At 49.6% G+C, this 71408-nt stretch overlaps 1 protein-coding gene and 1 long non-coding RNA gene across 2 annotated transcripts; one reads left to right on the top strand and one right to left on the bottom strand.

Annotated features, from left to right (window-relative positions):
• Positions 1 to 44335: 44335 nt before the first annotated feature.
• LOC306663791 lies at positions 44336 to 47400 on the top strand. Its single transcript, XR_013764535.1, has 2 exons — positions 44336 to 46084; positions 46125 to 47400. It is a non-coding gene; the product is annotated as an uncharacterized lncRNA (long non-coding RNA).
• Positions 47336 to 53430, bottom strand: MED10 (mediator complex subunit 10). The gene is made up of 4 exons (XM_079144354.1): positions 53219 to 53430; positions 52566 to 52649; positions 49905 to 50007; positions 47336 to 47739 (listed from the first exon to the last, which is right to left on the bottom strand). The coding sequence occupies exons 1-4, from the start codon at positions 53338 to 53340 to the stop codon at positions 47641 to 47643; spliced, it is 408 nt and encodes a 135-aa protein (XP_079000480.1). The 5' UTR covers positions 53341 to 53430; the 3' UTR covers positions 47336 to 47640.
• Between the last annotated feature and the right edge of the window lie 17978 nt (positions 53431 to 71408).

Here is a 71408-nt window from a genome sequence, read left to right as displayed (position 1 = left end):
CCGCCTCGCAGCTGAGTCCCCACGACTAAGACAAGCGTGAATGAGTGACAAAAACCTGGTGCTGAGCTCCAGGAGGGACAGGGTGAGAGGGAGTGTCCCGAGGTGGTGATCCTGCGCTGTGCATTGGAAGCAGGCCCCACCTCGCAGGAGGACCTGAGTCCCTGTCCTCCAGGGCACCTGGGCAAAGGGCCCTGTGCTGCAGCCTGGGACCCCTGAGGAGAAGCCTCGCTCTTCCTTCCATTCAAGGGGGCTTTAGACGTCCCCGGGAGACCTTCCTGTCCCTGTTGCACTAACTCTGACAGGAGCCCCAGGACCAGCTACTCCTCCCTCCCGAGTCCAGGGGCCCCTCTACGGCCTTGCGTGCTGCACCCGGCCTACGGGGCCCTCCCTAGGTGAAAGGGCCATGCCCATTTAGGTCACGGCACAGCAAGCAGCTCGCTTGCCGACCCTGGAGTGAGGCGGGCCCCTGCCCCCAGGACACCTGCCTTCCCGCCTCCTGGGAAGTGCACTTTGGATTTGGAGCTCTGCCTGGAGCTCTGTCTGTGGCTACTGTGAGCGGCAACACTAGGCCGCAGGCCAGGCGAAACACTCCTCCCGGGGCTCTGGGTGGCCAGGGCAGGTCCTTCTCTCAGGAAGTCCGGCGCCCACAGCAGCCCGCACCCTGACCAAGGCGGATGCTGAGCGCCCCTTGGCCTGGCTTCCCTCTCGTGGTTCTGGAAGGATCTGCCACCAGCACTGGAGCAAGGAGACGCTGAGCCACGTTCTCAGAGTCAGGTCGCACACTGGATTCCAGCCAGCTGCTTCTCCGATGGACAGGTCATTGCCTTCCTCTCCCTCCTACTGCCCAGTCCCTCCACATGCTGTGTTTTTAATTGACCAGAAGAGAAGGAAGAGGAGGAGGAAGTAGGGAGGTGTGTGGATAGTTCATTGTAAGATATTGACTGGTTATCGTAAAAATTTGGCTGGTCAGAACTAAAACTATCTCACTGTCCATTCAGGGATTATGATGATAAATGGCATGAAAATGGCTGAGCACCATCCTTGTGATGGGGCCTTCGGTGGTCATCACACATTCACCAGGTCTCTATCAAACTGGGCTGCCTCTTTCTTTCTTTTTTCTTTTCTTTTTTTTTTTTTTTTTTGTATTGGGGATTGAACCCAGGGTGCTTAACCACTGAGTCACATCCCCAGCCCTTTTTGTATTTTATTTAGAGACAGGGTGTCACTGAGTTGCTTAGTGCCTCACTGAGTTGCTGAGGTTGGCTTTGAACTCACGATGCTCCTGCCTCAGCCTCCCAAGCCAGTGGGATTACAGGCATGCACCACCACACAAGGCTGCCTCTTTCTTAAATGGACAGCTACTGGACTCAGGTCCAACCCTCTGGAATTCTCTGAACTTCTCTCCCTGCTGGTTGTGACCCATGTGCAGGAGCCCGTGGGGCACTTGGAGGAAGGGCAAGGTAGGCACTTGTGCATTTGTAGATGGGTGCTTAGTGGGGAGGGTGGAGGCTCCACCCTGTGCCGAGCCAGGAGCTGCACTCCTGGGAAAGACCGTCAAGCGCTGCTCTCCCCGAGCCTCCCTCAGGGTCGTCAGCTACACCACCTCTCCCTCGGCATCTGCAGCCGTGGCGGCATCACTGTACTATTACTATTCTAAATTTACAGCCTTGCTTTATCCCTCCCGTATTCATAGAAAGAATAAAGCCATTTCAATATTGCTATAAATTCTCCTCTCTCATGGAAGGGTTTAATCAAGCCACTTCCATCTGTTCTTTCTCCCAAGATGGTTACAAAATCATTTTCTTCCTACAAGAAATAATTTTGGAGGAAAGGAAAGTCCTACATAAATTCAAAACCCATTTTGGTTACTCTGTATTTGCCAGAAAGTTCACAGGGCTGTATACAGTTGGTCTCAGGATTAAAAGCAGTTCTGAATTCCATGGTCCTGAAGGAGGGGGCAGATGTTCCCAAAGACCCGAGGCCTCGCGATCGTCTGGCAAGCTCCTGAGTGCAGACTGTGCCAGAGTTCTTGACCCTTCTGATGGGAGCCAAAGGGCCAGAAGGAGTCGCCATGTCCTGTGTACCGTGGGGGCCTGGAGGAAAGCTGGCTTGCAAGAGAACAAGGCATGGAGCAGCATGGACGTGCAGGAAAGCACGTCCCTCCAAGAGCTCTTCCCCCCAGGTGAAGCAGCGTTCAGCCCTGGAGCACCCCCTCACCCGAACACCCCACACACAGAACAGCAGCATGCGCTCCGACCCAAGGGAGGGAGTCAGACTTTGGACCCCAAACCTCAGGAAGGATTGCTCCTCTGCCCTGGACTCCAGGGAGGTGATGTGTGTGTCTGTTAAAGCAGGTCCTATTGCCTATTGTCCTCCAAGACTCCTGTATTTCCTTTTATCAAATGGGCAACTCTCATGCTTTTTTGTCTAAGGATATTTTAGCTCCATTTACCCCTTTCTGTGATATTGATCTGAATGTGTGTGTCCCCTGAGACTCACAAACTAGAATCACCCTAATTCCCCAGGTAATGATATTGGAAGGCAGGGCCAGGAGGATGGAACCTTCATCAGTAGCATTAACGCCCTTATAAATGGGTTCCGAGGGAGACCCCTCACCCCTTCTGCTACATGAAGTTAGAGTGGGAAGATGACCATCCACCAGGAAGTGGGCCCTCACCAGACACTAAACCTTCTGGAGCCCTGATCTTGGATTTCCAGCCTCAAGAATTGTGAAAAATACATTTCTGCTACTTATAAACCACCCACAGGTATTTCACTGTAGTCACCCAAATGGACCAATATACCCCTAGTGTTGTCATCTAGGCAATGATATTTTTTCTGACTACTTGATGCCAAACATGAGCTGGAACCTGAGCGACTGTCCATGCGGAAATCCGTGGCTGTAGCCTGAACGCTCGGAGCGTGCACTAGCGAATTGCAAGACGCTGAGAGGCCCAGAGCAAACATCTCAGGGTCAAGAGCAAGGTTCCAGAAGCAAGCCAAGTCTCCTGATGCTATTCAAGAGCTACTTGTACCTCCACAATGGAAGGGGTCTTCTCTTTCTTGATTTAGAAGATGCTTTTTTGAGCCAGAGATGACAATTTTTCTAGCTCCTATGAAGTCCCAATAGGCAAAAATAAAATATTCTAAAACGGGTCTATCTTCTTTCAGTTACCCAGCGCCCACAGGGCACCTGTGACAGATGGTGGCAGTGATCAAGGCTGACGAGAACAGTAGAGAGGTTGGGAGAATTGATGGGAAGGAGTTTGGAACAGACAGGCATCAGCCCCAGGAGGAGCACAGTGCATGTCTGCCGTCACCCCTGCGGCTGGATGCCTGCTGGTGGAGACCCCACAGGTGGTGCCCCTGGCTGATCACAGTCGCTCCATGGCCCAGAGGATGTTGCATACCCCTTACTCAGTCACACAGAAAGATGACGTAAGCACCGGTTCCAGCTCATCAATGGGGAGTGGGGCTCACATCCCAGGACAGGGAATTTTCAGAGAATGGCACATCCCCATTATGAATCTCCAGCAATTTCCAAGCTTCCTGCCTTCGGATGGGTTGATTCCAGGGCTCGTGTGTGCATGACTTTGTTGATGGTACTTTTTGAAAAATTGACACATCCTGAGAAAAGGTCTCAAGTGGAACGAAGAGAGTCACACTATCATGCACCTTATTAAAATAAACCCTCTGCAGAAGTGAATTTCACATTGATGACCATGTCTCTTCACTCTCCGCAGCTCCCCCTGTACCTCTCTCTCTCTGCCTCCCGCCTCTCTCTGTATCACAACAAAGTGTTTTGCAGGTCCTTTTGCTTAGGGGAAAACATGGCCCATTTAACAAGATGATTTCTTCCATGGCTGTGCAATTTCTTTGTAGTTTATGAACAATTTTTGTCCACAGGGATTGCAGCAAATATTAGTTACAATGTAATCAGATGAATAGAGCCAAGGTTAGAAAAACAAATCCTTTGAATTATTTTCACAGTTTCATCATGGACCTTGTGATTTTGAGCAGTCCGTGAGCCTGCTCTGTCTAAAGGTCAAACTCATTTGTAGCAAAGAAGAACAGAGAATTCAGAAACTGTATTTCCACATTATTGTTGCTTCTCAAATCTAATTATGGGAATAAATGACTTCTCCCCGAGTGCATACAGTCCTTCCTATTGAATGAAGGATTCATGATTTTAATTTGAATGGTGGATTAGTCACTCTGGCCTCCGTAACAGACACCATAGTTGTGTGGCTTGAACTAGAGATTTCTTTCCTCCCAAGCCTGGGGGCTAGAACTCCAAGACCAGGGTGCAGCAGACTTGGGAGCTGCTGAAGGTCTCTTCTGGGTTTCTAGGCAGCTTTTCTTTGGTATGTGCATGGAGAGAGAGAGAGAGCTTTCTCTGTTCCTCTTCTTATAAGGCCACCAGTCCCAGAAGATCAGGACCCCACCTCCATGACCTCATCTAACCTTGATTACCTTCAAAGCTCTGTCTTTGAATATACTTACACTGGGGGTTAGGCCTTCAAAACATGGATTTGGGGGAACCCCATTCAGTCCACAGCTCGTGGCCTCTGTGCAAAGGTCTAAGGTGAATGACTTCAGGCACCCGCTATTACCCTCACACATAGGCATGGGGAAGGGGAGAAAGCAGCCATTTGTTGGGGACTCCCTGGAGAATGAGTTAGGATTCAGAAGTGTGCAGAAGGCCTCGGAGGGGACCCTTGTGGGAGTGGGGCAGCCCTCGGGCGGGTAAATGCAGCCCGGGAGCCCGGGTGAGGCCGGGGCCTGGAAAGGGACACTGTGAGTCGACAGCTGTGGCAGCCCTGGGGCAGCCCCCATCAGAGCAGCGCTTCAAGACCGCAGGTTTGAGCGGGGCCCCAGAACTGCTGCAGCAGCCCAGTTAGAGAGAGAGGCAGGGAGCAGGCAGGTGGCACAGGGGAGCTTCCTGTTTAAATTTGAAACTTTTACATTTCATTCCAGGGTGTCTGATTCAGGGGAAGAAAGCATGTGCTTTTCATCATTAAGACTGCTGACAACACCCAAATCTTTCTGGAACCATCAGTGTGAGGATACAACGGCAAACAGAACCCTAACCGAGGCACCCGAAGGCTTCCCTTGCAGGAAGCGTCGGAGGTGATTAAATATTTAGGTACCACTGAGCCACAGTGTGGATTCTTGGGCCGAATAAGTTAATCACTACACAAACTAAATATCATTTGCTGTACTAATGGAAATAGCTGGATGCACAGGAAGCTTTGAAAACTAAGGGTAGTTACAGGGTCTACTGTGTTTACAGCAGAAGTACAAGAGTAAAAAAGAGTTTCATTCCTATGATTGCCATGTTCAAATAAGTCATCTTATAGATCTTAAATATTTCATGAATCACACTATAGAAATGAAAATCAAAACTAAATATTTTTTTCTCTTAACTTTAGGTGTATGACAAAAGTTATCATTATTAAGATACAGTTCTTATCTGTAAGACTGCAGAAGCAAAAAGGCTGGCTAAGAATGTGAGCCCCCAACCCAGATGCTCCCCCACCCCTTCTCCCCTGCCATGTGCAGAGTCAGGGCGGCACCGTGACAGGGCTTCCTCTCACAGGGGTAGGAGGGGATGGGTAAAAGGGAAATGGATTTTTGCTAAGTTGAACAAAAACATGATTTTACAAGAAAAGCTTATTAAAGTGTTTACAGGGCTGCTGCAATTTATTCAGAAAGAAACAGTAAAATCCAAAGCATACCAAACGCACTACTGTGCCTGGCCTTGTTAACACGCTCCTGGGAAAGGGAAGTGCCTTTCCGCCTCTCTTATGGATGGCAAGCACAACGAGTCTGAAATCGCTCACAACACCTGTCAGTCAACACGAGGAATGATGATGTCACTGGGGCCACACCCTGGACACAGCCCAGATGACACTGAACACACACTCTTCTGCATGGTGAGTGAGATGGCTTTGCAAGGTAGATACTTTGAAAGAAGAAGTATGTGTGAACCACTTCCTGTTTTAATTGAAAATGAGAATAGCTTGGTGGAGGTGTGGCTGAGGGTAGAAATGTACCCCGTGAAGATCAGGCCCCCTGATCTACTGAGTGGCAGGATACCACAGGAAAGTCAAAATGGCTTTTAACCTGGGGCAGAAGTGGCTGAGCTTCTCTGAGAAGCCTCAGCACGCAGGCAGCTCTCTCCAGGTGGATCCTGACCACGACTCTGGGACCTTCCCTGAAGCCTCGCCTGCCTCTCATGGCAGGACCAGCAAGAAACACCTGAGCTGACCCACCAGGCCCAGGCCTGCCTTGATGCTGAACCACTGAGCTCTTCAGCTGCAGGCCCCAGCTCACCAGCTCCTTGGCACCTGCAGGGAGTCCATGGATGTGCCCTCCACACTCTCAATAATGTTCAAACAGCAGTACGAGGGAGGACCGGCGAGGTCATCACAGGAAAGGAAATCCGTCATCGTGCTCACAGCAGAGACGCCCTAGCTTCCAGGACACATGGCTTGGTGAGGACACCAAGGCCCCACTCTGACCCCCAGGGTGGTGCACACTGGCTGCAGACCACTTCATCTCAAAAACTCTCCAAGAAATGTAGGAATAGAGGCCCCTTAAAGGTGACACAGGAGACGTGTGACATCGGAATAGAACAGAAAGGTTGGAATCACCTTGAAGAACAGAAGGACTCAGGAAGGAGCAGCTGGAGCCTGACTTGGCAGATGCTGAAATATCTGAAGAAGGAGCCCAGCCAGAGGGCCAGTCAGAGGGAGGTAGGAAGAGGCAGAGGGAGGAGCAGGCTGGGGAGGAGCTGCCACACCCACAGGTGGAAAGGTCTTCATGGGATGCTGGGCCTCCCCAACCCTGGTCCAGGGGATCTTCCTTGTAAAACAGATGCCAAACATGGCGTCATTAACCATCCTCCTCAACCACCTTCAGGTTCCAGGCTAAAGGAAGTGCAAATATGCAGCCTCCCACCAAGGACGACCAAGGGCATGCAGGAGCTGAGGACACCAACCTCAGATCTCCCAGGCTGAGTGCCAGCTGTACCAGAGTTTTCGCTGAAAATTAAACACATCTGCCTTCTGGTTTCATACATCAGCACTGCCAACTTGACTAATGTGAGTCTGCCTCTGCTCTGAGAGGCCACTCAGAGAGCTAACAACAAGTCCTCTCTCTCATCCTCAGAGCCTCTTGGCAGACTCAATAGCTGGCCAAGAGGAAGGCTGGGCCGAGCAGCCATGCCTCTGTCTGGCTACCAGGTAAAAACAGTGCAATTCCTCCTTGAGAAGCCTCCCACTGCTCTACTCTTGGGCTTCAGAAAAGAAGAGAACACATAATGGAAGGTGCTATACACTCACTTCACTCCTTCCCCCGCAGAGAAGCATGCACCAGCCACAGCTGCCCCAGAAGGCCCAAGACTCTTGAGATTGTGGATAAAGTGTTCAAAGAAACAGGAGGCTTCTAAAAGGTGGAACAAAGCCCCAGTTTATCTTCGTGGAATCGGGTTCATCAAATGGCCAAATCCACATTATACAATAAGAGACAGATTGAAACAATCATACATGTGGATTCTTGAATTCTTCAGAAGTTACAGGACAAGACTTGGCTGCATCTGGCTGACTCAGACATCCTCATATATGATCTTGGCATAGAAACCAATGAGGAAGACAGCTATGCTGTCATATTTCATAGAACACATCCATGTCAATCAGTTTGGGGAAGTGGGCAAACAGAAGTGTAAACTTGCATGACACCGGGGGGAGGACTTAGCAAGACCTTCAAATATTAGAAATGCACTTTTGACCTAAGTATTCTACCTGTAGGAATTTTTGGAGACCTTTTTTGACATTTTTGAGGTTCAGAAAAGAATAGATGATTTTACCATTAATTATTGTTACGAAAAACACATACCAGAAACAATCAAATACATAGAAATTAAATGAGTTTCGGTACATCATTACAATGGAATATTATGTAGCTTTCTAAAAGGATGGGAAAATGTTCTGTGTGCTGTCTTGGAAAGCTCTTCAGGCTGTTGCTAAGGGAATAAATGCAAGCTGCACACACTGGTAGTTCACCTATGCCAAGCAAGCGTGAAATGCGGAGGGCTTCCCTGTTCAGGGTCTGGGCAGTGGTGGAGGCCGTCCTTCCCTGGAGGCAGTGTGCACGGAGCTCAGGAGAACAGACACCACCCTCCTGGCTGCAACAACTCCTCCTTCCCCCTTGCTCCTATCCATCTCCTTCCTCCTTGCCACAATCTAATTAATTCCCCTTGTCCCAGGTGGCTCCTGGCTTGAGGAGGAGCAGCAGTGGGCTCAGCACCCTCTGTCCATTCCTCTTAGCCACCACCAGAGGCCCCAAGGAGGATTTTACAATCATAATCACCTTGGTGTTTTTAATGCACATTTAGAAATAAAACTCTAGTTACTAATAGAATTGTTTGAATTACCAAAATAACAGTTTAAGGTTGTTTGAATTGAATCCCAAAATTCAACTGTGTTGAAGACAAGAGAGGATTTCAGGACTCTAAAAGGAAGTGTCCATTTACCTGACAGTGGTGACCATCAGCTAGTCCCTGAGCCAGGTATATAATCTAAGAACTCCTAGCCCAGAAGAATGAAGGTTTGCAGAGAGAAAGGAAGGCTTAGGGTAAGACTCTTGATATGGTCGCAATAAGCCAAAATAAAAATAAAGTCTTTCTGGTTTTTACCTAAATCATGCCACAGAGCTGAACGGACCATTTTTCTGCTCAGGGAACTAGAGATATGATTGCCGTCTGTATACTACTTTCCACAGGCCCACAGAGGCTTGGAGAGCTCCAAACCCAACTCAGCCACAGGAAGTATGTGGGCCATGACAGCTGGTAGGTCTTTATTTTCGTTTCACCAGTGTTGGCCAACAGGGTCTGATTCACGTTTTTCTGTGGCTATTGTGTATCTTTGGTTCTATTTTACATTTTAATTGCCCACTCCTTCCACAAACTGCTCCAAGTCTTTGCCCTGCACTTCCTGCTGAGTCCCTAGAGACTGTGCTTCCTAAGTCTTCATGGATCAGTCCTTCCTTTCCAGTCTGCACAGGAGCCTGGGGCACTGCCCTCCTGTGCAGGCCACCCTGTCAACCCTGGGCTTCTGACCTCACTGCTGCAGAGTTCAGGGTGTGCCACTCCCACAGCTCCTCCAGGAGGATGGAGAGTGTGGCATCAGGAAGCAGTGTACACAGAGGAGCACCCACTACTCATGGGACGGGGGAGAGCACGCGTGAAGGGCACAGAATGAGTGCAGACTCCCACAGGCTTCACCTCCCACTACAGGGATGCTGCAGTGACCAGGATCTCTTGTTCCTGTGGATAAGACCCCATGTCTGGAGTCCCTAGACTGCACCCGGGACCCACTACCTGTACATCCATAAGGGAATCTTCCCTAAAGAGCGTTTCCCTTGTCTCTGCCTGGCGAGCAGAAGGCTGCATGAAGACCTTTGTGCAAGCTGACACTCCAGAGCAACAGTGGCAGTGACCCTAGTAGCAATAGGGATGGAAAAATGATGATATCTAACTTTGAGTCGCTTCCAAATGCATTTGCTGCTTCCTTCCCTGCCGTCAGTAACCCTGAACAGTCATAGATGATCAACACAGTGGCTGCATGTTCAGATTCCCATGTTTTTAAACCAAAATTCACAGTTTCAGAGGGAAAAAAAGAACACAAGGTATTTACATGATTCATTTGATGAACCATTCCAGGCAGGGGCACCTGCCGTCACAGTGAGGGCCCCTAAGTGCTGGGATGGGGATACGGCCACCTGCTCCTTCTTGTCTACATCTGCAGAGTTTTCTCAGTATAAATAGCTTGGTAACAGTCCACATTACATCCTGCAGGCTCAGGACAGTCAGCAAGCAAGAGACCTTCCCCTTGCACATCACACCCTCATTTCTTCTCCTCCTCACTGGAATTTTAATCTGAGCATCAGTTAATGATTCTTTCTTATCCATTTGATTAAAACACAGAGTCACTGAGGCAGTAGCAAATTTGATTTTTTTTCCCCTGGCCCTTAATGCACTGCAGTAATGAAATCCATGACTCCCAACCTCTGCTAGTTAGGAGCCAGCATGGGCAGCCTGAAAACCAGGGAAACTCATTTGTCTCACGGCTGAGTCCCCTTCTTAAGGGAAGCCCTCCAAGAGTCGTGCATCTTGGAACAGAACACCTGTGCTGGCAGAATGGAGATTGAACCTCTGCCTGACATTATTCTCACAGATGACAGAGAAATCGTTTACGATACAACTTCATTTCTTTAAAAGCAGCTGCAGCTTTTATTGCTTGGATGAAATCACATCCCACATACTAATTTAATAAACTGCTTTAAGCTTACACAGAGTCTTTGCTTGGAGAAGGATGTGTTTCTATGCCATTGGCCAGAGCAGTGAGTAATTTCCATCTACAACCCCAGGGACAAAAAGCAGTGAAGATTAAAAACAAGGCAAAGCCACTCCGGTTCATATTCTGATTAAACTTTACAGATGCAGTTTATCACAAAATCATGTTGTAAAAATTAAATGGCAAGATGAGCATCCAAGCCCTGCCATTAAAATACATGAGGGCAGTGACTTTCCTTTGCCTTTGTTACGCCTTTCTGGCGAAACCCTTGTCTTGCATCTCACTGCCCTAGGTCCCAAGATTGCCAACCATGGGCAAAGATTGCCCTTGCAGGACCTGGCACTGGTCCTGCTAGTGGGATGGCTTAGAGCAACTGCTCTCAGGTGGGCAGAATAACCTCTGGCCCCCTGTTCCCACCCAGTCTCCTTTCCTGGAGAAAGGAAGCCAGGTAACAAAGACTTGGAGGAGACTATTGAAGTAGACTTCTTGTTGAAAAGCTATTTAAATCCTTATTTACTTTGTAAGAAAATGAGTGCATACACCTGGTTTTACATTAGTCACTTAAGAAATTCTGTTGTCTTCTACTAAGCATCAGAAACTAGAGATAAGCCGTGAACAGAAGAGACAGAAGCCTATGTCCTCACAGGAGTTTCACTGCATTCGCGTAGCAGAGCCTTAAGCTAGATAACCCACCAGGTCCTGGAAGCCCGTGCAACTTCAGCACTGCGGTGTGGACAGCTCCACACTGTAAGTGCCCCTATCAATGGCTGCTTGTCTTTCCAAGTTGCAGAAGCTGCTGAGCTACCTGCAGACGCAACCTGAAAAGAGGATATCAGTGCTCCCAGGACAACCCGTGGGAGGTGGTGGTCCGTGTGTGAACACCCCAGCATCCTTGTCCTCCTAGAGACCGTTCTGAATCACGGCTCCTTGTGTTTCCAGCAGGCTGACGCCGCCTTTCTCAACGGCAAACTCACTCTTAGTGATGTTTCCCCGCTCCCTGAACCTCATCCCAGTCACTCACTGTTTGCCTGGGAGCTCCTTCCACATACACCACTTAACCCTTGCTCCAAGGTCTGCTTTGGGGAGATCAGAACCAAACTTTTAAGTTCACAATAAGCATGACACAAATGAGTTGTCACTGTAAGAACAAATTTGAGGAGATGGACGTTTACGCAAATGAACACAGAAGGTGCAGTTTATGTTTTATGGGTGTGGGTTAGTTAAGCCATAGTGTACATATGCTAATTTTAGGTATTAGACTTTAAAAGATTATTTATTCAAAGAGCAACAATACATGCTAAAGGGTTAATAAGAATAATCATAAAAATTTACAATAATAAGGATGAAGCTGAATTACTCATGGGAGTCAGGAAGAGTCACTGAACTCAGCAAACAGGCAAGGATGCAGCATTTGCCCTGATGTCTCATCTGCAGGGGGAGCTGGACAATGACACCCAGCTTTGTAGAGAGGACACTTCCCAGGAGAACCTGAATTAGCCCTCAGTAAAGCAAGAAGCCACAGCATTTGGCCAAAATCTAAAAGACATTTAGCCAAACACCTTCCTCGGCGTCATTCTGGACCCTTGGTATGTGAAGGTTTGACAGTCATGTGATGCCTGGGTGCCATTTCACCCAACCAGCATAAAATGCCAGGAATGTGGACAAAGCATGTCACTCAGATTTACCGTTACTATCTGACACAGACTATCAAAATCACCTATTACAGACATGGCTTGGAGTCAAAACCTCCTCATCTTTTTATGTTAAAATTCTTTCAATCGGTCAAAGTGGAAATTCACATTTATTATCACAACATACTGACATCATGATCTGTAGTGTTAGGGCCACCAAACTACCTTCATACCTACAGCTCACACTGGCCATGCGTGTGCCCCATTATTCACAGCAAAAGGCAAGCGAGTGCTTTGCATTACTGGAATACACAGGAGTGTGATCCCAGAAGCAGTCAATCAAACTTCAAACCTATCACTGAAACCTACAATAATAATCACATTTTAAACAGAGTTCAGATTTATTCTTCTATCCTAGAAACATCCTGAGGTGGCAATGTGGAGGTGCTGCAGAGTCTCAACGTTCGGCACGCCATCACTGAGAGCATCTCTGTTAGATGCAAGCTTTATTGACCGCTAATAGCTTAGTAGGGAACTAGTGAGAGGCGTTGATCACATGGAAAACTAAAAGTTTTCTGAACCACTTTCTTTTTATCTGTAATAGCAAAGAAAAGCCTTCTGTTTGGGGATTGGTGTCTAACCAGATGCTAAGCATCTCTATGTCTAGTTCCATTCATAAGCCATGAAACTCATCTTCCCTTTGTTCCAAGAATGCCTTTCTTCCTGAGAATATTTAGGTCATGAATACGTGTTTGTACATGCCAGTAGATTGGAAGTTCATATTTGGGTGAAAGAGCATCTAGGGGTAGAGGTGAGGGATGCTGTCAAACGTTCTTCCAAGCACAGGAAAGGCCCCTACACCAGAATTATCTGACCCAAAAAGTCCATGGTGCCTAAGAAGCCATCAAACAGGTGTCTCCCTGCAGAGCTAAGAGCAGGTGTGCTCACACCCATTATAAATGATCATGTCCCCTAAGTACAAGTTCCCTCAGCTGTAACATGTCCCCAAGGCTTCTCTGCTTATGCTCACTGGACTGAGGGACAAGGAGAGTGGATGTGTGGTGTTTAATAAATGCCTTTGTCTCTGAGCCATGAGTGCTGTGTCTTCTACCAGATCCATGGAAGTGTGACTGAATAACTTGTGGGCTTGTAAGTGGGCTGAAAACGCAGACCTCTACAGTCCTGGACACCACTCTGGAGACCACTGTCCTGGGGTTTGATCTGTTGGTGTCCACAGCTTGGGAGGCATAGACATGCTACGAGAACAAGTGCAGAGTCACAAGGCAATCTGCAGGATCAGCAGGAGAGGACAAGCCAGAGCTCTGTGCCCTTGCGGTGCTGCCCACCCCACGTGTAACATTTGCTGGCCACCTGGATGGTGACAGGGATCACGGGACTAGGACCATTCCCCAGTGTGGGAAGGAATTCTGCAACAACTCAGTCCAAGTCAATAAACAGTCAGACAAAATGGAAACTTTATCCACTGTGTGTGACTATATTAGGCTCTGCAACCCATCAAAACATTTAATAGCTCAGTGTCATATTCCCAGCTTCAGGGCAAGTTCCCAACTGGCATCTGCTCCTGCTTGAACTGTGCAGAGGAAATTGGATAAGGCAGGCCAGTACTGGGCACCAGCAGCCGCAGCCTGGAGAACCGCGCAGTTAGGAAGGAAGGAGACCGACCAGGCCCTGAGTCTGCATCAGAAGGAACTTAGAAGTCAGACCCTAGAACTTCCTTCAGAGCCCACCAAATCCCATCTGTAAACCCCAGAATAAAGTAACTTGAAGCCATTGTTAGGTGCCCCCATGTCAGGGCACTCACCCCTCACACACTGGCTTGTCACTGACGGACAACTGTAAATGTCAGAGTAACTGCCCCAGGACCCACAGCCGCCCATGTTCACTCACTGGTCTTGCCTGGCCAGTCAGGAGCCAAAGCCCATTGCCCTGGGGTTCAGGTCCATGGGCAGGTTCCACTTTTTGGGTGAAATGATGTATAATCCAAATTCTGTAGGTAGAACTGACTGGAAGACAATAATTTGGTAAATGTTCAAGTGGCTAGAAGGAACCCAGGATGCATGCTAAATCAGGGTTTGGCCAACTCTAGACCAGTGGCCAAATCTGGCCACCCCCACCCACTTGCCAGTTGCCTGTGTCTGCTTTAGGCTGCAAGAGCAGAGCTGAGCAGTTGCAGGAGAGGCCACGAGCCTGGCAAACCCCAAAATGTTTGCTCCATTGCCCCTTCCAGGAAATATACACAAGCATTTGTTCTAAAGATCAGACTTATAAGTTCCTGAAGCCTCAGACTCACAAATGAGAGAAGTCTGCACCCAGGGGCTGCAGGTATTCAGCAGGTACATGTGGGTGGACTAGGAAAGGGTAGGGATCAACACCAAATCCAAAGGCACAGCTGGACAATGGCCATCGCCACTGGCTACATGGCTATGTGGCCTGAGAGAGTGATCGTTGGTGGCACCAGACCCCAAGGCAGCAAGACACAGGAAGGAGTGGCCGAGGGAAGGGCAGTTTAATTGGGTTGGGGTCTCAATGGATGAAAAGCCCTGATTAGGGGGAAGTAGCACCTGCGCCTGGATGAGAAGAGAGGGAGCAGGAAGCCCCTGAGAGCAACCGGGGGAGCCACACAGAAGTCAGAAAAGCTGAGAATAAACTTGACCTTGTCTTAAATTTCCATAGCATCTTCTGTCCCAGAGAACAGAGCACTCCAACTGTTACCGTCGAGGCTCCAACCTTCCCAGTTACTCCCAGAAACGTGTCATGGAAGTTTAGGACCATGTGAACGTGTCATGCCTTCTGGAGACTCACGCTGAATTGTAAAGGCTCTGAGAAGTCCTGCAGCAAGAAATCCACTAAGCTCAGGGTTTCCGAGCAATTTTGTCCACAAGAAGGTGGACCTCTCCACCCAGTGATTACCATTTGCAATCTGGCACTGGATTCCTGAGGTGGCTCCTTAGGTGTGTTGAATTCAGCTAAACCCAGTGACTGTACAACTCCAATGAACCCCTCACCCCTTGCTTCTCAGTGTCCACCCCACACAGCAATTCACAGAGAGCAGGTGCCTGTTGGTAGGACAAGAGTCAGAAACCAGCCCTGACACACAAGAGTCCCTCCTATGGGGGAAAAGAGAAGCTTGCAACCATGCTTTGTGCTCCAAAAGCTCCAAAATGGTGATAAGAATGTTTAGCAAATATCTAAGCATCTGAGTTGTGACAGCCCATGGCAGGAAGCTGCCTGCCTCCCCAGACGTAGTCCTGCCTTGATACACAGCCAGGACCATACTGGTCGCCTGGGCACTGGCTGAGGAAGATGGAGTGGATGGGTGGCAAGGCTTGCCCTCCTCTCCTGCCTGCTATCAGATGGCAGAGTGCCCAGCTTGCCCAGAGAGGGCCAGATTTGTCACCGTCGGGCAGCAGACACCTGGCCAGGCCCACTCCACCTGCAAAGCTGCAGGTGCCACACAGCTGTTGGCACTGAGGTCACAGGTGTCAGGTTTGTGTCATGACCTGACAGGGCCCAGCCGACGTGGGACTCAGGCCCTCAGGGTCACCACACAGGGAGTCCTTGGCATTGGGCACCGTGGTCAGGGGCAGCCATTCTCCTCACGAAGCCCCTTCAGACAACAAATGCGGGAAAGCAAGGGACACACCGCTTGTGGACTCACTCAGCAGAGAAGAGGCTTTTTAAATTCTGTCTCCAGGTCACTTTGGTTATTTTTTTTTTTTTTTTCATTTTTGTTCCTTTAGTTGAAAGGTGATGCATACAAGTTTTTAAAAATCAAAACCTTATGAAAGATTGTTTTTCTCTTTGTTTCTGTCACCTGAAACAAAGGTTCTCACCAAGTTCTTGTGTATTTCAGTCACTTCTGAAAGCAACAAGGAATCTATTGATCTCCTGAAAGGTGGGGTCAGGGAAGGAGCCCCTGTACTGCACCCGTGGCCACCTGTCACACCTAATTTCATGGACACAGCATAAGAATGGTGTAGAAGTTGTTCCTTTATAGATAAGAACCTAAGTTGCAGCCTTGAACTGTCTCTGACAGCTCAGGCCCTGTCACCTTCAATACACCATGTCTGAAGTTGACTGTGGCCTACATAGTTCTGTATCACAATATTTATTCAGACCTTTGGTCCATTATCTGTTGCCACGTAACACATCACTCCAAAGCCAAGTGACTTAAAAGAGCAACATTCATTTATTTTGTTTGCTATTTTGCAGCTTGGGCAGGACTCAGCAGGGAGGCTGGGCTTGGCTCCACAGGATGCCAGTCAGAACAGCTCCACTGGGTCTACTTCCAAGATGACGCTTATGCAGAGCTGACAACTGGGCCTTCTCTTCGTGGCCTGTCCACAGGGTGGCTTGAACTTCCTTACAGAATGGTGCCTGGGACTAACAGTTCCAAGAACGGGCAGTCAGGGCCACCAGTCTCTTAAAGGCTGGGCTGAGGAAGTGCACAGTCCTTTCATTGTGTTCTATTGGCCAAACAGTACAGAGCCCCAGTTCAAAGGAAGGGGACATAGATGACATCTCTATGGAAATATTGTCAAAGATTTTTGGAAGCATGTTTCTAAACTTCCAAGCTGTTAATACCCATTATTTATCTGCAGGTTGTTTCTTGAGCATAGTTAAAACCCTTCCACTGCAGATACAACACTTAATTAGAACAGGCTCAAATCTTAACAAGAGCAATCCAGGCCTCTACTCCAGAAGCAGAGGCAAATTCTTTCAAAAGTCTGTGCAGGTAACTTCTTGTTCACTACTGAAAGAAAACCAAATCTACAGAAAATAGTGTCTTCTTTTGAAAAAGACAGGAAGAGGTTCATGCGTGGTGTCCCAGGCAGCAGTAGGGCACACAGTCGGACTCCATTCCTATGTTGTGCTCTTCCCAGCTTCTGCAGATGATGGATGGTGAGCAGCCTGAGGCTCCTTAGCTCCTGGGGCACGTGGCCCTCCCTCCTTCCTCTCTGCAACTTCCATCCTCCCCTGGCACTGGAGAGTTTCCTTTTAGCCTTCTGGTCTACTTGATCTTGATCTCCGCTCTGATGTTTTATTAACAGTTCCTCTCTGTTTTCTCAGCACTCTTACACATAGCTCAGCCTTCTTAACACTTTTTTAAATGAGCTGGAATTAGGTAAGCTGTGACAGGAGCCGGGGGACCTCACTCTGAGAGTGACTGCACAGTCGCAGACCTTCCACACTCCAAGGGCACTGAAGTAAACCTGCCATGGCTGCTCATCAGAATCATGCAACTTCCATGTACCTGTCACGTCGCAATGTTAACATTTACAAACAGGTGTGGCTATCACCAGACCTCAGAATGACCGTGCAGTCTGCACTGGAGAGCTTCCATGGCACTTCCACCAGCTGAGTGCTGGCTGTGCCCGTGGGCTCTTCACACAGCATTCCCCTGGAAGGGAGGGGTCCTCCCAGCTGGAACCTGATTACTAACTCCAAACACAGGCATTTTATTTACTCAATCATTCAATCAATATCTGCTAAGTGTTTCTGAAATTTAGAGATGTTTTTGTCTGTGCACCCGTGCGCACATGCACACACACGGATCTTGTCCCCTTGAAGCCCTTAGATAGAGAAGCTATGGGTCCCTGGGGAGCCTGCAGTGGGAGAAGCAAAGACAGTCTGTAGGCGGACTGGGACTCTGAGGCTGCAAGGGGTGAGGCAGCCACAGTGTCCTGCTCACCCAAAGGGATAAGAGGGAGTCTGGAAGCTTGCTCCTTCCTACTCCCTGGTTCCAGGCATGGCTCCCAGCCTGCACCAGCCCAGTCTGAGTGCACAATTTAGCTTGGCACCCACATGCCTGCCCTCATGAGTCCCTTTGGAAGCCCTGCTGTCCAAGATACTCACATGTACAATGTGTGGGATCCGAGTACCACGGAGGTGACTGAAAGGTTCCCCACCTCCAACAGCTTGGTGGAGGGCACATAATCACAAGCCAACAGATGTGTATCAAATGATCGATGGTGGCACCATGCTGTTTCCCAGAGAGGCCCAGGACCCAGACCTCACCCCGCACCCCATCAGATGAACCCTGATTTCAGGCCCATGTCCTCCTGCCTGAAGTGCTGACTCAGCTCTTGGCCTTGGTCATTCTGTTCTCCTGCCCACTTACACTCATCTCAGCGCCCTTCCTGCCACACACCCCCGTGGGCAGCATGAGCCCCACCCTCCCCCTCGGGGCCACAGTTGTCCAGGCCTGAGCCCATCCACCCTCAGACTTCACCTCCAGCTACAGCTCCCCAGCTGGCTTTTGCTTTTGTCTCACCAACAGGCCACACCACACACACACACACACACACACACACACACACACACACACATACACATGCGTACACCCTCCTGCACACATGAATGCATGCACACAAAGGTGTACATGTGTACATGCAAATATTCAGACACACACACACTCCCACCTCTGTGCCCTGAGCCAGTTTCCCCTGTGGACGAGCCGTCCTGCCTTGGTGGGAGGGCTGAGTCGACCGGACCTTCAGAGCCGCGGGACCGCGCGCTTCCCCAGTAGGGGCTGGATTTTCCCTTCTGAGGAAGTCCCACCAGGATGGTCGTCTCCATCCTCGGGAGCTGCTCTGCATCACAGGCCCTCCCTGCCTGCCGTGTGCCCCTGGGAACTGCAGCACTGCTCCCCCCAGCCTTGCCAGTGCCCACTCGGGACCTCTGCAGAGTGCACCTAACAGGTGCTCTGAAACGGGTAGAGGGTGCTTGGAACCCAGGTAGGTCAGTCAGAGCTGCTTGCAGGGCCTCGGAGTCAGCTGCTCCCCACGGTCCTGGGACAGAGAGGCTGCCTTCTAACTCCTCTCCTGTCCTTCCAGGACTTCTCAGCCTCGGTCGCTCCCCTAGAGCTCTGCAGCAGCCTGGGGAAGCTCCGCGTCCTTGTGTGGAATGCTGTTCTAAAAAGCACAAGATCAATGTAAACATGACAAGCAGCATGGTGACAGTGAAGTCCAGGTGTCTGTGTGGACTCAGTGGAGAGGCCCACTCCAGTGCTGTGTGCCCACGGGCTCCCCACGGGCTCCCCACAAGCAGCTCCCTCAACACCACCAGGTTGCTCTCCCTTTGGTGGTGCAGAGGGGCTGCTGGGGTGTGGGAGGAGGGCGTGTAAGTAGGACGAGGGAGCCAGAGATCAAGGCAGGCTCGGCTCACTGGGGCTGCCAAGGGGCCGTCGCTGCTGCTCACACAGACAGAGCTGCACGGTGATTTATGGTCTGCAGAGCCTGGGAGCACGTGTGGAGGGTGGCAAGAGGAGGAGAACTGTAGGCAAAGCACAGGAAATAGCAGCCATGAACTCGATCATAAAAGATGTTCCCACTGCAGTGATGTTTTGCAGCCAAGGTCTTTGGACTTGCAAAGCATCTCTTTGCATCTGTTGCTGATGCCGCTACCTCATTGCTGTATCTCTTCAGCACGAGGACAGCAGAGATGTCAGGGATCCAGTTCTCTGATCACACCCACACCAAGCAGAAAAGGAGCCTCTTGGGCTTTTAACTAGTGGCAAAGCAGAAGGAATCAAGTCATTTTTTTATATCATGAAATTTCAGGGTTTTTCACATTGTGCCTATTTTCTTTTAATGACAGTTATATCAAAAGTCACTTTTAAGAAAGGGCTTTGAAATTGAATAGAAATTTCTCGTGCTTTTACACTTCCTGTTCTACTGAAATTCAAACAAGGTATAAGCAACAGGCCCTGAGCTCTTCCTGTACCCTGTTCAGCAAGCTCCAGATTCCCGACGGCCTCTCCAGCACAACAGGAGGCTGGTTCCCCTCTACTGAGACAACAGGTAAGTGCACCCCATGTGTGTGTGGGGCCTGGCGTATTTGAGCACTCTCACTCCATCAGCAGGAAGCCCAGTTGAAGAGTCAGAACGGCAGCCCAGGCAGCCCAGGTTGGAAGCCAGACCTGGAGGGCAGTCTCAGCAGTGAGCAGGATGTGGTCCACACACTGTCCCCGGAGTCGCAGAGGAGCAGGCCCAGTGGGAAGCAGGTGCAGTTTCAGAGGCCCAAGAGCCTGGTGAAGTTGTTGGGTCCAGGAGCAGCCTCATCTTCCAGGGAGGAGCCCAGGTGAAGGGCATCCCCAGGCCGGGTCTGCAGGGGGTTACAATGGTGCCCCTGTGGTGGCCTGCCGGCCCACCTCGGAGTCCCGCTGATCACCTAATACCCACTTCAGCTAAAACTACTCAAGGAACCCTTGTCTTCTTTATACCCAAGAGCATGTGAGCCCACACATCTCCACAGGGAGGCAGAAGTCCTGTGCTGCCATCATGCCAGGCAGCCAGCAGGCCAGCAGCACGGGTGAAGAGAACCTGCCTCAGGGTCTCCATCCTCCTACAGCCGCGGGGGAGAGCACGCCACCACCTTTCTCCAGATCGTTGGAGACTGTGAAAGAACTTCCCTCGCCCTCCCCAGGCTGGCATTCCGGAACCCCAAGGCCAAACCTCCCCAAGTACAGCCCACCCTCCCAAATACAGTTCACCCCCTGGAGGGCAGCCCAGCTCTGCCTCAGGCTCTGCGGCTTCTCCTGCAGCCCCCAGGGCACTTTCCTATCCTAGTTCCCAGCCAAGGTCACATGTGTCTACAGGCTGAAAGACGTGCGTGTAACTAACCTGACGCACTAGTGGGAATGACCAGCTGTGCCCCTATTTCCAGACAGAGCCCCACAGGGTGGGACCCAATGGGGGCCACACATCACCTTCCAAACCAGTTAATGTTTGGACTGAGACGGTCAGCTCAGTGGTACCCTCAGTTCACCTTTCACAACAAGCCTTGAGGCCCCAGCAAAGGATCAGTGTCCAAGACCATGTGACCAGGAGAGGCAGACAGGTGGAATGATCCATGAGGTACCGCCGGGTACTTGGGGAGCCCCGCTGAGGGACCTGGGTCCCCTGCATATTTGTAACAAACTCCCACACGGCACTGGCTCTCCATGGGGCCCTGGGCCCATGGCCCTGCAGACATTCTCATGCAAGATCCACAGGGCACAGGGACTGCTCCGAATGTTCCAGTCCAGAGAGGCCATGGAGACTGAGAGGCGGAACAGACCTCTGAGCCCAGCTAGCTGGCCCAGAGCCTGCATCCAAGCCTGACAAGTCCCCTCTGCTCCCTGGTGGGAGTCATCTTGCCCAGTTGCCTCAGGAACTTAACCCAACCTTACTTTTTGAGAGCGTCTGGGTGGGCAGTGGTCTGAGGGTGGCAGCAGGCCTTACTTCTCTGAAATGCCAGAGACCAGCGTAGAAGCAGAATTGCACCCCTCCAGAAAGCACTCACCCCCAATCTCTGCAGCCTGTGAACATGTGCAGTCACCTGCCAAAGTGGAACTGAGGCTGCAGATGGACTGCATGGTGCTCATCAGGTGATTGAAACAGGCAGAGGATCCTGCGTTATCTTGGGACCCCAGGGTAACCACAGGGGTCTTTTAGTTGCAAGAGAGAATAAGAAAAGAGGCCTTTGTCAGAGAAAGAAGCCACTGTGGGAAACGGTAGAGAGATACAGCCCTCTGGCTTTCAAGATGGTGGGAGGAGCCAGGAGCCACGGTGCAAGAGGCCTCACAGACCTGGAGAGGACCGGGAAACAGATGATCCCCTGGAGGCACCTGCCCTGCCCTCACCTTGACTTCAGCCAGTGAGCCCCATGTTGTAGTTCACCTCCAAAAGTGTAAAGCGGGAATGGTGCTACCAAGCGGCTCAGTTCAAGGTCATCTGCCACAGAAACCGTCTCATACAGAGCTGACCCATCAGGTTATCACCGTGAAGAAGAGGCTGCCCTGACCCAGTCCATTAAACTCTGAGAGGCCATTTTCCTCCACGTCCCCCTCATGCCTCTGGGACTATTATTAGTGCTGCTTGAAGTCAAGTTAATTATCTACAAATAACAAAAAAAAAAAAAAAAAATTACAGGTTATTTTATCAATTCTTAAGGGAGCTAAGGGGAAAATTTAAGCTATTTTTGAAACTGAGACAGAATTTTCAATTGTTATCAACTAGTTTTTCCCCTTCCTAATAAGAAATTTCTTAAATATTCATAAACACTTTTTACAATAGTTGCATATAGGGCTTTACATCAATATAATTGGGAAGTCTCTAAGGATTTTGTTTTGAGTTGAATGGACTGGGCAGGTAGACCCAAGTCAAATCCCTGTCAAATACCTCCCCAAGTCAAATACCTGAGCTTCAGGTAGGGCAAACAGGCAAGGCCACTGGCCTCCTTTCAACAGGCCCTGGGCTGTGCATCCCATGTCAGGAGGTGTGGGAAGCTGCTCCCTGGCTCAGGCCACAGAGCAGTGGCAGTAGTGAGGTGTGCAAGCTTTTTTACAAGAGACAGTATTTTAATGACAGATTCCCTGAGATGACTCCTCTATGGAGAAGCGTTTTTATCACTTTAGACTTTGATGTCTGCTTGCAGAGTTCTAGAACTGTAATACACCACAGTTTGATAATGGCACCTCACAGCAGAACATGGAATCGTTTTTGTAGAAGGTCAGCATTTATTGAGCATCTACCTTGGACCAAACATGGATTGGATATAACCTCCACTGCACTCTGGTTTGTGAAACCTCTGCGAAGCCTCCTTCGTAAGACCCTCGGGGTTAAGTGAAATGAAACCCCAGCACCGTCCATGCTCTGGCACCTCACTCTTCGCTTCTGCTCCTTCCTTACGGAAGACCTATTCTCGCCTCCCTCTGAGTTCATTCCTCATGTCATCACTTGACCTGGCTTTTAATTCCATAGCACTGCGACACGAAGCCAAGATTCTACTCCACATTGACTTCCCCTAAAAGAGTGCGTTTCCTTTTTTTTTTTTTACTTTTACAGACTGCATCTTCATTCCTGTACATGAATGAATGGGGTACATCTTTTGGTCCCTACGATTGTGAATGATGTAGATTCACACCATTCATGTAATCAGACATGCACACAGGGTCATGGTGTCTGTCTCATCCACCATCGTTCCTCCCCCCCATTTCCCTCTGCATAATCAGTGCATTTCTTAAGAGGTGCTTCAGCGGTAGGAGATAGGAGAAAGCAGCGCCACGCGAGGAGATTCCGACTTTGCCCACCCAGCACTTTCCCAGGTATCTGTGCTGTGTGGGCATCTTCAGGAACTGGGGCTACCAACGGCTCGGCACTCTTAGGCTGAGGTGGGGACAGAGTGGAAACAAAGAGCTATCAACAAACTCAAAGAGGAGACGCCGGGCCAGACTGTCATGGACAGAAATGTCTAAAGAAAAAAGCCTCTGAGAAGGTGTGGCTTAATAAAGACACAGCCCTGGAGACCTGAGTGTCCTGGCAGAGGGAGCCCGGGATAAAAGCCCCAAGGCAAGAGCGAGCTTAGGTACAGGAGGAACTGAAAGGAATTAACGTGGCTGGACAGTGTGGGAAGGGGCTGCCCAGATGACCTCAGAGACAGCAGGGAGATGACATCAGAGGCAGCAGGGAGGTGACCATGATGACCTCAGAGACAGGAGGCAGGTGACCACGAAGACATCAGAGACAGGAGGGGTATGACCCAGATGACAGCGGAAGACAGGCAGGGAGAGCAGGGAGAGGACCTCAGAGACGGTAGGGAGGTGATCACGAGGACATCAGAGACAGTAGGGAGGTGACCATGGACATCAAAGACGGCAGGGAGATGACATCAGAGTGTAGGCAGAGAACAGATCCCAACAGCCTCTGTAGCCACAGCTGGGAGAATGAGTATTTTCCTGAGGCTAGGGAGGACCCCTGTGTTGTCCCCTAGGGAGTGACATGACCATCTAGCCTTCCCTTGTGCCATCGTGCTTCACCCTGGCTGCAGCATGCAGAATGGAGAGCAGAGTGGAGAGAACAGGTTTCCTTTAGAGAGCGAACGTGACTTGTCCTGGGAGGGTTGGCGCAGAGAGGACGGCAGGTGCGGGGTGTGTTCTGGAGGGATGGTGGGCTGATCCAAGCCGTGTTGGACTGAATTATTGACCCCAGTCGTTCTTCCCATCCGAGTGTGGCTGTGAGGAGGCAGGCACGTCCTTACCCACTGCTTTGGACTGGCCGCGTGACTTGCTCCACCAGGATGTACATAAAGAGACGGTGTGGACAGTGTGCTGGGCACAAGCAGAGACTGTAAAAGGCATGGCCGTGTCTGCTGTGCTTCCTGAGCGTGTGCCCAGGCCATAGGTACAGCACGCCCAGGGAACAGCTTCTCTACCAGCCTGGGCCCAGATGAGTCCCACCAAGGGCAGTAGAGTCCAGCAGGCTACCAGCAACCTTCACACTCACGAGCAAGAAATAAAGGCTTGTCATCACCAGCTACAGAGATTTCAGACTGGTGGTCACCATGGCAGAAGCTAGCCACTCCAAGAACGCCTCGCAGGCTGTGGGCACGCGGGCACGCAGCCACACAGAGTGTGCGTTTTACAGATCTGGCGCGTGGCAAGTGGGCTAGGCAAGGTGAGACTTGGGTCTTTTTATAATACACTTAACAAACAGGAATCCCAGCTGTTTAATGGAGGATAACATACAACTTTCACATTCCCTGTATTCGATTAAGGACCAAATTCTTTGCATTTGGAATTCAACATCCTCAGTAAATTTTGATGGCTTTGCATTCAATGTGTTAATTATCAAACATTTTATTCCCTGGAATTCTTTGGTTCACATTTACTCAAAAAGAACATATATTTGGAGACAAAACTAGTTGCCCCAGTTTTTCTAAGGTGCTTAACAACAGGAACAGGATTTTGAAAGGGTTAAACCCCTTCCCGTGATCACTCGTCCTGGCTGCCCCTGGGAGTTCAAGGTGGGACCTACTCTCAACAGCCACACCATCAGCAAAAGCAAACTTCCATGGCTGGCTGGTGGCACAGGTGTCCCAGGGAGCTTCTCCCACAGCGGAAGCTGCCTATCAAGATGAAACCTCCTCGCTCAGGCAAGGGGCAGGTGTGTCTGCACACCCTAACTGATCCACTGACTACTTCAAGTTTCGTTCACTGACTCATATTTTCCATGTAATTGCATAATCTTTATAATCAGCATTTTAATGGCTGTCCAATGAATCGATATACCACAATGTATGTTTAATTAGTCCTTTTTTGTAATTTAATTTCTTCTACCCTCAAATTTGACATTCATGAAAAGCTGTTAGATATACATTGTTAAGTGGAAAAAGCAAGAGATATAAAATAATATACTTTGTACAATATCATTGAATTTAAAGATAATAAATATGTTTAAATATTATATTTATATTTATGTTTAAATAATATATATTCATTCTGGATAGACAAATGTTAAATTATAAATAGTAAGACTACAAATGTGTTTGATTTTTTGTTACATCACTTAAATTCTTTATGATGAGTTGCAGTTTTTCTGTATTAAAAAAACAACAGGCATTTACCAATAGGCAGTAGAAGAAATTACCACAGAAAAGACTGAAGATGTTTCCTTGAAGCTAAAATGCTCTGAAATAGGGGTTGAAGAGAATCACATCATTAGCAAGCCTTTTGGGCCAAAGAATAATGAACATCCCAGGCCCCTTAGGTTTTAGAAGCCTGCAAAGCTCTTGACTGTTTGAGACATGCTCACTGTGGCTTAGTATACTTTAATATGAACACAGCATTAATATTTTATGTCCTTCTTTTGTTTCTCTCTGCTTATGAGTATCTCTAGCCTGAATAAACAAGTCAGAGACCAGAAACATAAAAGCACACAGCTAAATTCACATTTTCTATTAGTGTCAGAAGTCATAGATGCTTTCAAAAGGAGAGCTGCAGATAGAGGTACACGTTGACGTTGGGCTCTAACCCATTTTCACCTTGAAAGGATGCTCTGAGTGTTATTCAGAAATACATAATTGTGCTGAGAGCAAAAAGCACTTAGGACCAGCAGAGCATGCTCTCTGAGTCTCAATGGGAACACACCAGGGTGTGTCAGGGTGTGCTCATGATGCGCTGATATGGGTCCCTCGGATTGTGGGGCGTGCTGGGTGGGCCGGAAGTTGCCTCCTGCGTCTGGGCTGGGGCAGTGAAGGGAAGCCCGTCCCTGACCATTTCTTGTTTACTATGCTCCCCGCCCACCCCATCTCTCTTTTAGGAGAAAGGAAAGGGCAGGGCAGCCAGGACTAGCTCATTCTGCTTCTGCAGTGGGTAAGCCCATCTCAGCTCTCCACTCTGCCCTCCACCTTTGGTGTTTGAGCTTAAGTGGAACCTAGGTCACCAGAAGTTTCAGGAGGAACCACTGAATTTCACAGCAGAGTCAAAATCTCCAAATTCGGCCCTGCTTTCTCTCCAAAGTTTGATTCACGAGCTTTGCTGTTTGATGCTCCCAACAAGATTGGCTAACTAGGAAGTTTCAACAGAACCTCAAATCTTGCAAGTTTTTGCCCTGTTTCAAGTTTTGGAGTATCTTGGAGTGTCCGCTGAATGACTGATGGAAGACAGTTTATTGGCTGGGGGTGGGGAGGGGGCAGTCACTGCTATTTTTGGTAGCATCCCCAGGACCCAAGTCACACTCCAAATAGCTCATGGGCAATGTTCTCATGCTAGTTATCTCATGAATTGCTGCTTAAAAAAGGAATCTCCCTTAAGATTGATTGGGTAATCAAAAAATGATGGAATGAGACAGACATCATTACCCTATGTACATGTATGACTACACAACTGGTATGAATCTACATCGTGCACAAGCATAGAAATGAAAAGATGTACCCCATTTGTGTACAATGAAGCAAAATGCAGTAATCAAACTTCTGTTTGGGGCCTTCACACTAAAGTCAATGCATGCTTTCCTATCACTCTTCCTGTATGATGCGAACCAACCAGAAGAGATACACTACCTAAGGTAGCAGAAGTAACCTGCCACCAACCTGCCCCCCTGTAGCTTGGCCAACCCCAGGCCATGAGGAGGAGGAGGGCGACACAGTGAGGATCTCCTGGCTTCATCCCAGCGAGCTGCTGCCATCCCAGGGAATGGAGGAGCCAGGAGCTTGGGGCTCATGGTGGGTGTTGGTAGCCACCACCCAGATCATCGGAGGCCCTGTTAATGATATAGTGACACTGAGACTAAACCTGCATCCCTTATAGCAGGAGCTCTGTAGAGGATAGGAAGACACAGCCCTGATGACAACATTGCTTTGGGAACCAGGGTCTCTGAGGACTTCATAGCACAGACCATCGACCACCAACCATCCGTCCATTCCATTTTATCTGGGGCCCTGAAGGTCCCACTCCTGGATCAAGGGGTGGGAAGATCAGCCAAGAAAGCAGAACATGGATTTTCACTAGGTTTATATCCTCCTTAAAGAGACAAAGCTCCTAGGAACTAGTAGGGAAAAAAATGATATAAAATACATGCTAATGCCATAGTGAAAAAGCCACTTCAATGTTTATAGCAACGTGATTCACCATACCAAATTATGGAATCAGCCCAGATGCCCATCAATAGATGAATGGATCAAGAAAATGTGGCCTATGCGCACAATGCAGTTTTACTCAGCCTTAAGAAGAATGAAATTGTGTCATTTGCCAGTAAATGGATGGAACCAGAAAACATCATTGCTAAGTCAAATAAACCAGACTCAGAAAGTCAAGGTTCGAAAGTTTTCTCTCAAATGTGGAAGCTAGAGCAAAATAAAGGAAAGAAGGTGGTGGTGGTAGTATGTCATAAAGATAAAGGGGAGGTCAGTGGAGTAGAAGGAGAAGGAAGAAGGAAGGGAAAGAGGAAAAATACAGGATAAATTTTATAAACTCATGTTAAATACATTCATAAATGTACCAAAGGGAATTTCACCTTTATGTAGAAAGTACATAATCAAATCAAAAATCAGTAAATAAAAGAGTGAAAGTGAAATTAGGAGAGTGGAGGAGGCAGAAAAGTGGGGGGAGGAATGACCGGGAAATGGGGAGGGGATGGGGATTGAAATCAAATTCCCTGCATGTGTTATCTTGTCAAAATGAACGCAAATCGCATGTTTAATAATAATGCTCTAAAAAAGTGAATGCTAAAACATGGAGTTCAGGGAATTAGACAATATAACAGGGTAAGACAAATAACAGGAGGCTAGTTATGCAACATGAACCAGCTCTGCAAAGCTGTTACAGAGAGAAAAACGAGAGCACAGATAAGCTGCTTGCTTTTCCCAGAATCCAGCAGTGAGTTGGCCTGCAAGCCACACCCAGGACACAGAGCTACTGACTGGGACTCTTTGCCCTGCGCAAAGCTAAGTGGAACTGGACACTGTCTGGGGAATTACAGGTATGCCTGCCAACGAGTTCCCCACCAGCCAATCTAGCTCCATACATGTGGAAGATAAGGAAGCATTTGCTTCCTGCTGACTTTGCAAAAGGAGGAAATGAGGTTATCATTACATATGCAGAATCCACTGGAAAATCAAGGCAATTACACAGATAATTTTTAAAATGCAGAACTTTTTTTAGAGGTCTTAATTAGAGGCAGGATGCAAGGCAAACTTCAGGACACCAGGGAGGGAGGGGAACTGCTGTCTGGGGCAGAGGGGAACCCAGAGACTCTGCCCAGTGCCAGCTCTCCTGGGGCCTCCAGTAAAAGCCAGCAGCCTGCTAGAGAGAGGAGACCAGCTATGGCCTGCAGAGTCCAGAGGATGGAGCTGTGGGGAGACGGGTTCTACAGGAGAGAATGTAGGAAGAGGACAGGCCTGTGTTAAAACCCAAAGAAGCTTCGCCAGGTCACAGAGGACACTGGTTTTGCATATCTTATGTCACCTGTGTATCTGTCTTGTGTGAAGTACAGAAATGAGAATGGAATTCAAGAACAGCCTGTCCTTGAGAGAAATCCAAACCCCATGCCTGGTGCATGAGATGTAGGGTTAAGAGGGTGAATCAGAGGGTACACAGGGTAGAGGGGTCATCTGATGCTGCCCAGCCTTGCCAACATCTTTGTATATTTTCAATGCCTATTTTTAATTAGTTACTCAATCTGAAAATCTGCAAGGGGATCACAATTTGTAGATCTATTTGCTGCTCTGTGCTGTACCCATGTTAAAAATGTGTCAAGTACAGCCAAAATGACACTTGGGAAGGATCGAGGTGACACCATCTATGCATAGCCTCAGGAGACGGATAAAAAGAGAAAGACTGAGTTGCAAAGTTGACACTCCACCAGGAGCTGAGCTGCTGCTCTGCCTTGGGAACCAAAGCGGCCAGTTCTGTTGGATGACCCACAGAAGCCACAGGTGGCACATGTGAACCCTCTAAAAGGACCAGTTCGTTTTTCAGTAAGTACAAAAGTGAATGAAGAGATGGCAAGTGATGGAAGGGTTAAAACTGATAGATTAGTGGGTGGATGGATGGGTGAATGGATAGATGGATCAATTAGTGGATGGATGATTGGATGGATGGACGGATGGTGGATAAATGATTTGTGGATAGTGATTTTACGAATGGATGGATGGTGGATAGATGGACAGGTTAGTGGATGGCTGGCTGATTGGATGAACAGATGGTAGATTAATGGATGTGTTGGTAGGTGGGTGGAAAGAGAAACTTTAGATGACAAACTTCCAATCAAATCGAAAATAAGACTTCCAACAATTACAATTTCCCATTTGTGGAATGAAAATGTTTCTTCCTAGGCCTTTATCTTTGCCTTACAGAATTTTGGTTGGATAAATTAGGTGACATTCTGATCTCACGCCACTATGCCTGCACAAAGCCTTTCCAAGCTTCCTTCAATCCGCCACCTTGCCCCCTGCTTTATTCCCAGCTGAACTCACGAAGCACAGGTGTGTGGACAACCAGCATCCAGAGTCTCCCTGTCTGTCTCTCCTGCTCAGCGTCCACTCCCCTGGACAGAACCACCATCCCCACACTCATCAACTCAAACCATTTCCCACTTCTTTTTTTGTCATCCTCACCAACTCCATATCCAACAGCCACCAAGATATTTTGGGCTGGTACATCTTTGAAATTATATAAAGGATGCAAAAGACTTTTTTAAAACAAAAGTAAAGTGTAAGAAGGAAAGTCTCCTCCTCCTCTCTGTTTCCCCCAGATTTTGTGTGACCACGTTTAACTGAGCTTCGCTGCAAACACCTCCTCTGGGTTCCGTTCACTCCTCAGGGCTCCAAAGCCCGGGCAGCGTTTCCTGAATTCCTGACGCACAATGACTTTCTTAGGATGGATTTCCAGTTCCATTTCCGTGATCTGACAGCAAAAATGCATCCCAGTGAGATGCCCTGTCCAGGTGTGCTGCCCTCTGCTCGCTCGCTCTCTCGGCCACAGTTGGCCCAGTGCCATCGCTGGCCACCACTCTGACGCTCCACCGCTGTCCTCCACATCCTCAGCATCCAGCAGGAGACTCATTTTCCCATGGGACCCTGTGTGGACTCCCCCAGCCTGACTCAGAGTGGCCTTTAGACACATGCACAGTGGCCCACGAGCAATGCATCTGGGAAAACAGGCTGCACAATTCCCCAGAGGGAGGACCAAGCCATGGCTTGAAGCTGGCGCACACCCCATCACCCTTGCCTTTACTATTACTACTTACAAGATGAAGGAAGGGAGGAAGCACCCATGAGCTGCTCCAACACCATCAGAACCAAGTTCCCAGCTTGCAATGCAAACTCTGTTCGTACTCTGAAAAAATAAATAGCGGAAAATATGGAAAAGAGACTGAAAATAACACCCTCCAATGTCTGGGAAAATACATTCTGCTCGCTTTGCTAAATCTAGCACAAATACCCTTGCAAGTTAGAGAAACCATCTCAAAATACATATTGGTGGGTTATTCTGCCCAGAATGTCAACTGCATCACTATAAACACAATAGTGTAAAATATGTATTAATATCAGAATATAATAGTATTCATTATGTCTATTCTGATTCTCATAGAAATATTTAAACGTACTTCTTTTCATTCCTAAACTCCTCGACGTTAATCTTAACCCCCTTGTACATGTCTCCAGCCAATGGATGGGACACTTCTGAGGTCTTCATCATTTCGGACGATGGCTTCTCAACAAAGCACCAGTGTAAAGTACAGAGCACCAGGTACATTTTTCCATTGAATTATAACCAGCATGAACTAATTTTATTTCAGAAAAAAAGCTCAACAGAAAGGTTGCTGATTTATTTTTATGAAACTCTTCAAAAATGGAGCACTCCACAATGCAGCCAATGTCCCAGCCATCTGAGCTTTCACCAGGGCCTTGCCTGGTGACGGCTCAGGGCGGCTCACCTGGCACTCAGTGAACACACACAAGAACCACAGCATGCTGTGACCTACAGCAAGAAATAAGCCTGCGGAGGTCCCAACGGTCCAGGTCCTGGGATTTTAGGTGGGGACACGAGGACTGCCCCCTGGACCAGAGTAAAGGCAGGGCACCTACCTTCACAGGGCAAGAAGTGTAGTAACCAAGGTAGACGCTTGCTAGCAAGACAGGGGAAGCAGCTTCCCAACCAAGCAGGCTAGCTGAGACCTAGTGCTCCTGCAGCCCCAGAAGAAGGGGGTGGGAGCAGGCACACGGGGCATAGGGAAATGACAGAGGAGGCTGAGGGAGCGGATCAGGCTTGCACACGTACGCACCTATCCTGGGAATCAGGATGGTACTGCCATGCGGGCCACCCCAAGGTATTGGGCAGAGAAGACATGGCTGGAGGTGGGCTTTGGCAAGGCCAAAGGAGAGCCTGAGATGGGGTGAGGAGGGCAGACTGATGCGGGAGCGGGCAGTGGGGAATGGGGTGGGGCGGGTACAGGGCCAGTCAGGTGGCTGCTGAGGTTGTGACTGGACAGTGGGGTCAGAAGTCCTGGGGTATACCTGGGAGCTTTCTCTAGAGGACACTGCACTAATGTAGCACTGCCATTACAAACTACCAGAAACAGGCAGAAATATCAGAAATCCCGACTTTCACAGTTCTGGAGGGCTCAAGTCCAAAACCAAGGTGTGGGCAGACATGCGAAGTCTGCAGGCTTCAGGCAGGATCTGTTCCAGGCCTCTCTTTCTGCGTCTGGTGCTGCTGGCAAGCCATGAATCCTTGGCTTGCAGACGCCTCACTCTAGCCTCTGCCTCCGCCAACACATGGCCGACCCCTGCGTGGCTTCACATCATCCTCCCTCTGCTGTGTCTATCTCTGGGTTTCTCCTCTTCTTTTAAGGACACCTGTCACAGGGTCAGTCCCTCCCTAAATCAGTACAACCTCATCTTAACTGGACTACATCTGCAAAGAACCCTATTTCCAAATAAGGCCACGTTTACCGGCGCCAGGATCAGGGCCTCAACGTAAGCTTTCGCAGGTACACCGTTCAACCCATAATAGGTTTGGTGCTTAACAGGATGTGGTGGGCAAAGGCAGAGGAGGACCCCAGCCAGTGACTGGGCAGGAGAACCAGGACGTCAGTTTCCGAGAGGGCTCCAGAGCAGGAGGCACTGCTTCCTTGGCTGTGTGGCTCCAACTGCCATGGGAACTGGGTGGGCCAGATGCCAGGGCTGCTGGTGTCGGCCGCTGCCCCCACTCCATCCCGGCAGGCCCCGCTGAGCCTCAGAGGCTGGATTCCAGGGCCTCCCGGAGGAAGTCTGCTCCCTTCCCACAGGACAAGCTCCCAAAAAGTACAGTAAGAACGAACAGGCGAAGACCTTGCCAGTCGTCATCTCTTTGAGAAAAGAGGCTCAGGGAGAAGACCCGGGGCAGGACCAGGAATTGGAGACCCCAGCCACAGCTTTGCTGCTTCTGAGCTTTTAATCTCACCAGCCTCTAGCGGTCTTATCTGTAAATTGAGGGCTTTTGCTCCGAGGTACTTTTCAGCTGTAAGCCATCCGGAATCCCATTTTCCCGCAGGCTGACATGATAATTCCACAGAGGCCTGATCTTCCCTTCGGAGTGAGCGTCACTGTGGCAGAAGCTTCTTTTGCAACTAAGTCGCCTTGGCCTTTGTACCAAGTGGTTAATAAACACCCTTGTGCCACAGGAGCTGTCCCCACATGTGGTCCTTACAGAAAGTCCTCCCTGGAGGCTGGACGCTGCTTACCACGAACACTGAGGGCTCAAAACTCCCCGTGACTTCAGACAGGTACTGATGAGCCCAGGACAGGTGCGTGATCTGCGGGACAGAGGGACCCAGGCAGTGCCCATTGGGAAGGGCACAGGAGCCTAGGTGACAGTTGTTGCCTCAATTGTACCTTCAGAAGTGTTCGTCTTGAGAACGAGCACCTGGCATTATCCACCAGGGAAGGACACTGTGGCCATAGTTACAAGGCCTCACTAGGAGGACAGGTCTCACCTCAGTGGCCACAGGAGCTGCAGAGGCTTCGACGACCCCCAGACCCACTTCTTCCCACACTGGGTTGCAAGGAGGAGGAGCAGGAAACCATCCACAGAACCTCCAGGTTGCTGCGGAGAGGCTGCTGTAGAGAGAGTAACAGTGCAAAGTCGGACGAAGAAGCCTGTGCGGCCAGGCCGGCCCTCTGGCTGCTTCTCACGGCTTCACTCACCTTGCACACATTCGAGCTATCATAACATTTTGATTGGTTATTAATGTATAAAATATCATAAGATGGAAAAAAGAAAATACATATGTTCAAACATTGGGAAAACGTGTTAAGCGGAACTAGACAGTCTGACAGCAGTAATCCAGTACCCACATACTCCTGTCTTATAGTTGAAATATAGGAAAATGATTGACATTTTACATTACACAGTTATATATGGAGATCGGCTGCATATGTAGCCTCAAACTCATTTCATGTGTCAAACTGATCTGCTAGTAAAAGAATATTGCTTCCCTAGTTAAAAAGACAATTGTCAACTGGTTAATAATATGACATTTTAATTGACCTTCGTTTTTGCTCTCAAAGTAATATTTTCCATCGCTCCAAGAAGCATCGTACTGTTAAAGCACTATTCTTTTAGTGGTCTTGGGATTTGGATACAGATTACAGTATTCTTCCTTTTTATGACTAGAATTCTAAGTAATACCAGCAACTGATGGAGGAAGGTGGGGGGATGGAAAGAAGCCAGGGCCTGGGGTTCTGAGAGAGGTTCAAAGGGGCTTTCTTGCTGCTCATGCTCCACTGGAGCTTCATCTTCCGAAGTGGATGGGAGGGCGCCCCTGGCAAACACAGGAGGTTCTTTGCAGGGACAGGCAGGCTCCATAGACACACTAGGTACAGAGGTCATTAGTGGCCATCAGCCACTTGGCTCCTGGGGGAGGGGCACCTGATCATGGGGAGCCTATGGCCACAAAGGGTGCCATGGGGCATCTCCGGCCTCCTTTGCGGCTGAGCTCCCGCCCTCAGCACAGCACCCTCCGCTTGCCCTGCGGAGAAGCAGGCCCGGCCCTAAGGCAGTCGGCAGCACCAGCAGGGTCAGGTGGGTGGGGCTGGAGGAGACAGGAAGCTGCTCCACCAGCACAAGCGTCAGATGAAGTCAGGGCCCCCCTCCCTGGTCTCAGGGAGCGAGCGTGGTCCCAGGTCCCCCTGGGCTGAGAGCAGGGACTGAAAGGAGGCAGAGGCTGCCCCCAACTCCCCAGGCCTGTGTGCCTGAACGTGTGGCTGATGGTGCGTCACTGACAGGGTGTTCGGGACGCACTGCCCTTACACCTGGGAGGTTGGGCGTGTCATTCCCCTCACACCTGCTCACAGCGCACTGATTGGTGCCCCCGACCAAATGTATCCACATCCTGGTTCCAGGAATAATCCTTTGTATTGCCAAGGATGTGATCATGTTAAGGATCTTGAGAGGAAGACTTATCCAGAATCATCCAGGGCCCTAAATTCAAGATGAACGTGTCCTCATACGAAGCAGAGTGGGCACAGATACAAAGAAGGCACGCAGAGAGGACAGAGGGAAGTGAAGGTGCTTCATGCTTAGGGACTCCTGGCCTCCAACAGCTGAAGAGGGACTCCAGGCCAGAGCCTTGGGCATAGGCACAGCCCTGCCACACCCCAGGGCTGGACTCTAATCTCTGGAAGTGGGAGAGGTTCCCGTCTGTGACCATGACCACTTCAGCCAGAGAACCAACATGCTCTTAATGCTTCCGTGCTTAACACGGAGCAATATGGCGGAACCCAGGGTGCCTGGGGCCCACCACGCAGGGCAGGGCAGTTTCCAGGGCCTGAGAGGCAGAGGGCTGACATGCTCGGGTGACCCAGCCAGGAACACTCCTGCCTGATGCACGTGAGGAAGCCTCTGGGCATGGAACCACAGGCTCTGCGGGACACCCAGCCAGACTCTTTGGCTGCCCAGAGCCCGTCTGAGTTGGGTGGTCATGAGTCAGAGCAGCAGCCCCAGTCACTCGTGGAATCTTCTCCAGCAACGCTCAGACACGTGGGGCAGATGAATCGTCTAATCAGCTATGACGTTCCAAGAGAATCACAAATGGGGGAAAGGAGCGAGGAAAGGAGGGCTCTTGACAGAAGTGACAGAATGGCGACGTGCAGCATCTACACGGGGTGAGAAGGGGTGAGGGGAAAGCCGGGAGCAGTGTGGGAGGAGGGAGGCAGAAGCTGCGGTGAGGGCCAGTGCCATGCAGCCCTCGGAGCAGGCCGGAGCTGCGGGGTGTGGGCGGAGGGCGCAGCCACGAAGGCAGGCAGCCCTGGGCTGGGAAGGACGGGGAGCCCAGAAAAGGCCACAGAAGGGAGAGCAGGCATCCCATGGTGTCACAAGGGGCCAGTAAGAGGTGGTGGGAAAGAACAGCAGGAGCCTGGACTCTGGGAGCCTGAGTCTCAGGGACACAGTGCCTTGCAGGTGAGGGGTGACAGCAATGTGCCATGTGCCTGAGAGGGCTGTGGCTTTAGAGGAGGAAGAGGTTCAGGGAGGGTGTTTGGGGCAGTGAGGGCCCTGCCCGGGTGGCAGAGGCGGAGCTGCGGAGAGTTCTGAGGACAGGCTGAGGGCACGAGGGGCTTTCTGGGGACAGGTCTGCAGCGCTCACTGTAAGACACCAGGGCTCTTCAGCCACGGCACCGCCACACTCTGGACACAGCTATGAAGTGGCCCGTTTCAGTCAGCTTTTCCGCCACTGTGACCAAAAGAGCTGGCAAGAACAATTTTAGAGGAGGAAAGGTTTATTGGGCTCGTGGCTCAAGAGGTACTGGTCCACAGACAGCCGACCTGACTCTGATGCTGTGACGGAGCCGCTCAGAACATGGCCACCAGGAAGCAGAGAGCACGCCACTCTCCAGGGACAAACATGCTGCAAAGGCACATCCATTGACCCGCCTCCTCCAGCCACACCCTGCCTGACCCCAGCGACCACCAGTGATTCTCTTCCAGGGGATTAAGGCACTAGTGGGTTAAGGCTCTCATAACCCAGTCACGTCGCCTCTTAACTTTCTTGCATTGTCTCACACGTGAGCTTTCGGGGACACCTCATGTCTAAGCCATAAGAGCCACCAAGAGGCCGAGGCCCAAGCTCTGAGCCCTGGGAGCTCACACGACCAGTGCACATTGCACCCTGTGTCCTGCAAAGCAGGGGCTCTTCCCGCACCCTCTCCAGGCAGGACCTGGCTGACTGGGGCTAGAATGTGTCCACTACGTCCCTCCCACCGTCTCCGGAGTGCCTGCTGTGCGGCGGCCCTGGGCAGCTAACTTGGGGAGCGCTCCTCTGTGACGGATCTCACCAGTCCCCTCACAGTGCTCCTGCTGGGGCTGAGTGGGCAGGCCGTCCTCGCTGCCCGGGGCCTCGCCTTGCAGGGCTGCCCCTACTGCCTTAAAGTCCTGCCTCAGCACAGGCCTGTCCCCAGGGCACCACTGCCCTGGGCCCATGGCCCTGCTCTCCCTGCCCTCCTGTACCCGTGGCCCTCCTGGAGGGCACAGCAATGGAAACCCAGCTGGAAAGGGCCTGTGGTGCCCAGCTGGACCTGCCACTCCGTACAGCTCTGGGGTACGTCAGGAGGCCCTTCCCTTCACACCAGCCTCCGTGACCTGAGTGGGGTGCCCTCAGCGTCGAGGTACCTCCTTCAGGCAACACCCTGCCGCTCCTGCCGGCTGCGCAGTGAGCACGGGCTCAGCAGCTTCACGCGGTGTGGGCCCGGCGCCTCAGGACTCCGCACGAGGCCTCTGCCCAGGCTCAGCTGGGCTGCAGAGGGGTGGCGGGGGTTCCTCCTGGAGGCGCGCCCCTGCCTCCCCAGCTCCTGCGGCTCCTGTGTCCCTGCCTCCCACCCCCAAGCCAGCTGTGCTGTCTCCCAACACGCTCCCATGCTGTGGCTCCCTCCACCTCGCACCTGCCACCTCTGCCACATCTAAGGACCCTGGGACTCCACGGGCCCCAGGTAGGTGGGAATATCTGCACTGAGGTTGGCCGATGGGCTTCCTGGTCTCCCCTCCTCACCTAACCTGATGCGGGCTCAGGTGCTGGGGCCGGGCACAGACCCTCTGAGCACCATCGTCCGGCTGCCATGCCTTTCCAGGCTCGTGCTACGTTCCTTGCCCCACAGGCAGGGTTCCCTCAGCCAAAGGGGGCGTGGCGATGGACAGCCCCGCCCTGCAGGCTTCCCGAGTGACAGCCCAGCAGGACAGGAGACCCGCTGGTGGGCACGGTGAGCTCCAAGGGATGCCAGGGCAGAAGCAAGACACAGACGCATCTGCGGGAGATGCTGTTGGCAAAGGAGGAAACCGCCGGCCCGCCTGCAACTCCTCCTGCGCCCCAGGACCCCTGCCCGCCTGAGGAGACACTGTGGGCTCCCGGGTAGCCGTCCTCCGGGACGTCCCTGTGGTTCTCCTCGAAACCTCCTGACTCTCCTCTTTGCTTCTAGACCCACCAGGACTCAAGTCCAGCAGGCCTCTAGGGAGGGGTCGATGTGGGGACACGGGTCCCACAGGAGTGGGCAGCTCCTGAGATCCTGCAAGAGTGGGAGGTTGTCCCTTCCCAGTCCCCACCCACCCCCTCCCCTGACATGAGATTCCAGCTCAGTTGTGACACAATCAGCGGCCCTCATCAGATGCTGGCATCATCATTTTGGGGACTTTCATGAGCCAGGTAAACCTCTTTTTCTTATAAAGTCCCCAGGTTCAGGCACACTGTGATAGCAACACAAATCAGACTAAGACAATCATCAAAATTTAAATATATGTAATTCCACTTTAAGAAATTAATCCCAAGGGATGCTCTTAGATTTCAGTTGATGATATCAAACAATGAATAGAGTTCCCAGGGCAGTTTTGCAGCAGCAAAACGGGAAGACCCAGATGGCCCCAAAGGGACCCTAAGTACCTTGTGGCACAGCCTTATGACAGGGCACAGGTGACAAGACTGAGTCTGTGCCCTGTGCCGATGAGGAAAGACATGAAAAGGTATCCTATTGAAAAGTGAGATGCTGACCGCATGCATATCTGTGCAAGCATGGGCCACCTGTGTGCTTAGCGCTCTGGGTCTTCCTGGAGGGTGCTCGGGAGTGAGGACTGGGCCTGGGTCTGGCATCCTCGGCATCATGTGCATTTGCTGCCGTGGAGAATGGCCACACGGAGCCACGGTGTTTGGTGCATGATCTGCTTTTGCTTGCTATATAAAACAGCACTGTACAAACAAAAGACCATTTAAGCTCAACAAGAGTAGCAATAAAAAACAGGCCCAATCAATACCCTGCAAACCCTGCGGGATCAGGGCCGCTGTGGGGCCTGTGCTGAGCGAGGTCCCTCCTGCACGCCGTGGACTGCCAACCAGGGGTCGTTAATAATAGTGACAATGAGCGCCTCCATTTGCTGCTGTGACATAATTAGCTTCGCAGTGGGGCCCACACACATCTGAGGAGCAACACTTGATGCTGCTCAGGTCCCTGGCCCAAGACAGCCAGACCACCACTTGGCAGGAGAGGCCCACCCTGTATTTCTCTCTGTGCCTCAAGGCGGTAACTCCGAACCACCAGGGACCAGCTGCTTCTCTTGATGAAATCAGTGGACAACGGTGTCAACATCCCTTCGGGACTCAGGAGCTCCAGCCTGCGCATGTCCCAAAATTAATCAACTGCAGGGCACAAACAGGCTGCCCAGGGGGAGGCCTCTTCACCTAATTTACCACCAGGGAAGAAGGGTCGATGGGGCAGAGAACACTGTCAGGGAGGCAGGCAGGGCAGGAGGACCCTTCTCCATCCTGCCCTCAATCCTGGGCCACTGAGGAAGACACAGGAACAGAGGCGTTCTCAAGGGGAAAGCAGGGCGTGGGGAGGAGGGAGGCAGAAGAGGCTAGCCAGGAGGCTGCGGACCTGAGGCCTCTGGTCCATCTCCTCCCCTCGCCTTGAAATAGGGAAGCCCAAGGAACAGGAAGAAACCAGATGGCGGGCAGAGGGAAGAGAAGTTGGACATCAGCGGGGCATGTGCTCCAAAGAGCTCCAGGCCACAGCTCTGGGGCCACAGCCAGCGCAGGTGCAGGAGCCGGGCTCACCCCGCCCAGAGCAGGAAGCTCCGGGGGAAGCACTCTGTACTAACCCAAGCACTCGTCAAATAAATCCACCTGAAAACTCACAATGTGTATCTAGGGCTGAAATTTACTTACCCGAGACAGAAGGATCGGCCTTACGTTATCCCTGCAAAGTGAGTTTCCACAGTGAAGGGCCGACATCATCCCAACAGGACTCCAGGGTGTCCCTGGTTCTGACGTCCCAGAGCAGGCCCCGCGGGCTGCCTGACCACTCTCCTTCCAGGCCTGTGCTGCCTTTTCCTGTTCCTGTTCCAAAGACTATAAAGTCTAAACCTAGATGGTTTTGATTCCCTCGTCTTAGGGTGGCAGTGAGACAGCATTTCCGTCAATGATATGCCAGCAAAAGCCCCTGAGGGTTCCTAGAATAAAACAGCAGAGCCTCCACAGGAGAAACCTTTGCCCTCACCTTTTCCCTTCCTCGTCTGTGTTCTTCCTGGCTGGAATGCAGACACGATGTGTGGAGGTACAGCAGCTATCCTGTGACATGAAAACAAAACCTCTTGCTAAGAACACGGAGAGACAAATTGCTAAGAGCTTGCATCGCAGTTGTGAACGATGGTTGTTATGGGAAGAGAACCTAGAGTAGCGATAGCAGAAGAAAACCTAACCCTATCTTTTTAGCTCACTATTGGATGAATCCTCACTTGCAGCTAATCTATATATGGAATAGTAAAGGATAATAATGATTGTGAGAAAATCACACAGACAACACACAGTACACCTGTGATCATTTTCAATGTATATTTATTGAGAGAGAAGTTTTACAAAAGTTTTTAAATTTTAAAACATTAATGCTATTACCTTATATAAGTAAATGGTTCACCCCCAACAACCTTAAAACCTCAAAGGTAACAGGAAACTGCTTCTGAATCCCTTATGGGAAATCCTTGCACATGCCCAGTTAGGATGGCTGTTCCCAACCAAAGCGCACAGGGCAGGACAGCTCTCCCGAGGGTCCCCACAGCCCAGCTGGCCAGGTACGTGTCGTCATCATTATGGGGCAGTAAAACACCTTGAGGAATATAAATCAGTCACAAAACCCCAAGGAGCCATTCACAGGTGCAGACAGCAGAGGGGCAGAGAGCAGAGCAGAGCGGGGCAGGCACAGGGAGGAGCACAAAGGGATGGTGAGCTCCAGAGAAGCCCGGCAACGCAGGGCCATGCGGGTGGCTCCGCTCACATGCCACTTTGCTGTTTCTTTCTCGTTCTGAACAAGACAATGCTATAAATAAAGCCGGAAATAAATATTTCACCAGCATCTCTGGGTTCAAAATCCCCCTGGTGCTCAACTGCAGCCAGGCTGGCCTCCTCCCTGCTTTTGTTACCACAAAGCTATCAAAAGGGCAGCACCCAGGGCCGGTGGACAGCACTGGCCTCTGCCCGCCTCAGGGTAGTGGTCAATCTCTTTTCTGTCTCCGAATTTGTTTGGGCAGGAAAGTTTAAAAGAAAATAACAGAATGGCCACGCACAGGTGTAGTTGTATGCCAGCAGATTTCTCAACACCCTTTCCTCACCCTTCCCTGAAGGGCAGCCGGGAGGCTGAGCTGGGAGGCAGAGTGACCGGCAAGAGTCAGACAGCTGCTCTGGGACCCATGAGCCACCAGACTCACTGAAATGAAGAGAAGGAACCAAAGTGACCACCGGTTAATCATGGCAAAGACCCCGATGACCGGCCACATCCCAAGCACAGCCGTCAGCTCCTGTCCCCATCAGCGCTGCCAGTTGTCCCCCTGCTACAGAAGGGCCCAGCTGAGAGCAGCCCCCACTGGGCCAAGGTGGACCCTCCCTGAAGCCTGCCCCTCCCCGCGCCCTGCCTGGTCCCAGGCTGCTCCCTCCACAGAGGGCACAGGACCCATGTCACCAGGCACTCTGAAGACCAGCGGGCCTGGTGGCTTTCAATGCACAGCTCCCGCACCAGGATTGGCGTGCAAGGGAAGCAGCTGTGGTTCAGCAAGCAGCAGAGGATCCCCGAGAGACACAGCACCATGTGGCCGTGTGCAGAGCACCAGGCCAGGGCTGGTTCCCTCCAGCCCACTCACCGGGTGGCATAGCAGACTCACAACCAAGCTGAGCACACCTGGCAGCAACCCTCTGAAAGGATGCTCCAGATTCTCAGCACTGTGGCTCCTACGGCCACTGCACTGTGCTGCCTCCTGCTACCTTCCTCAAATTGCCATTAAGTGTGTGGTTCAAACAGCAGAAATCTATCCCCTGTGGTTCTGCAGGACCCAGGTTTGGACCTGAGTGTGGGCAAGGCAGCACACTGAAGGCTCGGACAGGGTCCTGGGTCTCCAGCTCCCGCAGGGCCTGGGGCTCCTCTGCAGGCCTTGTTTGTGGGCACACTGCTGCAGCCCCTGCGCCATGTGCACGTGGATACAGCCACTGGATTCGGGGTCTTCCCCAACCCAGCAGGACCTGTTCACTACATCTGCAAAGCTCTGCTTCCAACTCAAGTCCCATTCTGGGCTTTCCGGTGGACCTGGATCTGTGGGCACACAATTCCACCAGACACAGGCTCCCATCCACGCCCTTCCTCAGCTGCCCTGCTCCAGTGAAATTCATCGCATAAACATTGCTTGGGCTCTCTTACTTTGGGACCACCTTCTGAACAGAACTGGGCATCTGGGGCTGGGAGCAGGGGACTCACAGGGCTTCTGTGGGCCCTGTCAGCACACAGTTCCTGCAGCTGGGATGAACGCCAGCCTGACACAGGGCTACTGACCAGCTCTGGCTCCTGCACCCTTGCTTGTACCCCCCAAACAGGTATCCCGATACGTTCACTTCTGCCCAGTGTCCCTCCAAACCAGCGCTGAGAGCAGCCACAATCCATCATCAACTTGAGGGTTCCAGAGCTCAGAGCTCCGGGAATGGACAGCTGTGCCAGCTCACTGGAGCAGGCACACACAGACCCCTGGCCAAGGCCACATCTCTGGTCTCATCATCTTGTGTTCTGCCCCCCACCTCCCTCCCTGTTGGGGGGTAGCTGGTCCCCTCACCTGAGCCATCTGGTCCCTCTGACCTGCAGCTTGCCTGCTGGGAGATGACCCTGGGAACACCCCTTCCTGGTTTGGCTCCATTTACCCTCTTGTGAAGAGAACCCTTGTGCAACAGCGCTGGGAACCGAGGGCAATAACACTTGCGCGGTACCTGTGCAGCGCCCACAGCACCTGCTGGCAGGGGCATGGCTACTGCCTGCTGCCCCCACAGAGGCGTTGGTGGGACAGCAGCAGCTGGAGCCACCTTCCATGGTTGGTGCTCTGGAAACCAAATGCATCTGCCTCACAAGCCAAGCAATGAGGTCAAATACCAGATTCTCAGAGCAACGTCAGGGACGCAGCCCGGGCAGCCTGGGCTTCGAAGGGTCCTGAGTGGGGTGGGGGTACTGGGTCCCAAGCCACACTAACCCCCACCCCAAGGAGTAGAAGTCCCCCAAATGATGACCCCAAACCAAATGACTTCACAGCAATCGTACAGTGCAGGTCCCAGCTCCTGCTCTTGAGCCAGGTGTGTGGCAGTGTGTGACAGCCCTAGGTAACCAACTCCTCCAGGCAGCGGACAGGAGAGCCAGGAGTGGAAGGGACAGAGCACAGCCCGCCCCAGGCAGCCACACAGCACCCTGGAAGCCTGTGTTTCTGCCCTGTTGAAACCAAAGAATTGCCATCATGTTCATTCAAAATAATAGTGTCCTGTCTGCCCAACACCTGCATTAGGAACTGACCTTGTGACAGAACTGTTAGCCACCTAGTCTGTCTGAGCTGGTGCGTGCTGGCCTCAGAAGGTGCCTCCCCTCCTGAGGAACAACAGATCTGCCTCCACGTGAACAGCAGCTTCCAAAGCATGAAGTCCACGTCACCTGAATCATTGCAGCAGAAGATGGCCTCAGACTGGCGCCGCCCTCCCGTTTCCACAGGGTAATGGTTACGTGTGCACCCCTTCTTTCTGTGGTCCCACACTTACTGGAAGGAAATAACCCATAGCGTGTGTGCTTTTAAGCTGTTTTTGTATAAACCACAAGCACCTTTGGCAGGGAACTTGTGCTTAACGGCTCAAGAGAAAAGTACCGTGTCCACACGGGCTCAGTACCCCAGGAGGAAGTTCAAGTCTTCACGACAGCATCTCCCATGGCTGGACAGGAATGAGCATCTCTCGGCTCTGCCAAAGAGACCACAAATGCTGTGTGCCCCCACCACAGGCCCGAGCTGGATGCTGGAGGTGCCAGCTGCCCAAGCTGGCGGTTCCTCATGCACTGCCCAATTATCCCCGCACACCTCAGCCTGTCCCGCCCTCGGCAAATTTGCAATAATAAGGTTTTTACTGAAGTGTGTATATATCAGGGGCATCTGCAAGGATCCTTCTTTCTCAGCTCTGTGATTTGCCCGTCACCCACATTTCTTCCTCATCTTTACGCCATAGAGAAGCCTAGCGTTGCTTGTGTGCCTGCGTGGACACACATTACCTCTAAGTTTTTGCCAGTCCTTGGTCCTATACCCCCAACCCTTGAGCCACCTGCACTGGGAAGATCAGTACAGACACTGTGGCAGGCAGTGCTGAACCCAGGGAGTCTGGGAGAACAGAAAGGCAGCACCAGAACGAGACTGGACTCACACTCAGCTAGCAGAGCCAGGAGCTTGATGGCCTGACGTACCCAAGAGGGCAGTGCAGTGGGTTGGGGTGGCCCCTCAAAATGATGTGTCCACCTAGCATCTGTGAATGTGGCCATATTTAGAAAGATCTTTGTAGATGCGATTAAGTTGAAATCTAGAGATGAGGTCATCCTGGATTATACCCTGAGTCTAATGACAACTGTGCTTACAAGGGACACAGAGAGGCAGCTGCGTGAAGACAGGCCCAGAATGGAGGAATGCAGCCACGGCCCAGGAGACCCAGAACACAGGACCACATGGGTAAAGAGCTCTCCCGGAGCCTTAAGGGAACAGGCTCTGCCCACGCCTGTCAGTGTGGCCTCCAGAGCTGTGGGGGTTCAGCCCGTGCAGTTTGCAGGCCCCAGGTTCTTGGGCTTGTTACGGCAGCCCCAGGAAGCACACAGGCAGCAGCAAGGGTTCTGGGGACTGCACGGACTCTCCGCTGCTCCTCCTTTCTAGAGCTCCTCTTCAGAACAATCTCTGGCCATCTTTGTGACAGCAGATAAGACAGCTGTGAAAAGGCTCACAAGGCAGGACAGAAATTAGGTCTTTGGACAGTCTGTTAAAATATTTCCAATATTTTCTCTCTGCAAAGTGTTTTGCAGGAAGATGATTTTGTTCCTATTCAGTGTTTTGATGATCCTAGGTTAAACAGGGCTGTGATAAAGGACAAGTGTAACTAGTAAATATCATCACATCTTCGAGGGTCAACCAGAAAATCAGCTCCTGTGCCTCATGTTCTTACCTCGTCTGCTCACACAGGGCGAGTGCTTGTTTCTTAGTGCTGCTGTACAGACGGCCACCCACCTAAGCAACCGAATGTATCACCCTGGCACTCTGGAGGTCAGTCTTAAAACCAAAGCACGGCAGCTGCAGCCCAGGGAGAGTTCTTGCCCTTCCAGCTCCTGGAGGCCACCTGCACACCTTCTTCAGCCCACGCCCCTTATCCTCCTTCATGCCCTGAGGTTCAGCATCTTCATCCGTCCACATCCTCTCCCCCACCACTTCCTTCTGCACATCTTCCCACTCTTGCTCCCTCTGGTAATGGCCATGGTGGCTGCTCTGTGCCCACCTGCATGGCCCATGAAATCTCCCTCTCAAGAGCCATTTCTAAACCGCATCTCCAACACCTGACCCTTGGCCACATAAGGCAGCCTGCCCACAGCTACTGGGGTGAGAACATGGACGTCCTTGGGGCCCCTATTCTGCCAACCACATTGGATGAGTCATGCGAATGGAGAAGGAAGTCTGGAAGCAGGGAGAGGTGAACATTCAGCAAGGAGTGAGGGAAGATGAAGCCACTGCTCCTTCTCACACTGGTCTCTGTACTAACTTCAAACACCAGTGAGAGCTCAGGCGCGGGGCACGCTGATGGAAGCCCTCGTGCTGCAAGCTGAAGGAGCACAGGTGAGCCGGGTAGGAGGCCAGGTGGGGGAAGGCATGCCCAGGCTACATGGGAGGATGAAGACTCAGGGGACAATACAGGACATTCAGACGACCTGATCCAGGAGACTGGCTGTGCTTCGAGGGCATGCGGGAGGACAGAGGGAGGCGAGGACAATGCAAGAGGGGGAAGGTGGGGCCATTTCCTCAGTACATGGGAGGGTGAGGTGGCAAGAACTTCAGTCCATCTGCGGGAGTTTGAGGCTCCTTCAGAAGTCCTGTGGGGAAACAGGAAGGTGGGTCACGGGTGGGTAGGACTCCCTTGGGAGGCTTGTATGGGCTGGAGTGAAGTCAGCACCTTGGTCCAAGACTGTAACTGGAGAGGAGATGGATACACACCCAGGGTGAGGATCACGAAAGTCACCCCGAGAAGACCCATGCTGCAAGGAAAAGGCAAGGAAAGAGGAGGCTCCTCGGTGGTCTTGCCTCCAGCAGGCAGCAGGCACCTTGAGAACCTCTCACCAGAGTGGAGATCAAGCAGACCCTTGATTAGTTTTCAAAAACGTTCTTTGATTCTGTCTTGGGGATCTTCCTGTATCTACACCTAGTTTTCTCCCTCCTCCCCATACTGCATGGCACTCCATCAAATGGATGAGCTGCAATTTATCTAAGTCGTTGTTAACATTCATACTTATTCCTGTTACAAATGATGTAAAGAATAGATGTTCTGGTTTAGAAAAGAAGTGTCCCCACAAGCTCATGTACAATACAGGCAGGAAAGCTCGAGAGCAAAATGATTAGAGTATGAGAACTGTGACCTAATCAGTGGATTGATCCACCAAGATGGGATTAACTGGGCAGTGACTGAGGGTAGGCAAGGTGTGGCTGAAGGTCACTAGGAATGTGCCTTTGGGGTTTACATTCTCTCCCTGGTGAGCAGAGCTCCATCTGCTTCCTGGTTGCAATACCCTGAGCAATTCCTCCTGCCATGTCCTTCCACCATGATGTTGTGTCACCCCAGCCAGCACTGCAGAGCTGGCTGGCCATGGACTAAACCTCTGAAACCATAAGCCAAAATAAACTTCTCCTCTAAGTTGTTCTTGTCAGGTCTTTTGGTCAGGGCGACACAAAGCTGTCTATAACAATCTGCCTATTCTTCTATGAGGTTATCTTGGACTTTCAGACTCCAGAACTGAGAAAATTAGTTTTTCATGTTTAAACTACCTAGTTGGTGTTATCTGTTACAATATCCCTCAATCTAAACAGACCCAAAATCACTCAGAAGCAAATGAGTCAAGCAGATTCTCAACCCCATCCTACGCCTGTCACTCAACAGGTCTGAACTGGAACACTGCCCTTTTAGCAAACCAGTCTGGTCAGCCAGATTCACTGTCATGGGGCTGCAGCTCCAGCACTAGCCCCCACCCAAGACTTATGAGAATTGCAGCTCTCAGTGCCCTCAGTCCAGCTGAACCAGAAGCTGCAGCTCAGCATCCGTAAGCACACTGAAAGCAGAATGCACAGGCCTGCAGGCATTTTCAAAAGTGTCAATAAATCCACATTCTTTAGTGTTATGGCCTTTATAAAAGAGATTTTAAGAAAAAAAAATCAGAATTTTGCATTTTGGTTAGCTTTTTCTGCCTAAATGCCTGAGGACAAACTGCTTTATGAATATTACTAATAGTTTTGGGAAGTAATAACTGACAGTTTACTACCTTATAAAAATGCCATAAAATAATTGCATAGAATGAACTATATAAATACTCAGACTTTATTCTACACATTTGTTTAACTGAAATCCATGAAAACAGTTACACATTGTCTATGTATTACATTTAAAAGTGTAAAATATAAAACCATTTTTTAGAGCTTTCCAATACCATAATAGAATGGAACAGAAAAGAGTACATAAAAAGGAAAATAGCAAGTGAAGTTTTTTGAACTTTTAATTTACTGATAACATTTAACATTTCTAGGACTTGTCCTGTGCCTTTGTCCACTGAGAAAATGAAAGGAATCACCTCCGAGGATGTGGGACCAGCAGTCAAGGACTACAGAGACAGCTGGGGCACAGTTCCGCTTCTCCAGGCCCAGAATCCCATGAGGTCTAACAACAGGGACAGCAACGATGGGGACAGGTCCAGGACCAGTCCACACTGGCAGGAAGGCAGTCAGTGATGATAATCACACCTTCCTGCTGGCTCAGTCCTGGTCTGTCAAGGACTTCACACACTTAGGAAGGCGGGTGATCCTCACCCCGAATGCTTCGGTACTTAGCCATGTCTTCTGGAAACACCTTAGAAAGTTCTTGAATCAGGAGGCTTTTAAATTTCTATGAAGAAAAATACTGTCAAAAAATGTGCCCTATCATCCAAGTTAAAGACTACACGATCCTCCCATGATCCCTCAACATCAACTGGGCCCCCAGAAGAGTGGGATCAGGGCTTCTCGCCATTCAAGTGGATGGTTCCAGCATGCCTGCTCACCTTCCAGGACGACAACACCTGGAGAGCCCACCACAGAGTGTGTGTAGCACACTAACACCTCCCTAAGCCCTTTAAAACTCCTCACTTCCTGCCCAAAGAAGGTTTCAAAAAGTACCTTTCGGCAGGAGCCAGACACACAGGTAGAAATGACCTCTGCAGAAAGCACACGTAACAGGGATTTATACTAGTATTTAATTAGGCAATTACTTACTGGAACCACATCAAACTCACTGTGTGCAAAGAGCTCCAAGAAAAGCATTCAGAGCACCAGGAAATACATTATCTGTTGCAAGCCCCACAGCTTTTGAGCCTACTCTACCAGTGTAACGTGTGTTTTTAACCCAAAAAGTAAAAGCTATTAAATCTGCCGGCACCTCAAGACTTTTACTCTTAGGTGCTATACCAAAAAGGGGCATGAGAACTTAAGCCACTTCATTTCAACACAAGAACAACTATTTAAAATATTACTTTCAGAAGTTTACATGTTCCACTGGGGAAGCAAAAGCCTCAGAACTGTGACCTGAGACCTTCACAGATCTGAGAAAGATGACACCAAGCAGAGATGCAAAGGGAAGGTAAATCACTCGGCCACGTGTCACTGACATCAGCACATCCTGCATGGCCCAGAGGCGGAGTTTAACGAGTGCCCAGTGGACCCATGGACCAGCACTGTGCTCACAGAGACTTCTGCTGGACAGGACAACTCATTCACCTTTGCCCAGGGGGAACACAGTCCTCGAGCCATCACAACTTGCTACAGGTAGAAAGATGAACCATATCCTGAAGGAAGTGCCAGGTTCAACAGCCCGCCCAATCCCAAACAGACAAGATGGAGGAAGCTGTGGGCTCCAAACTAAGCACCAGGACTAACGCCAACCTCCAGGCCCATTTTCCACCTGTGGGATCCCCTGGATGAGGCCCTAGGAAGCTCTGCGACCAGGCAGAGGTGCTGACACAGGTCTCCTTACAGGGCCCTTCCCCTCACTCCTCCCACTCAGCCAGAGCCATGTGAGCACAAGAAGCCCCTCTGACCCACCAGCCTGCACACGAGACCCAAAGGGACAACACCAGAGGGGCCAGGCTGGCACCAGGTGGGCACTAGGCAATACCAGGAACAGAGCGCACATGTCCTATGGTCCTGGAGCTTAACCAGCAGGCAGAAGAGAGCAAGGAGAAGAAATAAAAATGCAAACCTAACCAGCACTATCAGGTAAGAAACTTTAGAGAACGGCCTCCGGCAGAAGGTGAAATTGAGCTGAGGCCAGGAGAGTCCCTTGTGCAAACAGCTTGGAAGTTTCAGCCAAGAGGTAGCAGAAGGAAAGAGGACAGGGCAAAGCACCGTAGGGGCCAGCATGCAAGCCCCTACGTGTGCCCAGGCAGGGCACACCGGGCCACGCACCACTGCGATCCAAAAGCAGATTTAAACACCAACTTAAGCCAAATTTCATGTTCGAGATGCATTGGTCTCCAGATGCCATCAAGGCAAAAGAAAATCTGAGTTCTCCATAGAAACTTAAGGGACAGTAAAAAGGATCTGGAGGTTAGGAGCTGGAGAAAATTGCTGGAGAAAGAGAAGAAAACAAGCATTCAAGAATCCTCTGGGGGGGAAAAAAAAAAAAAGAATCCTCTGAACCACAGATTCATGAACTCAGGAAATGTATTGACAGCTGGGATCCAAACAGAAATACAACAGAAAGCATCATCATCATCCAAGTGCAAACCTGACCCCCCACTGAATAAAATGAAAACAGCAACAAGTAATGGTCACAAAAATTAATGTTTTTTCTTAAATACCAACTACCAATTTTGTCTTTTAATGTTTATGCTACCACGCAGCTCACTATTTAACTTAACTACTTATTACACAATCCAGCATCTTAACCGTGTAATGCCATGAACAGTTGCTGTTCTAGTGAGTATGGAAAAGAAGGACAAGCCTACCAGCCAAATTTGATATGTATCCCTTTCCAGAGCATGCCCTGACATTTTCTGTTCTTCATGCAAATCTTACCTTCATTGTGTCAATCTTGCCTTTAACTTGCTCATTTTTGGCTAAAGCCCTCTCCAGGCACTCTTTGGTGTAGAGCTGGGGGTTCCGACCTTGATCTATGTATCTGGAAACACGGGAGTATCTCAGTTAATATTCTGATGGGTGACACCTAGCCTGTTTTCTGGGAACAATGGCCCAAAAAAGAGAGTTCACTACATATCTTAAATATCTCTTCCCATGGCTCTGCTTAGACAAAACTGAGTCCAGGAGCCAGGCATATTAAGATTTTCTTACTTCCATAAACATCCCATATTATTTCTTATAATGGTTCATGAAGTTAAATAATGATCTTTATAAAGACAGGAAAGCTGCATGAGTCATCCCACTTTACATCTGTTTAGCATCTGTATTATTCAAAATATTTTCATATGATTAGTTTTTTGATTCCACAACAGCCTGAAGAAAGGCTCTTTCTTTTCTTTCTTTGGGATTGAATCCAAGACCATTCTGACTCTGAGCTACACTCCCAGTCCTTTTAAAAAAATTTTATCACAATTGGCAAAACAGAAATGACAAGTTCTATAAACCCCATTTTACTGTGATGTTTCCGAAAAGATGTAATAAAAGAGAAGAACTAGTTAATTCTTAAAAAAAAAAAATCCATTTCTCAAAAAGAAAAAAGGGAGAACTTGACAGGGTTCCACGGAGCAGGGCTAATAATTTCAATGTCCTAAATAAATGGTCATCACATAACAGCAAGGCCTTACTCTTACTCAGTTAGGCTCTTCTAAGACCCAAGAGATGAATCTCACTTCTGCCACTTTGGATTAAACATGAGGTGTCCCCAAAAAGTTCACAAGTGAGACAATGCAGGGATTTCACAAGTTAAATGACTGGATTGTGAGAGCCTTAACCTAATCCACTTGAATGGATAACTGTATGGTGAATATAGGGAGGCAGGGTGCGGACGGGGGGGGGAGGGGGGGGGTCGGTCACTGAGGAAGTGCCTTTGGGGTATATTTTGTCCCAGGTGAGCCAGGCTTGGTCTCTCTGCTGCTTGGTATCATGTCCTGAGCTACTTTCCTCCTCCATGTCCTTCCACCACAATCTTCTGCCTCACCTTGGGCCCAGAGCTATGGAATCTGCCACTAAAATCACTAAAATCATGAGCCCCAAATGAACATTTTCTCCTCTAAAATTGCTCTGGTCGTCTTTTGGTCAAAGCAGTGAAAAGCTGACTAAAACACGTGCCAACACACAATCTCAAGGTTCCGTGTAGGAATTCAAGTTATTTCTATCTTTGCTATGGTCAATCCGTGTATCTGAAGGAGTGTGTGCTAAAGAAGGCCTGTGGGGGCCTGGAAATTCCTCCTACACTGTGCACACCTCAACCTGACAATCTGCCAATTTCTGGCATCTGCTACTGAGCGCCTACAAGCTATCCTCCTTTGAGACCCCAAATGAGTCTCTTCTGCCCCTCTTCCCTTAAGTTCTTAATTCTGTCTCCTCAATCCTTTCATCAGAAGATTGGAGTCACCACTGGCATTTGTCCTATACCCATCCCATGCATTCATGGCCAGAGCAACACTAATGAGGACACTTCAATTACCAGAGTTTGCAAGCAGTAAGCCGCTGCCCAGAAATCCAGAGCAGCGCCACATGCAAGACCTTCAACCCACCTGAAGGCAGAGGCCTTAGTGGTGCTGAGAACAGGTAGACAACACATGGTACCTAGTCCACAGGTTGAGAATGCAACAGAGACCACACACACTGCAGCCCCTATGTCCTGTGTGGGCGGCTACTGAGTCACATTCTAACTAGAACTTTTATCTCTGACCTTTCTGCATAAAAAACCACCATAATGTTCCCTTTATTATTCAAGGACACATAATTTAAGTTTTGCTACAAGAAGTACAAAAATTCTTGTTCCAAGGCAGCACAGGGAGGAAAAGGCTACACTGCACAGAAAACATTGACACTAGTGTGAAGGAGGAGCCCTGGGATTTAATCTAAACTGTGACCTTTACTAGCTGAACAACCTATTCTTGTGAGGATAAAATTAGGGATGTGACAAGCCAATGTGATAAAGCCTGAATTTAAATCCTAAACTGTTTCTTTCCTGACAGTGTCCTCCAGGCCATCACTGTGAGAGGCGCTCATCTCCAGCAGCAACCAGTGCGTGTCCTTCCGGGGCACCCTGACTGAGACCTTCATCTTCTTCTCAACGCTGCAAGTTATTATCCTCTTTCAGAACTAGCCCAGCACAGACAGTTTAGGAAAACCAGACCACATTATTTTTCAGATTGTTTCTAGCTGTAGATTTTTTTCCTAGTTTATTATACAGCCTAAATAAGACTTTTTTTTAACTCTCAGGTAAAAAAGAAAGTTATGTGGTTGTTCTTTAGCCTAAACTTTTTATGACAGGACTCAGAAGTCTAAGACATCTTTCACACATTTATTTAGTCACCTTTTATTTATGTGTAGTATTTTTTTCAACAATACACCTTTTTAAAATTATTTTTAAATGCCACTAGTCTACCAAGCTCCAGGAGAACAGGTAATTTTGTCAGCTTTTTCACCAGCAAATGCCCAGCACCTAGCACACCCATGCACTCAACTGCAGCTGGCTGCAGAAGCCATCAAGGTCACAACAAAACAAGACTCCTATTCAAGGATACTTACTCAAAAACTTCTAAGGGTACAGTAATGTCATGAAGCTGCTGTCTGCACTTATCAATATCCTGTAAGCCGGTGACAATGAAATTCCTGCGGGTAAGTAAAAACGGGCATCAGGTTAATTCAGAAGAAAGACTAAGCGCCACCCAGAGAGCCAGCTGGCCACCTGGCTCCCCCAAGCGCTTCTGATCTCTTCTGGGGACACACGTGGCTTACTCCTCTTTGGTTCGCCGAAAGATTCCCTGAACCCCTACGGGAGCTGCACAATCCCCTCCAACACTGGCTGGCTGTCCTACGCTAGAAACTGCCAACACGGGGGCTGGGGAGAAAACCGACCCCTGAGAATCGGAGGGACGACGTGAGCCTTCCCTCGGAACCGTTTACAGAACCGGGCGCAGCGGCCTCCAGCCTAAGCGCCTGCACCCCGCGTCCAGGGAAAGCCACCCCTAAGGGCCGCCCAGACGGACCGCTGCTCCGGAGCTGCCACCCCTCGCGCCCGCCGGGCGCCCCAGCCCCGTGAGGCCGCCCACCCGGCGGCCGCCCAGGGACCCACACCGGGGGTCCGCGGTCGCCGGCGCTCGCCGGGGCGGCCGAGGCGCGCAAGCCCAACTCCGCGACCCGGGCCGGCGGCTCCCGCGGCCACGCCGCCCGCCACTCACAGCTTCTGGTGGAGCCCGGCCTGGCTGCTGGGCTGGAAGTCGCTGACGATGATGCCGAGCTGCCGAATGTTCTCCACGAACTTCTCCAGGTGCTCCTCCAGGTGGTCGAACTTCTCCGCCATCGGCCCGGCCGGACCCCCGCGCCGCAGCCGCAGCCCGCTCCGAGGTAGGCGCCGCGCGGCTCTCCCACTTCCTGCTTCCGCTCGCGTTGCCGCCACTTCCGCTTCCTCTGGGGCTGACGGGCCGGCGAGAGGGGCGGGGCCTCGCGGGGCGGGGCCTAAGCTGGGCGGTGACGCTAGACCTCAAAGTTGCCAAAATGAGCTGGAGTGTGAGTACGGGTACAGGTCATCTGTGCTCTGCTGAGCCCTGAGGTTTGCAAAGAGGGAAAGTACCAGAAAATCACGGCGAGGGTTTCACCTCAAAAAGTGATTTTTAAAAAAAGAAGTCACACATACCAGGTAAATGTGGGAAGGACAGAAAGATAAAGGTAGATAATAATGGAAATGAAAACTATTCCATCAGTTTTCTTTCTAGTTGAATTAGAAACTAGAAAGATGAGCAGTAAAGAAAAGCTGACTATCCAAAAGATGAATCAAATAGACCTTTTCTGCAAGCCTCCTGGGGAAAGAAGAGAGAAAAGAAAAAAAGTATCAATGAATGAAGGACATGATGTAGTTACAGTGAAACCTGTTAGTTCATTTTTACTGGAAGATTAGATTATGTGGACTGTTTTCTAAGAGAGTCCCAAAAAATGAATTTAGGAAATTAGAATAGATCCCAACTTTTCAATAAACTTGTCAGTGGAAAAGAAAGAAAAACCGTAAGATCTGAGACCTGATAGTTTTTTACACAGGCTTTGAAATAATCAAACATTAAAGACCAAATAACTTCACCCTTACCCAGACATTTTCATACTTGAAAAAGAAGAAACACCTCCCAGCTCATTTTTAAAGGGCAGTATGACTTTGATATGAAAAACCAGTCCTCAAGGGCAATACAAGAAAATAAAATATGAGTCAATCTTCCTTATGAAGGTAGATGCAAAACTCTTAAATAATATCTTAGTAAGTGGAACAGTTATCATGTATCAACTATGTATGGCTGCATAACAAACATCTCCAAATTTTAGTGTTAAAACAAACTCAATTTTATTTTACTCACAAGCCTGTGAAGTGGGCTGAGTGTGGCATTCACAGCAAAACTGTACTTTCACTTTCGCTGAGGACTGGAGGATCTACCTTCAGAATTGTTCCTTCATACATTGTCACATTGATACTGACTGTCCTGGCAGCACTATTGGACCATGGGCTGGACCCACAGTCCCCCTTCAGGCAAGGGTTGCAGTGGGATTTGGGGGCTTCCTCACCAGGTTGTGGCTGGGTGCCAAGAGCTGAAGCAGTCTCTCCCTTACAGCCTGACCTTGGGAGGCCCTCACAGCCTTGGCACATTTAGAATCTCCGGGAGGGAACATCAACCCAACCTTCCAGTGGAAGAAGTAAGAAGTTATGCCTTTGGAAGAGATCTTGTTGAAGCCCCATTTAGAAAGTACGACTTACCACTCATCACAGTGAAAAAAAAAAAAAAATGTCACGATCCATTGGGATTTTCCTAAGATTGCATGAATGATTAAATATCATTCAGTCTATTCATATAACTAAGCCTATTAGAGATTAAAGGAGAAAAAAACATTTTAAGTAGATTTTTTAAAAAGACGTTTGATAAAATTAAACTGTATTCCTGTTTTATAGAAGAAATCTCTGAGAAATCTAAGAATAGAAAGGAACTTTATGAACCAGATAGAAGATAGCTACTAAAAACTTTCAGAATTCATGGCACTCAATAATGAAACTTTAGTAACACTGACGCTGAGGTCATGAATGCAGCCAGAATACTCATTGTCACCAAGGCCATTCGATACTGCAGAGAAGTCAGGCCAGTGCAGACAGCCAACGGAAGCAGCACTTGCCGGAGATCTTGTCTGCCCTGTTTTTTGGTCCACCTGTGTTTTGGCACTGAGCTTGTGTGACTCCTGGGAGGTCACTAAAATCCCTGGGTATTTCGTCCCTCATGGAAATGGTTTAGGTGTGGCTCGTTCCCCGGAGGCTCTTGTGCTACTGAGGTGCTGGAAGCTTGAAGAGGTGGACCTAGTAGGAGGCAGTTATTTCCCAGGGGACCCACCGTTGTGAATGGATTCATGCCATATCCAGGAAGTGGATCAGATCTGGGGAGACTGGATTCGTTCCTGAGGACAGGTTTCATAAAAGAGCAAGCCCAGCCTCTCCTGGGTGTCTGGCTCCTTTCTCATCGTGTGACCTCTCTCTCCCTTCTACACAGGACCGGTTCCCTTTCTGCCTCTTCACGTTATTGTGATGAAGCCAGGAGATTCTTGCCAATATGCTAGTGTCTTAGTGTTTGGTCCCTCCGGGCTTGAAAAGCATGAGCCTAAAAAAAAGCCTCTTTGCTTTTTAAGTTACTCAGATCCAGGTATTTGGTTATAGCAATAGAAGTTTCCCAGCTATATTTTAAGCATTTTGAGAACAATAATCTAATCTTACCCATCCCCTGGAGTGAAAAACATACATGAACTAGTTAAATAAACAGCTTTAGATTTTCTGGAGGTTAAGGAAAAAGGAGGCAGGAAGCAGCAGAAAGAAACCAAAGGTTACCTATTATCTTCTACAGATGTAGCTCCCCAGGAAGTCATTCTTTTCTGTGGATTAGGACTGGGCAGCAGCATGACTCCAAATAATGGGTGCTTCTACAGTTTTCTCCTTTGACCCCATCTGTCATGTCCCTGTCTTGTTTATTCTCAGCACCTGGTAGGTTGTTTCTACTGCCTCCAGTAGTGTACACATAGTGAGTGATAGGGTGAGTTTCTTGGAGCAGCTTTGGCAAAAGAAACATCACACGGAGGTGTGGAACACAGCTGCCTTCCCTCGCCCTCTGCCCTGTCTGCTTCATCCCCTCGTGCCTGTCGCTATGTTACCAGGTTCAGTTCCCTGGGGCTTGCTAACAAAGTACTGCAAATTGGAGGGCTTGTGCAACAGATGTGTACTCTCTCAGGACTTTGGAGGCAGGAGGTGTGAGGCAGAGAAGTCAGCAGGGTTGCTTTCTTCCGAGACGTGGGGAAGCTGCCCCTGCCTCTCTGCCAGATCCATGATGTGTTGCTCTCCTAGGTACTCCGTGGCCGGAAGAGCGAGCCCTCGACCTCTCTCTCCACACTGCTAGGCTCTTCTTGGTGTGCACAACTGGGTCCTGACTTCCCCTTTTCTTAAGGATGCCTGTGTATTGGGTCAGAGCCCTGCTTGGGAAGGGCCCCCTCTATGAAGACCCTCCCTCCAGTTAAGGTCCCTTCCAAGGAACTGGGTTAGGACTCCAGCTCGCCCTCTGAAGGAGGACACACTCAGCCCGCACACCCATCCGCTGCACTTGCACTGGTGGACACTGACATAGGGTGGTAAATTCAGGCCCAGACCCCTGGGCCCGACATTTGTGTGATTCCTGATTATCAGTTTCAGTTTTCTTTGTCTTATTTTTATTTGTTTGTTTAGACACACGTGTCAGTGGAGTGTATTTTGATGTATGATACATCCTGGAGTGCGATTTATTCTAATCAGATCCCATTCTTGGGTTGAACATGATGTGGAGGGGACAATGGCTGTAAATTCACGTATGAACAGAGTGATGTCTGGTCTACTGCCTTTCCCATTGCCACTCCCCATCCCTTCCCTTCATTCCCCTTTGTCTAATCCAATGGACTTCTATTCTTCCCCCTGCCCTTGTTATGTGTTTGCATCCGTATGTCAGAGAGAACATTCAGCTTTTGGTTTTTTGAGACTGGCTTATTTCACTTAGCATGATATTCTCCAGTTCCATCCATTTACCAGAAAATGCCTCATTTCATTCTTCTGTATGGCTGAATAATATTCCATTGTGTATACATAACACAATTTTTTTATCCATTCATCTGTTGAAGGGCACCTAGGTTGGTTCCACAGCCGTTCCAACTTCCATTTCCATAAACTATTTCCCTCTTCTTTCCTCCTGTTGACAATGGCTGGCTGGAGTGAGAACAAAAATATGAGGTTTAAAAGTCTGAAGAATGTTAAAAGCAGCCCAAATAGAGCCCCGAGGCCCCCTGAGGATGGATGCAGGAGTTTCAGTGCATTTCTGAAGCACTTATCTCACCGTTGTCCAATATTATGGCCTTGGTGACTATTGTTCTTTGCAGAAACCAAAAACATTCCAAAGTCATTTAAATCTTCATTGAAATTCTCCCTTTTGGTCCTTAAGCAGCAAAGCGGTGACAGCTTTCCTTTTATTCAGTATCCTAAACACTGTTGATTTGTTTTAGGAAACGTTTTAAAATTTGAACACTCCAGGCTTGAAATGTAAATGAAATTAGGCTGGAAAATCCCAGCCAGTCAGAGGTGTGCAGAAAACCTGCAGTACAGTGCTGACGTGGCCCTTGCCTCCTTCCTGCCCTCTGAAGTCCACCACAGCTGCCACTGGGAAATTTCCTCACTCCTCACAATTGGTGACCTTGGAGTCTGAAGGTTATTTTTTCCTTTCTTTTCTTTTTCATTCAGGTTCTTATTGCTCCATCAGCACTCAAAGCCCTTGGTGAAGCCATTGGGAACATTTCTGCCATTCGTTCTGATTTATTCCAAGAACCAGATTCAGCTTAAGTATTTTTTTAATGCGCTATCCTTATCCTACCAAGAGGGCGAAACAGCTGGTTCCTGCTTTTCTCTTGTGGCTTTGGAGCACGTTAGCAGTTCTGGCAGAGCGAACTCTGCGGCTGCGGCTTTGATGGTGACGATGATGGTGGCGATGATGACAGTGTGGTACAGATGACAATACATGACATTTTCCAGCATATCATATAGATTATCTCACTTATTCTTCACGACTCTAAGTGAAAGCTACTATAATTTGCACCATATATGGTCAAATATAAACCAAAAATTTTTCCCAAATACAGAATCAGAAGACAGAATAATTCCAGCTGGTAGAGGATGAGGATACTGTTTTTCCCCAGGTGCCACATAAACTCACAAGTGCTCAAGTAAATTTGGTTTCCTGGTCATTCTACTAGGCTCACATGAGACCACGTGCCTTATGTGCAAAAAAATAAAATAAAATATAAATTGTTGTTTCATGTTCCTGTACTAGCAAGCCTTGAGAAAGAACAAGATTTCTCTTCTCTTTTATTTTTTATATGTTATATTTGTAGCTCTATCTGGAATTCTGTATAATATGTGACCAAGATTGAAAGAATAAAAAGATGAGATTACACTATAACCACCCACAGATTGACCTGTACACCAATCCACAAATGGAGTATGCAGTCAGCTCTCGCTACCAAGTTTTTACTTGAAATTTGTCAAACATTCAAAAGAGAGAGCAGGGTAGCATTTCAGAAATAGGGACAGGATGAGACATCTAATGCATCAACAAATTACACACAAACAGAAATACAAACTGCTTTAGACCGCATGGAATTTTTACCCTACTGGGTCTTTCAGCACAGTGTGTAAGTCCTGGCATCTCATAGCTCGTTGCAGAAAACTAATGACACTCAGGGGAAATGTCTGTGCTCAGGTCTGCTCTTCTCAGTGGGAAGACCCAGAGAACAAAAGCTTGCCTTGCAGAAAATCAGGGAGCATGTGACCCAGAACACCTGCCCTGGTTCTGACGGAGGAAGACAGATAACTGGGGAGCGGTCCAGCAAGGAGCACCTAAAAGAAGCACGTTGGATGCAGCTTTTGTCATAAAACTAAGTAGAAATATATTGAAATGGGAGATGGAGCTCAGAGGGGCCCTGAAGAGGGTCTTTACAACTCTGAACAAAGATGTGGCTGTTAATTCCCAAGACAAGAGACATAGGTTCACCTTTCTGAGAGTAGCTGTAGCTGTTAGTTCAGGCCACTGAGGAGCAGATCTCAAGATGGGATTAAGCCTGCCATAACTTTTTAAAGAGGGATTCATGTGAGAGTACACAGGAAGGGCATAAGAGGGAGAACCATCAGGGCAGGATGCAATCTGTCCCCAGAAGAGAGGACAGTGGTGGTGGGGGAGGAGGTGGGAAGCTCCTTAGACTGCAGTGAAGTTCTGAGGAGTTGGGCAAGAACACCAAGGGGCCCCCAAACCAAAATCCCTCAAAAGCAAAATCCCAGGACCCTCAGCAGCAGACATGCCTTAGGATCTCCTCATCACCACGTCATTGGTTGAGAGTGAGCAGTGCAGCTGATTTCTCAGGAGTCCCTGGTCAATCTCACCTGCTGCCAGAGACCTAAGAGACATATTCTTATGGCTGCCACTCAGGACAAGCAGTAGAAGAGGAGACAGGACAAAAAGAGAAGAGGAGGACAAAGTAGAAGAGAAGAGAGAAGTAGAAGAGAAGCAGGACAAAAGAAGAGGAGGAGGAGGAAGAAGAGGAAGAAGAGGGAGGCGGAGGAGAAGAAGAAAAAAGGAGGAGGAGAGGAGAAGAAGAAGAAGGGCCTTAGGAGTAATATGTGAACTGATTCAGGTAAAGCCCTACCCCAGGGTCTGGCCCCAGGCAGCACCTGTAACTATCCCTTCACAAGGTGTCATGTTGTCCTCTCAGTGCCTGTCTGGGAATCTCCCCACGAGCATCTCAAGAACAGAGACTCATTTTTCTTTTATATTTTTCTTGAGTCATTAGCACAGAGAAGATTTGGCAAATGTTCACCATAGGAGCGAATGTCTGGAAAAGTACCCCTCAATAATTAGCTTTCTGACAACTCAACACTCTGGCTATTGAAATGCTGCTCCTGAGATGTCCTCAGACATCAAATCCCAGTGGTACCCACATGGCATGCCATGCAAAGGTGTTCTGTCCTTACACCCCGATTCTCCCCTGGGATGTTAGCTGTTCCATTGCCGATGAAAGAGCTTTTATAAAGCCTTGGCCAGCAGAGACCAGCTAGGATGACTCTCTCGAGGGGCCTCTGTCAGGGGACAGCTTGGGGATCACTCATCCTTTGCTGTTTTTTAAGTGCCTGCCTCTGAGGGACACGGGGTCAGTGGTAACATGCAGGTGGAAGCCGAGGGCCTTGGCAGACATGGCATTTTACTCTGACTCCCAGACAGCTTGCCTCTGAACAGGAGCCTGGCAGGAAGCCTTGCTCAAGGCCACGCTGGACCAGAGGAGGGCCTGGAGCCTTCCCTGTGGTCAGGGCTGTAGGAGGGGAAGTCAGACAACCTTGATGGCCAGAGATTCAATGGTGTGGCATGGGCCAGAACTACACATCCATCTGGAAGTGGCAGAGGTGAGGCAGGGTGGCGTGGAGGGGGATCCTGTACTTAGTTTCACAGTCCTCTCACTCTTCATCCGAGGGCAAGAGAGCACTTGGGGGGAGCTGGGGTTAAGGGGTTCCTGTTTCCTGGTTGCTTAGATTCCAGCCGGAAAGAAGTCCAAGGGGTAGCATCCCTCCTCGGAGCAGAGGGGGAGCAGCAGTGATGAGGCTTTGTCGACACGAAACCTGAGCCCCAGAAACTTGTGGCGCCAGGGAAGAGCGTGAAGAGGGAGCCTACGACCCGCGGCAGTGCAGGCGCGCTGACCTCGGTGGAAAGTGAGGCCCAACATCGTAAGGCCCTCCTTAACCCTCCGTCCCCAACCATGCCAGATTCTGCGCCACGCCACCAACACCCTTATTAGACCTACGGGATTCCGTCCTCCACTTTATTAGTACTACCGAGCCTACCATGCCTTGAGATTGCTGGCTGTGCCTAAACCCGGAGCCCCTACTATGTGGGGACAGGAGCTAACACCTCTCTAGGCCTCTCATCCAACCAAAGTAGAAATCTTCCCCACAAGGACGTAAACACCAATCCTACCCTATGCAAGTGGGGACAAAAGTCCAGATTAACCCTTGGGATCTACAAGGACCCTCTGTGGCCTCAGGGCTATGGCAAGGATGTCCTCCACAGCGTGGCTATTAGCTCACAAACCCCCAACCGCCCTGATCCCCGAGTCCGTCAGCCAAGAGGCGAGGGCTGCTGGGCGTGCCAGTGGACACCAGCATCCCATTTCCCGTGTCCTACCGCACGGCTTTCTGGAGGGACAGCATGTCAGTGTTACCTGCTGCCCTGGGACGAATGCTCAGCTGAGCTGGGTCCAGCCAGGGGATCAACTCTCCTGGGCAGACTGGTTGGTGGGGCCTCCTGACTTGGGGTGGGGGCAGAGCGTGGGGTCCAGGAGATGCTGCCGCAGTTGAATAGGGACTGGACTGTCACTCCCAGCACTTGGCTCCACTGCAAGTAGGTGACATATCACACTGATCATCAGTTTCTTTGCACCGCAGTTCCTGGGACGAATACCCCTGCGTCACTGGACTTGGGCCAGGCCATGAAAAACTCTCTGGTCACTGGCAAACCAGTGACCGGACACTTGCCGGGCAGAGCAGAGCCTTTGCACGCGAGCCTGTGTTTTGGCCCCAGGTCTCTAGCGCCTGCCTGCCACTGTAGGAACAGTAAGTCCCCTCCCTTCAGCCTGAAACGCCAAGATGAGCTGAGCCCTGCAAGTCCAGCTCAGCCACGGTACCGCGCCTGCTGCTGACCCGGTGTCTCAGAGGCAGGAGAGAATAGCCGAGGCGCAAGCCATCAGCAGGGCGAGGCTGTGCGCGCGGCGGCAAAGCTGACAAATACAGGAACACTCAGTCTTTTCCCGTGGTTGTCAGTTGCTTTCCCTCGATGCTCTAGTCTGTTTGCTGCTGCTCTAACAGAATCCCACAGACCAGGAACCTTATAATGAACCATTTGGCTCATGGTTCCAGAGGCTGGTAAGCCCAAGATCCAGGGCTGGCACCTTGGGAAAGCCTTCTTGCTGCATCAGACCAGGGCAGAAGGCGTCCACGGTGAGAGAGCCAGCGCTTGAGAGCATGCGGAGGGCGAGAGGGGCCGAGCTTGCCCTTTTGTAAGGAACCCACTCCAGCAATAAACCCTCTCCCGTGGTAATGGCTTGGGAGTGCCGACACAGGCACCGTGCCTGTCTCAGGGCCTCACCTGCAGTGGCCGGCTAAGCAGCCCATCCCGGGCTGCCCACAGACCTGCACCAGGACTGAGCAGAGGCCTCACCCAGCCTAACTCCTAACATGGCTGCCCGTGCTTGACTCCCAGGAGCTCCTGCCTCTCAGGTTTCCAGCTTGACTTGGGCGACCTTTATGGTAGGTGCATCCATTGTCCTGGCCCAGGGTACCAGAGAGCGTGACCTTATCTAGGTGAAAAGGTCTTCACAGATATAATGAGTTAAAGATCTAGAGATGAGGAGATCATCCTGGTGACCCCTAAATCCGAATGAAAAGTGTCCTTTAAAGAAGCAGAATGCGGGGCTGGGGACAGTGACACAGTGCTTGCCCAGCATGTTCAAGGCCCTGGGTTGGATCCCCAACACCACAACAATTAATAAATAAATAAAAATTAAAGGCAAAAGCACACAAAACAGACACATGAGGCAGAAGGCTGAGGGAAGACAAGGTAGAGATCAGAGAGCTGAGACCACAGCCCAGGAGCTCCAGAGCCAGCAGCAGCTGGAAGACAGGAAGAGCCCCCAGAGCCCTGGGGACGGGTGTGCCCTGTGGGCACCTTTGTTCCGGACATCAGCCTCCAGAACTGCGTCAGAATAAATTCCCATCACTTTAAGGCACAAGTTTGTGCTAATTTGTTATGGCAGACGTAGGAAACTTATCTCATTTTCATATCAAAACAACATAGGATGTCCTAGCACCCACCCTGAGTTCACGCTCTGCAGCCCCAAGACCTGAACACTGTTGTGTCTGTTGCCACATCTGGATTATAGAAAGCTGAGTCTCCAGGGAGATTTTAATTCCCCACAAGCTACAGGAATGTCAACTTGGAATGCCTCTCTGGAAGTTCTGAATGTTTGGGCATCTGATGTCACACCAACAGAAATCGGATCTGAATGTGCCTGTGTGAGGCGGGTTTATATGGCGGGTCCCCTAGCAGGACAGAAGTGGAGACCGAACACAGCATTTGCTCAGATTCCGTGTTCACTAGCTTATTTTACGCTGCACAGCTCTGGCCCGTCTCTCAAGCTCATCTGCATCCCTTGAAATCACTCTCCGTCAGGCAGAACGAGAAAGGACAGAAACACGTAGAGCGCCAACCAGATGACTGGTCCAAGCCCTTGCCTGTCTTCTGCGCCTGCCCCCGTGCATGGTGGCCAAAGCACTAAAGCCTGCTTCGGGCTCCTCCCACCGCGATGTCCATTCCCTGTGCCTTTCAACACCAGCAGTGGTCAATTCCACTGGGCCGTAGAGTTGGGCATCGGCTCATTCCCATGCCATGCTTGTTCAGGACCCCAGGAGAGGCCTCATGACTTGTTGATCATGTAAAATTGGCAGGAAGCTGTCATGAAAGTACTCAGGGTATATCCTGCTATCAGCTGTACTTATTCATCCCCATCATCATCGTCCAAGAGCTGTTTTTATAGCCTTTCCCTCAACAAGCTAATCTTTAGTCTAACGTGAGATATTCCTCAAGTATGGTCATCACAGAAATTATCCAACTTTGGGTTCTGATGAAAGGTCTGAGTAGCAGCTCTGTGCCTAACCATGACAGGAAACTGAACTAGCAAGCACCTGCCACTACTGCTCAAAGGACTTCTGCATTCAACCACCAACCACAGATCAGTCATCTGTCCTGAGGCATACGCTGCATCCAGTTTCTGTAATAACTGCTGGCTTTTAGAACGACACACATTCCAAACAGCGTGATTTCTCATTCCTCAGGAGGGTGAATCAACGCTTCTCAAAACTCACCACTATTCATAGATACTAAATTGGGAACGGGATTTTTTTTTTTCTTTTCATTTTTTGCTACCAAGTATTAAAGAACCACTCTAAGGCAGGTATTTCAGGTGTGCTACTGTAATTAATTTTAGAAATCCATTTTTCCTTTTGGCATGACTTGGTGCAGCACCTTGGCCCCTTTCTCATCTTCCCTTTGTTCTGTGATGGACTCTGCTTCACGGGTCGCCCCTGGGTCTAACAGCAGATGGAGGGCATGGCTTCTCCACCTCAGACTAGCCACAGCCTCTCCTGGCAGACTGAGGCTGGGAAACTCAACCTGACTAGTTACCGAGGTGCAAGTGCCCAGGGAGTCCTGGCGTTGGGCTTGTGAGTCAGACACCACCGAGAGAGCTCCCTGGGATCGTGTCCTGGTGGACCTGGGGAACACCTTCTAAGAAACTGATGGGCTCCTGCTTGAACCACAGCAGCCCATGTGGGGCCAGAGGCCGGCGGTGGGGGTTGGGGGGATCACTGAGGGCTTGGAATTCAGCGCGGTACTGGGTCAACACCAGAGCTCTAGTATGGCCAGATCACACGTCTGCACCACCCAGGCAGCCGCAGACCAGCAAAGGTCAGTTTGTTGTTTTTCAATAAACTGTAGACGATTGCAAAATTCCCACCCAGTGATCCAGCACAGGAGTAAAGCCCTCCAACAGTACAGCTGTACTCGTAAAAGGCAAGAACCCTCTGTCCCCAGCTTTCCCCGTTCCCCAGCCCTGTGGACTTCCCCACCGTGTTCTTCCAGTGCCTTCCACCCTCTGTGACGGGCTCATATTACTTAGACGCCATCATGGTGATTGAAGCAGTGTGTGTTGAGGGCTTTGAGATGTTGAGAGTGCTGCTCTCCATATCTCAGATTCAGCCGGTGCTCTCCATTCTAGTTTTCCTGTCGGGTCCTTTGTACCTGGAGGTAATGCACATTCCTTTCTTGCTCTGTTGAGTGTGAGCCGTTCGTCCTGACCCTCAGCTGCTGCGTCCCTACACAATGGGCTCCTCGTTGCCTTTCCTGTGAGGCTGCTTCCCAACTTACCAATCCACCAGTGTGAGTATCTTCCCAAGGCTGTGAAGCCGTCAGGCACACCCAAACAGTGTGCCCTGATTTCACTTCTCTTATGATACCATGGCTGCTTTTCCTGACCTTTCTAACGCCTTTTACTTTTTAAGGTGTGCTCTCCGCCCCCTCTACGATTGGCTTCAGCCTCCTCAGGCAGGATCTGTTCCACTCAGTCCAGCTCTCCTTTCCACCAGAAGTCCCTGCAGGAGCTCCTGGTCCTGTCCCCTGGCCCCCAAAGTCTTTCACACCATCTCACCTGGGGAGCTTCCCTCATGCCTGGCAGGATCTGCCGTGTCTGTTCCTGCCTTGCTTGAGACTAAACTCAAGTCGCCGTCACAGCACGACATTTTTAAATCCGCACACATCCGAAATGCTTGCAGTCCTACTTCATGCAGTAATGTCTCTGTGGTTGGGCAGGGCAATCTTGGTTCAAAGTCATTTTCCTTCAGAACTTGGACAATGCCACTGTATCATCTTAGGCATCCGCTGCAGATAACAAGAGGTCTTGTTTCAGATTCTAATTTCCAGAAAGACTCTTTCTGCACACTTGGTTTTCTGAAATTCTGCAGTCTTATATCTGGGCCTTGATCTCATTTCTTGTTCTGGGAACTCAGTGGGATTTTTCAATCTGAATACTTCTGACCTTCAATTTGGAGAATTTTCAATCTCTCTTTTTATGTAATTTCTTCCACTCTTTTTTCTTTTTATTGGGTCCTATTAGTCAAATTTTGGACCTCATACATTGTTCTTACAGATCCTTTATTTCGTCTCTTCTATGTCCACTCTCTTTTGCTATTGTTCTCTTGTCTGGGAGATTTGCTCTATTTATCTTCCAGCCCTTCATTGATTTATATTTAATTCTAGCAATTATCTTTTAATCCAACAGCTCTTTCTTAATCTCTGATCGCTCCCTTTTCTTATATAACACTTTTTTGCTCAGCACAAGCAATATATCTTAAACCTTTGAAGATAAAAAGCAATGAAGTTTATTTCTTTCTCCAAAGAATGTGTGGTTTACTCCATGTTTCCTCCTGTTTGCAGTGGTGCATTCCTTTTCCTTTTTCTTTCTTTCCTTTTTTTTTTTTTTTTTTTTTTTTTTTTTTTTTTTTTTTGGTTCATCTAGCTTTGTCTTTCTAGCCACTGACATAGGGCTCCATTATCAACTGGTTCCTAGCCCTTCTCAGTCAAGTACAAAGCACCTGGAGCTGCCTGTTAGCTGGGAATGCGTGGGTGGCTCTCCCTGACTGGCCGCCTTTGCTTCTCTTCCTGTGGCAGGGGATGGTGGGAGGAAACATCATGCTTCAGGCCCCCTAAATGCAAGAAGGCAGAGCATGTTGCTTGGGAAACCAGTTGCCACAACTAGCTACCTACATTCCCCAGGTCCTAGGTATTTAACTAAATTTCTTTAGAAAATAACTCCAGTTTGAAAAGGAGGGTAAGCAAGGACATGGTGAATGTGTGTGCTTGTTATCATTATTGCATTTATTAAGAAAGAAATTCCTAGGGAATCATTTTTACCCCTGGGAGTTAGGAAGTGTTTAATCCCTAGAAAATGTGGCATATCCTGCAACCATGTTAAAATTCCTTACAGTAAGGGGCAAGGGAGTTGAATCAGATATTCCTGTGAAGCCAAGAAAACCAAAGGCATTCAAACCCAGACTGAAAACTGCTCTGGCTTCCTTAGGTCATGACGAAGCTTACGTTTCTACGACATGGCTGATGAGCCCAGAAACCACAGTGCTGTCTGGCCTGTGAAGATGTGAACCCAAATGAGACAGAGCTCTCCAATTATACCCACATGGGACGTGGTCTGTCCTCAAATATACGTCTCTGCTATTTGTGGATTTCTCTTACTTCTGTTTATCAATATTCCTCAAATTATATTTGAAACCAGATAGCTTCTCTAAGGTGGAAAAACCTTAGTGGTCTCCTGATTCAAGTTCCAATTTTAAAGGCAAAAAAATCTGAGATCCAAGGACATTTTTAAAGTGAAATATCAAAGGTCATATAAGTGGCAAATAGGAGATAAAAGGAGGAAGAAGATGGGATTGGATAAGAAGACTTAGCCTTGTCTTAACTTGTTTGTGCTGCTAAATGCCTGAGACTTGGGAAATTGAGAGAACAGAAATTTATTTCTTACAGTTCCAGAGGTTGGAAAGCCAAGATCAAGGCACCCTCACACTCTGTCTAGCAAGCTCTGCTATTTCCAAGATGGTGCCTGTGTGCTGTGTCCTGACAGGGTGCAGGAGAGCGGAAAGGGACAGATGCTATGTCCCCACACCACAGAAGACATGGAAGGGTGGATGGGCAGTGTTTTAGTCTGCTATTTTGCTGCTGTGACTAAATGACCCAAACAGCACAACTACAGAGGAAGAAGAGTTTATCTGAGGGCTCACGGTTTCAGAGGCCTCAATTCCTAGACACAGGCTCCATTCCTCAGGGCACAAGGTGAGAGGAACAACATGGCTGAAGAGTGTGGCAGAGGGAAGTGGCTTATGTGGTGATCAGGAAGCAGAGAGAGAGAGTCCACTCACCAGATACAAATATATACCCAAAGGCACGCCCAATTCCCACCTCCTCCAGCCACACCCACCACTTCAGTTACCACTCAGTTAATCTTATAAGGGGATTAATTCACTCATTAAGACTCTTAACCCAATCATTCCTCCTCTGAACCTTCTTACATGGTCCCACACGTGAGCTTTTGGGGGACACCTCACATTCAAACCACAACAGACAGAGAGGTGCTAGGACCCTCTCTCTGACCTATTTGATAGAGTATTCACAAGGGGGAACCCATAGGATTTAATCACTTCCCAAAAGACCCCACCTCAATAAATCACACTGGGCCCTAGATTCCAATGTATGACTTCCAAAGGGACACACCTCTCACCACAGCAGGTCATTCTTGTTTTGCTAGTCTGAGTTGGTGTAGTGGGCCACACCTCAGCTGGGATGTATTTGGGGTAGGTTAATACTAACACATGGGCATTAGTTCTGATGACAGACGTTTGGGGTGTTCAGAGTTACAACATATCTTGAAAAATTATCAAAATATAAGCTTAATGTTCCAGTGGCCTTTTAAAGGAGGAGAAAGGAACCCCGGGCACATTTATAGAAAGCCATTCCAACCTTTACTGTCTGACTGGCAGGTGGATTGTTTGAAGCCATGAGTCTCTTCAGCTCTCCTCATGGAGCTTCCAAAACCAACCTAGCAGGCTCTGGAGAGGAGCCAGAGGTTGAAGAGTCACAATGCATAAGAATTCTCAGAGGCCTCAGAGACAATCCATTCCAATGTCTTCATTTCACAGATAAAGAACGAAAAGTACAGGTAACCAGGTGCTTCCCAGGACCTTAAAGATGGGAATTTATTTCAATCAGTTGCTTTGAGAAATTATTTTTATTCCATTTCCTCAAAAATTTACTCTGAATTCCAAAGTTTTTATGTACTTTGTACTTAGAAGATACATTTGTATTTTATTATTAATTTTCTACTATTTGGGTTGCACTTAAAGTCAGGGAAGAAACAAAAATGGTGCTTCTGGGGTTTATTTAATTTGGGATCACCTCTTCTTTGTGGCATTTCGATGGGACCGTATGGCATACATTTACTTGGGGCATTTGTTCCACTAAGTTAAACATTTTGTTAATTTTTAAATGAACATTCGTCAGGGCAAATACAGCCCATTAGAAATGTTTATTTACCAGACTAGTTGGTGCACACAAAGTCCTATTTCCACCCATCCGGCACCTTCCGTGGTCCCTGGTTGGAACTGGGTGGTTTCCAATCAGAACAGTGCTAACCAAAGGTGGAGGCTGGTCTTCTGATCATCCTGCTTGTTTCTGCCCAGAAGTGACTTGATATTAGAAAACTAGGGGCAAATTTGTCAAAATGCAAGAAGAGGAGCTTTGAGAAGCATAAGAACGGGAGGGGATTCAGTGAAAAACTGTCCAGACGCTGCCCGCAGGCCAGCCCGGGCGCATCTCATCCTAGGAAGGTGGGCACCTTGGCCGTGGCTGTCAGCCTCTTGCCTGTATTTACAGTTCTTCTCATCAGTGGTGAATCATCTGCTCTCCTCTGGGCTTCTGGCCACTCACTTACTTGTGACCAAGGAGCCCTAGACTTAGTCCTACCCTCCAGCACCCCATGTTTCTGTCGCAGATAAAAATATTTTTTGGAACGTAGTTCAGGCTGAAGCATCTAGAGTCTCTCCCAGCTTTAGCAGCAACATTTTGAACTAAAACCTGTGGAGTTCTTTACCAACATGCTGCATGCATTTCAGGTTGCATAAAAGTTGAAAATTGTACATATTTGGGAAAGAAGCGTGTTTAAAATCTTTTAAAAGCAATCACGTCTATTTTGGTCTTTCTATTTCAGGATCATATTTTGTCCTGAATTGTGATGCTGACATTGAATTATAAATACTATATGTGCAAATATGCATATTCAGTGACATAACGTAGGTGAATAATACTGTCTAAATAATCGAGTTCTGGAAAAAGTCAAGGATGGACCATGGATGTTCACATCAGCACTTTGAAAATGGACAGGGGTGACTTTTGTGTGTGTCAAAGGCACTGGTGAGCAGGGACCTTTGTAATAAGAACATTTCCTCCACAGCTGCATCCAAGTTAGTGACATGGTCCATCTCCGTGGCCCTCTGAGTCGCTCAGGTAGCAACTGACTTGCAGAAATACAGGAACATATCTTAATCGGGTATTTTGTTTGTGTAGACTGCACCCCAATTCCTGGGTGCCCTCCTCTGAGGTCACCTAGCTGTACCATCCCCACTTCTCCTCAAGGACACTCCCAAAGAGGCATTTTGGTCCCCAGCCTCCTGCCCCCTCACAACTGCAGTGACTCCAGCAATGTGCATTTGAAGTCCAAACTTCTCTGGAAAACACAGGTTAAACCAGAGGCAGTGCTCTCTGGGCAGTGGCCCAATTCAACATCAGAGCAAGCAGTAGACAGGCAGGCACTGTGAGGACAGCAAAGACCCCAGGGGGCTTCTGAGTCTCAGGGGGCCTCTGCCCCTGTAGCTCCCACTGGGTCTTAATAGCTGTGCGACTGTAGGATTCTGTTTAAAGAAGGAAGGGGTCTTGTACACAGTACTGCTTTACCACGAGCCCAGGACTCTCCTTGAGGGCAGAGGGTGTGTTTCCAGGTGAGGAAGCTAACGAAATGCAGGGCACAGCCTGTGTCAGCTGAGCCTGGCCTGACCCGCACCTGCACCTGCCCACAGGCCCCGTGCTGGGCTTCCTGCCACACAGCTGAGCTACTCGGGAGCAGTCTGAGAGCAGATGCCCCGCTCTGGCCTGAGAAAGCTGGTGAGAGGACCCAGCGAAGGCGCCACTCAGACACTCAGCTGGGATAGCTGACCGACTTCATCCACGAGTGACTCCTCCCCCATCAAGGTGGCCTCTTCCAGGATTTCCATGGCCAATTCTAAAATGGGTTTGTGTTAATATTCCAATTCCAGAGCAGCCTGACTTGAGAAGACAATAAAAACTCAGGCTGGATGCAGCTGGAGCAGGCTTGAATTTGGAGCCACTCTTTTGGCATCTGTGATCACCATACAATGATGACACGTCATACAGCAAGCAGTAAGGCACAAATCCTGCTTCTTGTTATCCACACATCATAGGCTGCTGGGCCTGTAGCAGAAGAGGGACAGAGAAGGGGAAATGGCAGCTCAGTCCTGGGCTGACCCTCCAAGAACGTATGAAACTAACCTACTACCTTTCTGCTTTCAGAGGTTCTGTGAGAGATGGCAATAGAGGAAAGGTGCCTCCCGATTACGGAGAGGGTCAGCAATGCACACCATCCCCAGGACGGCCACCGCCCAGAGGTGACGCAAAGGTAGAGCACCTGCCCAGTACGTGCAGGACCCTGAGTTTGATCTCCAGTCCTGAAAAAAAAATCCTGGATCCACAAATGAAAGCTGCTGCACTGAGACGCTAAATCAGAAAGACCAAAGCCTAGGCTCCTTCAGCACAGCCCAGCTAGTGACTTCCGGGCTCTACTCAGTCTACTTCCACTAATGCTGTTGAACTTCCCGTGCAAAACTCAGACAGGGAGCCAGGGCATCTGCAGGGTCAGGGTTTCCATGAGATTGCTCCCAGCACGGTTAGCTGGAATAATTGATGAAGGCATAAAGAAGTCTTGTTTGCTTTGCGCTCTCACCTCCCACTGAAGACCTGGGTAGTGCTTTGTTGCACAAGCACTCAGGAATAAGCCATCTCTGCAAGCAGGCATTTGAAAGTGACAACTGAGACCTAAGGGGGAGTTTAACAATGTGTT

The sequence above is a fragment of the Sciurus vulgaris genome, assembly GCF_902686455.1.
Source record: "Sciurus vulgaris genome assembly, chromosome: 6".
Lineage (NCBI taxonomy): Eukaryota > Metazoa > Chordata > Mammalia > Rodentia > Sciuridae > Sciurus > Sciurus vulgaris.
This window is presented reverse-complemented; position numbering and strand designations above follow the sequence as displayed.

Coding starts and splice junctions, on each gene's coding strand:
- MED10 (XM_079144354.1), bottom strand. CDS start 53,340: ATGGCGGAGAAGTTCGACCACCTGGAGGAGCACCTGGAGAAGTTCGTG. Junction 52,650..53,218: donor GCCGGGCTCCACCAGAAGCT/GTGAGTGGCGGG, acceptor ACTTACCCGCAG/GAATTTCATTGTCACCGGCT. Junction 47,740..49,904: donor GCAAGATTGACACAATGAAG/GTAAGATTTGCA, acceptor TTTTCTTCATAG/AAATTTAAAAGCCTCCTGAT.